Genomic DNA, 72089 nt, shown 5'->3' with positions numbered 1-72089 from the left:
TGATACACTTTTTTCTGTTTGGTTGGTTTTTTTAAAGATTATTTTAAAGTATTTGTGTAGGACAAACAGATTTTGGATGGAAAGGAAATACATCCCTTGCAAGCAGGAACAGAGAAGTGCTTTCCAGTGGGTAATTCAGTAACTAAGTTGATGCAAATAAAAAGTTTTCTCTGAAAATTCCCTCTTTGCACATATTCTTAAGGCTTTATCATCCTCCCATAGGAGATGAGTAAATGCTGCTGACTTCTGTGGAGAAAGGCCAAAGTCTGCAGTAGTTAAGATAGGTGCACTTTGTTCCCTAGGAATATGAAACTGTCACTCTCCTTAGAAAAGCTGCATTCAAAATGAGTAATCAGGAGTGCAGAAGTCCTGGTTATTGTCCCATAACATTAAATACAGTGAAATCACAGCACAGTCATGTATTACACACTACAGAGCCTGACATTTTCATTGCTAATGTCACCTACAGCTTAAGGCCTTTTTCTCCATAAATCAAGCAGGATTTTTTTTCCCCCTTCAAAAAGAAGTCTAAGGGCTATATTTCACAAAACAGTACCCCAGTTGTCACACACTAACCACATTAATTTAATAAAACACAGACGATGCCCATGAGCAAACACCTGATCTTGAGCTAAACACATCTTCACCCCCCAATAATGATTTTGTACTTATTCACCTCCTTCTCTGGGCTGGGATTTTTTTTTTTACTATAATAACACCACTGAATTAAAAAATAACCAAAAAACCCCACACAAACAACCAAACCCAAAAAGAAACCCACAACCAAAACCAAAAAATCCACAAGCAAACAGAAAAACCCATCCAAACCAACAAACACCTGAATAATCCTGAAAAAACTTTATTTCACCCTTAATTTTGGATCTCTTCCTGTTTCTGTTTTATTCTTTAAAATAAATTATTACATAAAACCAATGACCAGCTGAGGAATTGTTTCTTTTCCCCAAAGCAAGCAAAGAGTGACTACGGTGTAATGACTTTCCAGCTCACAGCTGACATCACGCCTGTTAGACTCCTGCACGTATCAATGAGCTGGAATTTACAAGGCATGTTTTCACATTTCAGTCCAATTCTGACTGATCTTTCCCCAGATCATCCTTTACATTCACCACTGCATTAAAATCATTGGGTTATTAGCCAATGCCAAGACACACAGCATGGCAAACGATGAACTGCAACTGTCTAGAAAATGGATATTAAAATAAATACTGATGGAGGAGGAAAGACAAGCGTACAGGGCTTTGTCAGAAGCGTTTATTGCACGTATAGAATTAAAATGACTCAAAAGGGTTTCTTGGAGGAAGGCATCTTATCTCTCATGTCTCTGTGTTACACTCAGTCAGAACACAGTTCCTGAGACTATTCATTTACTGTTTCCTCTGGCACAGCTTTCATGTGTGCTTATGGTTTGAAGAGGCTGCTCTAAGGCATTTGGGTGACTCTCCAGACAAGCAGGATGTTTCTAGGATTAAAACACTACACTGGATTGGCTCAAGCCATTGCTCATTTGGTGACTCTGCACATTGCCTCATGATTTTTGTCGTCTTTTTCCATTTTTGACCATCTTGCCTTCTAGATATCATACAGTATCTTGTTCCTCTTGAGCTCCATGAGCAGTTCCCTGTTCAGCCAAGCTGGTCTTCTGCCCTGTTTGCTTGACTTATGTCACAGTGGAATTCCTGCTCCTGTGCTTCTAAAAGATACTTAGCCTTAAAGGCTAACCAGGAGCAGGAATTCCACTCTGGGAAGTTGAACTCTCACGTAAGGATCAGGGCTACTGATCCAGAAATTTCTCCTGATTGCATACAGAATGACTCATCAGTGCTTGCATCCTGGCTGAGCGTGATGAGTAGTAGACACCCCCTACACCACCTCCTTTGCTTTCCATCCCCCTAACCTCACCAGAGGCTCTCAACCACATCACTACTAACTGTAAGGGATGTACAATCAAACCTCTCCCTTATGTATAGCATGACACCTCCACCTTGCCTGTCTTGCCTAACCCTCCTGAACAAAGTGCTTGCTTACTTTGGCAGAGGCTATACAGACTACTCAGATGAATTCCATCCTGTTGATCCAGGAACATAAGATCCTTGCTCAAAAATCACACAGGCATCTGAGGAAGCCAAGGTATTAGATTTCAATTGCAATTACTTACTTTGTGAGTGTCCTAATCCACTCACAAAATGAGATCTCTGAAGCAAAGCTCTTTTATAACTGTCTGTACAGGCCCTGGTACAATAGTGTCTAGCACAGTTAGGAGCTACAGCTGACTTTGTAATCTACAGAATTAAAGGCTAAAACATTGACAGATTCTGGTTTAGACTCAAGAGCACAGTGAGATATGCTTCATTTTAGATAGAGATCACAGAAGTTTGACAGAAGAAAAAGAATGCTTATCTTATTAGCATTCCACATACCCAAACTGCCTTTAGTGCAGAAACATTTATTTACTTAGTCCCCTCCCTCACCTCTGTTCTACCTACCAACATAGATCATTCCCTGCAGTTGCACCCCCAGATGCTAGATCCTACACAACAGAAAAGGTTCTTCTACATGACACAGCAAGAACTACTACTGAGAATCTGTAACATGAGAAGCCAATACAGCCTTTCCTCACTAGCTTTCTACCCAATCCCCTTCCCAGACAAACAGGTAGAAACACCAAATATTTTATTCTTCTTTTTGTCTGTTTGTTTAAATTGCTGCAGTGAGCCACCACTGATCAGTAGTAGGTTATCTCATATCTTGTAAACGTTTACCAGCCCTCACAGGAAACCAGGAGAAGAATGCAAAACCACTTTTTAAACCACCTCATGTAATTCTCTTTCAAGTACACTCTCATGTGCAACAAAATAATAGCTCTTTCCATCTTTCTCTTGTCCTGTACTGCTAACCTACAAACCCACTTTGTACCTCCTACATCCACATCTAAACAGGAAAGTGCTGCCATGCTCAAGAAGATGCACAACTTGCTAAAGAGTAAAGCAAATTAAAACCCATAGGTTATAATCTGATCCTGACATTGAATCTATGAGGGCATAAAATCCATCAAAAGGAAGATCAAAGTGGAAACAGACAAGATTGGAGTCTTACTTTTTACCTAAATCTACCTGTACTTGTCTGCTTTGGTTTGACTTGTTAATTAAGATCTAATCTTGTAAAGTGTCATTTTTAAGCATTATTGGATTTTTAAATGCAACCACCTACATTGCAAGCAATTATTCCCCAGTTACACATGATGATATCACTGGGGACAAGACCCCCAAGGAAGCACACACTGGTGCACAATCCTCACAGTAGCTATGTAGTGGCAAATCTGAGGTTTTGTAGGTAAGCCTCATTCTGTCAGAGAAGTCAATATTTCAAGGAATGTAATTAGCAGAATTAGCAAACTTGTGTGATTTTTTTTGAGGCAGATTGTGACTGTTCACTCAGCTCCTGCTCAAGTTTAGGCTTAACACGCAGCCCATGCCAAGGCCTAACACATGCTGGGTCAAAGCAAGAGTAACACATCTGCTGGACACAGTGGGCAGGGAGAAGGAAGGGCCATTCTGCAGCTGTTCATACCTGTAGTGTGCTTTTCCCTGCAGCCATCATCTCCTGTATCTCTGCAAAGTACCTGACTGGTAGTTTCTTCAAAATCCCCTAACTGATGAAAGGGGTACAGACCCAGCTTCCAAGATGGGAGGTATAAATGTGTCATAGAATGGCATGGGTTGGAAGGGACCCCAAGGGTCACAGAGTTCCAACCCCCCTGCCACAGGCAAGGCCACCAACCTCCAGGCCTGGATCTAGACAAGGTTGCCCAGGGCCCCACCCAACCTGGCCTTGAACACTTCCAGGGATGGGGCATCCACCACCTCTCTGAGCAGCCTGTTCCAGCACCTCACCATTCCCTCTGTGAAAAACTTACCCCTAATATCTAATCTCAGCCTTCCCTCCTTTAGCTTTATGTGTCAGCTTATCCAAAAAGCTTTTGATGCAGCCAGACTGTTGAGGCTTTAGAAAAAAGAAAAATGAAAGACCCCAAACCCAACGGTCACCAAAACCAAAAATGATACCTTGTTTGTAAATTTTGACCACTGTTACTGCCTCTTCTGTCTCAGCAAGTTAGTGAACCTTTCCAAACTTGTGGGGTTTTGATTCTAATACTCAAAGCACAATGCGAAAGCTACAAGAGAGAATATTACATCTCTAGACATTATAACTCTCTCAACACTTATCACTTTCTTTTGTTCTCAAAGTAAATTGGAAACACCCTCAAAGATGATCAGCATTTGAACTGAAACACACTATGAAATCTAGAAGGAGGTTTTCACAGAGAAAAGACGAATGCAATCAGTTAAAATTCATTACTCTCCACATCTTAGAAGATAGTTGTTTCAACATCTAGGTTGTGAGTCCTCCCTGTAGCAAAGTCACCTTTATGGATGCCATTATTTTACTTTAGGAGACAAAAACAACCTTGCCACACAAAGGCCGCTCATTCAAATACAAGTATCTGACTTTTGGGCTCCACTGAAGCCTCAAACCTCAGAGAATCTGGTGTTCATTTTGTTCAAAGTTAATGCCATGTGTCTGACAGTTGGTAAATTGAGTCTCTCTTGCTTCCTGGGCAGGATTTCTCACTTGTTATCTTTCAGTGCTGTGTAAAAGATTGCTTTCAAAATTGAACTTGTCAAGTCAACCGGTTCACTTCTGAAGGGTCTGGAGAACGTGCACCTTCTGAGTCGCTGCGTTTCATTCGTTCGTTTAAGGCATTTTGATAATCAATGGTATGAAAGGAAACACTGGCAGCCCACTCCCACAGGTGATGGTAACTCACAATGCAATAGAATCATTTAGTCTGTATACATACATACATTTAAACACACACATATGGCTATATGCCCATAAACAGCTATGGCTGTAATTACCACTTGCAGACCAGGTGTTAGAAAATCTGAGATACAACCAGAACACTAGACGAAGCATAAGAAAGACCAGTCAGTGAGATAACTGGATGGCATTTCTGTCACCATGCCAAGGATTTACGTGGCAGTTTCTGCAGCATCCAGAATACTGAGCACAACGGTACATGAGGCAAATGCAAGAGCTGGGACCTGCTTGGTACCTCATTATGCCTGATGGAATCTGTCACTGGAGTCTAAAGCCCATAGTAGGAGATGCCTGTTAAAAAGCAAATTCCAAAGTAACCATCCCCCAACCCCAAAACATCAACCCCTACCCCACCATTATTCTCTCAGAAATGTAAAATCTTAGAAAAGTATGACGCTTAAGTCCAGCAAATTTTATGCTTTCAAGATACTGATGATTTTTTCTTTTTTTTTTTTTTTTTTTTTTTTTTTTGAGGGGGAAGTAAAGCTCTGCCCTGCCATTCTTCCTAAAACTGATGCAGCACTCGATCTAATCTGACAGGCACTCAAGTCTACAAACACATTCATAAAGTTAAGTGCCTGGCTTTGTGCTCTGTCAGGGAAGTACAAGTTTAAACAACAGTTCAAGGTTAAGAAATTCCATATACAGTTCACTGACACCCAGATCTGAAGCCACAGGGATTTCAAAATTGTCTAGAGATTTAGCAACAGTAAGTCAAGTGAGCAGTTAGCTTGCGGAGGGTACGCGAGGGACAGGCAAAACCTGTAGGAAGCTTTATTTACTCCTTCAGTGAGCCTAACTACACCCGTATGCCTCATCACACCAACAGGTGTGGACAGGGATCAACACGAGATACACCCTGGGAGGGATCTAAATCCCACTCCAAGCAAGAGGTAGGAATTAATACCATACACAGAAAGAGCAACTCTGCAGCTGTGTCCAAAGAAAAGAACTTATCAGCCAGACTGTGCTGCCTGGAATTGTATTTCTCTTCATGCCTGGGGTTTTCCCAAGAGGAAGCTGATATTGGACAGGAGACCAACATTTGCAAGGAAACATAATGCAGAAAGTCATTAATCATCAGCACACAGAGTTTTCTTATGAGTAAGACAGATATAACAGCAGCAGATTACTTGTTCTTTGTAGTCCCACCATGAGATGCATTTCATATGGGGGAGGGTCTCAACATGCTCAGCCACGGTCAAATTCAGACTTCACCAGGCCTCCTGGAGACATTAACTGCACACCATCTTTGTACTTGCTGCGTTCTTCACAGCACTAGGAGATGCTGGAGATCTTCCCACTTGGAAAGTGATTCTTCTAAATTGGAAAGAAGGCACAACATCTTCCCATCATGCTGTCATATTGGAGCTTGAACTCTTTTTGACACTAGATTGTGTCAAAAGGGAAAAAATAAAAATGCAAATTGACAGTTTCTGCAAAGCTTGGGAACCTTCTCTGAACAAAATTTATCTGGTTTAGAAACTATCCCATAACATTATCTTGACAGGCAGCAAAGAATAGACGTTCTCAAAAGGAAAAGGGGTGGCTGCCAAAGTTGGCCTTTGCTCCTCTTCCTTAGAGGCACAAAAGAATATGGAAAAATAAGAAATAAAATACACAGAAACCATAAAGGATACAAGGGATGTCTATGCTCAAGGGTTTTAAGAAATTAACATTGTTTCACAGTCTGCTTTTCTGTAGGAATGAAGTTATGTATAGGCATACATGCATAAATACAAATACATATTATGAAGAGAGTATGCCATCTTATACAAATTTTTGCACAATACCTGCTTGACTACAATTAAGGCTGTAAAGCGTATTGATGCTTTTGCAGATGTGATATCCAATTGGCTAAAGAGTCAGTTCTGTCACAATTACCTCTATCACAGACTCCCCATGGAACAAGGAGACAGAGAGAATATTTGAATGTCTCCCTGTTCCAGACGACTGATCTTGCTGAGTGGATTCAAAGGTTTTTCTGCATCCTTATTCTAATAAACTTATTTCTGCCAACATGCACCTAACAACATGTCCTAGAAAGATTTTAAATGAGGCGATTCGGGTAGCAGTAGCAGCTCCATGGATTCCACATTTGCTGATTTCATTGTCCACATGCACTGAGATGAGACAGTCTGCACCCTGCTACACACGCTGTATCCTCTGCAACTCAGACAGCATAAAAGTCCTCTTCCATGTCTGGAAAGACTTCTCAGCAGTGTAAGTCTTTCCTTCCATGACCTTTCCTGTCTTAAGGAATGGAGGCATGGTATGAGCATTAAACACCCCCTGCTAAATAGTCTGGCCATTCTTTTTTCTCTTTCCAAAGAGCTGTTCCCTGCCTTCAGCTTTGCTGGCAGGCCACTTCATTTTGACCTTGGCAATAAATACTTTTTAAATTATAGAGATCGCCCATTGTGGTCAGAAGATAAACATTATCATTTACATGTTTGGCAAGAGAGGGGGCAGAGAATCAGTGACCAACCAACATATATTAATGTCTGTGAGGACATTTCAATTTCGGTCCAAAAACTTCCCAAAAGTACATCAAGGGACATAGCTAACATCTGTCATGAGAATCTCCATTTCTCTGTCCCTCCACGTTTGTAACAGAGCTATGCAATGGCAAAATTGCTCATATGTAGCAAGACCTTGTGTTAAAGCGCTTTGGAGAACACTCTCTATATACATGGAAAGCTTCATAACATGCTTCATAACAATATTTTCTGTATTTAGGGTTGAATATTGTGTCTTCTGCAAGAATACCACCCAAAACCAATTTTTAAAAGAGCTCAGCAACTGTTAGGCAGAATTCCATTTGCTGTAATTTATCATACTAGGCTGCTTTTCAAAAAGCAATATGAAATCAAGCTTGTTGAAATTCATCCATATGACAAATGCCTATTTCCTGCCTCTGCTTCAATTTCATAGTGACATGCCTGCCCTTATTAGATTTAGTACCTGCTGAAGTCAAAAAAAACTTTAAAAAAATTCAAAATGGCAAAGAAGATCTAAATCTGTGCCACATACAAGTCCAGAAATCCTAGCTAAGGGCTGACTAAACACCAAAAACCAGGACAACCCTTCATCTCACGCTTGCACACTACCAACATTTTTAAAAATACTGTTACCTGAAGCTCCCTACAGCCCTTCAGGAAGGTTCTGTTAAACTATAAAGCAATAGATCATTTAGAAAAATTTACAAAAAACCCCACCCCTACAGTTCAGAGACAGTAGAAGCATCATTCAGTCGATACGAAGGAATTGCTCAAAATAAATTCGAAACCGTTCTATACCAGAAAGACGTGTTGCAGCCAAGCCCATGAGCAGACTTTGCATCTTCCAAAACCATTACAAACAGCACTGTCAGAAAAAGTTAGGCTTAAATTATTAAATTAATAGAAATGCAATATGCATTTGCAATATGGAAAGGACTTCCAGAATGCTAACTACCTTTCATAATTGCACTAGCAGGAGGTAACTAGCTTGTCAATGAATGATATGGAGTAGATGACTTGCCCTGGGCCTACCTTTGGTGCCCTCGTACTGATAACTCTGAAAGAACAATTCCAGATGAGAGGAACTTTCATGATTATGACGCTCAGCACGAATTGCAGGAGACGGCGGGTTACTTAAAGTTTAGCTACAATTTACTGGTCACATCAGGAGCTGGTATAAAATTGCATCTCTCTACTAAGGCTGTAGCTCCACATAATTATTTTTACTGGCAGCACAACTGATTTAAGGGGGCTCACTCTCCCCCCAGCAGAGACTGTTGCCATCTCACTTAAGCCGACTGCTACTTGCATTGCCATGCTCTAAATTAGAGCTGTGAAATCAGGCAGCTAAAATAGCACAAACCTAAATAAATGGAACTTCAATGAAGCTATGGTAACTTCCACCAGTTTCCAACTTGACCCTGTGTTGTTCTTGAACTGAAACTACTTCTTGGTTTTGAGAATTTGTGTTTCTGTCATCTCAGTCTAAACAGTGACCGCAGGGAAACAGCAACATCTAAACAGACCACCATGTTCATCAGCTGCTCACTGGGTGCAAAGTGTTGAAGTTATTTTGGTCACTGCTATAGTCTAAATATATGTATCATATTTCCCCTTTAGCATAAATGAAAGGTGAGGGTGAACTCATATCTGTTTGCAGGCGCTTAGCTTTAACCATCTCCTACCCAGACAAACAGTCCTGGACTAAGGAGACCTTTTGGAGTAATCATGTCCAAATAAGGATTAATTTCCATTGACCTCAGAAAAGGGAGCAATACTGAACTCTTGGTGCTGACCTGAAGCCAAGATTTCAGTGAGAGACTTAAGTGGTCCGTTTTCTACCTGGACTCAAAGCAGATCCTGTGAGTGCTGACCATAAGCATTTGCACACAGCCAAGGCAGGTCAGCTCATGGCCAAGCAAAAGATACTGGTTCACCAGAACTACAGGTAACAAACCAAAAGCAAACAGAACATCAAGGACATAAGGAAGTGGTGGTCCAACACACTGCTGAGGAGCTCCAAGCAAAGCAAAGACCTTTTGATGCAGAAATATCTGTGCATGTTGCTCAGGAAAAGGGGCCACGTGCTCAGCCAAGCTGAAGGTTATCCCTAGCTTTTGTTTATTCAGTAGACATTTACCTTGGGCATTTTTTCAATCCCTATTAGGAGTAACTGAGCTATCTACCAAATTTCTGTGAAGCTGCATCCAAGCAATGATAAAACTATAAGGTCCTTAGATGAATGACACCACAGAAATGAACAGCATTTATTTTTTCGATTTAAAATATTGCTACTCTGCCCATGGCCTTGGCTGCAATGCAGTTAAAGGCTGACCCCTTCCCTTGGGACCTTGGAGAGAGGTGTGGGAGCCACTCTGGGGCTTTTCTGGGGGCCAAGACTCTACCATTTGGCCCCCAGATAAGCAATGTGAGTCCTGAAACAACAGCAGCACTCACACATCCAGCATTCAGTGCCTTTGGACAGGCACAAGTAATTCACAGACAGCAACGTCTTAGTGATGAAGGCCAAGCGCTCTGCTGAAGCAAACCAAGACATTGTGCCTGGGAACCCAGCAGAACTCCAGCTCTGAAGAGCAGGGAGCTCAGTCCATCCACAGTCACCAGGCAATTCCTGTGTATGAACAACTACTCATTTCAATTTCATCAGGATCTTGCAGCCCTTTTCTGCATTTTCTCCACTGTTTCCACTCCCTTTAGTTCTGTTTTTCACTCGCTCAATACTCTTCCCTTGCCAATTTCCAGTCTTTTCCATTAGACACAACTCATCCCCTCATCCTGTCTTGCTTCATGAGATGCACTGACGTCCTCTCATTTTCTGAGGCAAATATCCTTGTCTGACTTAAGAGATGTTTCTACATTTAAACTCTACTGTTATGAAAGAGATGGAGGCAAAGGGTGGGAGCTCTGTGGAGTCAGCACACACAGTGCAGTGTTTCAATCTGTGGTACACATTTTTAGATGAAGAGTCAAGAAGATTGTTTACTTCTACTAATTTAAATAAAATGAAAGGGTGCAGTTCTGACCCTGACTTATTACTGAGGACACTCTCTGAGCTACTTTAAGCAAGCAGTAAGGTACAGAGGCAATACCAACTGTAATCACTGTAGGTCCTGGTACGCTTAGAAATTAATCAAAGTAGCTACTGCAAAATAAATACTTTCAAGTGGTTTCAAGACCTCAATTTCTACACAGACACTCTTACTCCGGAACAAATGTCCTCATATGGGATTATATCTATATAATTAAGTTTATAAATAGTTTATCCTAGGAAAAGCCCAGGAGCAGGCAGATCTTAGTATTTGGCTGATCACACAAAGAAAAATTTCCAATCACATTCACTTTCCCTACAGCTTTTCTCATTTTATTTCAACTTCATTTTAAGTCTTTACTGCCTACTTAGATCACTTTCAGTACAACCAGTGAACTTACAGAAGAAACCAGAGACGGAAAAGTATCTATTGCATTGAGGAGAAGTAGGGATAGGGACAGGAATAGGAATGGCTATAAGGAGAATAAAGCATTTTCCCCTTCAGTAACTAGCCATAACGTTTGTGGGTTGAAACCAGAGGAAGATCTCCCATCACATAAGGCAATGAACACAGCTGTGACTCAGTGTTGCAGAAGACAGGGTATGTATCACTGAGGGGTCATGCAACAGGAGAATATTATTTTACTATTTTTTTCAGAGTTCTTTATTCAGCTCTCTGGTCAGCCAACTTGGCGAGCCAGTTTGAAGGAGACAAGCTTCAAGCTTGTTTCAAACCTCTTGGAATAACTGAGGGTCTTTGTGTTGGGTCTGCGCCTGAGATGGAGTTTGGTCCATAGCAGCCCTCATAGTGCCGTGCTGTGTACTCCTAGCTAGTAAGGTGTTGGTAACACACGGGTGTTTTTGCTATTGCTAAGCAGTGCTGGCACACATCAGCAGCAGGCTGGGTGTGGGCAAGATCTTGGGAAGGGACACAGCCAGGACAGCTGACCCAAACTGGCCAAAGGGATATTCCATACCATATGACTTCTGCTCAGCAATAAGATACTGAGAGATAGACAAAGGAATAGAACAGGGGCATTTATTTTTTTACATTTGCCTTCTGGAAGGAACATGTACTGAAGCCCTGCTTCCCAGGAAGTGGCCAGATGTTGTCTGCTGATGGGAAGTAGAGAATGAAGCTTCTGCTTTGCTTCCACATATGACCTTTTGCTGTATTGAACTGTCTGTATTTTGACCTACAAGTTTGGGGTTGTTTTTCCCATCTTATTTTTCTTCCCTCCCTGTCCTGCTGAGGAGAGAAGTGATAGAGTGGCTTGGTGGACACCTGGCATCCAGCCAATGTTAAATCATCAGAGTCTGAATTTAAAGTACTATGGATCAGGACATCAGTAGGTCTCCTGTCTCTCATTGCAAGTCTAAATCCAGCAGTCAAGAAGGGAAAAAAAAATAAAGGGGGGGAGGGGGGGGGGAGGAAAAAAAGAGAAAAAGGATTCTGCCTCTTTACTACCTTGCTCTCCTTACTATCTTGCTGTCTTTAATACCTTGCTCCATCTTCTCTGCCTGATGAAATCCTGGACAAACCATGGTGGGAAAAAGCTTAACTGCTACCGTAACAGAAGGAAAATATCTTAACCCATGCTTTTAAAGCCCTATTACTTTGAAAAAGGGCACAGGCTGGTCGTCAGAGTGAAGAGAGAACGGATTATTTATACTACTAACTACCCGGATTATTTATACTACTAACTACCTTGCATAACTTGTTTCCACCATGGCCTGTTCTGTGTTCTGTACTCCCACTTAGCTGCCTTGGGTAAGGCAGGCCATGTCTGAAAACCCATCACCTCAGAAATGCCAGAAACCCAGATGTACTACATCCATTAGCATCAACTGCATAGCTATATTTCCTGGGGCTCCTCAAGGATTTTAAAGACCACTGGTGAAATAGGGCAAAGCTAGATCAGACAGAAGTCCTCCTTTTACTAGTCTCCACTTTGTATCTTTGCAGACAAGTATTTTTAAAAGAGCCAGAACAGCTCTGGTTTACCTCTTAGGCAGCTGAAGAGGGGAAGAAAAGTTTATAAATGTGCCTGGAGCTCTGCTGCTCCTGAGACGACACTGAAGGCCATTTTTTCAGTACCCAAGGGACACACAGCATCCTAAGCACCTGGAAGACAGAGCCACCCATTTAAGGGATTAGAAAATAAATGAGCTGGTAACTTTTGCCTCATTCCTCTAGAGCTGTAAAACACACCCTAAATCAGAAAGCAAATATTCAGTACCATCTCTGACCATAGGACGTTGTTCCTGTTTTCAGTGTCTTTATCTGCCCTGAGCCAATCTTGTCACCACTGCTCCCAGAAGCTTGATTTTATCTTTTTATCACCACTGCTACAAGACAGCTTGACTGCAACAAACATGTCTGTAATGAAATCAGTTGACTCCGAAAAGAAGCACTAACACCAGTCACAATTAAAAAAACAAATAAAGTAGATGCTCTCTCTGACTGTAAGCAGTCCATGCTAACATGCAATACAGGGACTGATCTGGAAAAGGAGACTGGAAACCAAGGTCCCCTGGTTCTGTACTTGTGCCAGATTCCCAAGGTTTCCTAAATATTCCACAGTTTTAAGCATGTGAATGACCTACTTAATATAATGTAATTAAAATAAGCAAGAGCACGATTATCTTTACTTCAGAAAGGTCTAAACTTTCCTACTTTTTCTCCTCAAAAAGCAGAGACTTTATTGGAAGTTGCATATTATTAAGATTAAGCAACTTATTTTTGCAGAGTTCAGTTTTAGACTCCTTTTAGAGCTGTAGATATTCATTTACGCAAAGCATACTTAATAATATATGCCTGCTCCACTTGCTTGTTTCATTTACCTTACAGTTTTCTCTAATATGAAGAAAGCTCCTTCATAAAGGGATGGATTTTTGGGTGCCAAACCCAAGATCTACGAGACTCCAAAAGCCCATCTCTTCATTCACACTTCCATTAATCAGAAGCTTTTCATCTCCTTTGACTCAAAATGGCAAAGTGAAATAGCGTGCTCACACACAGAAAACTGCAAATCCACTCTCAATTGCTTTGCTTTCTTCTGATCTGACACTCCGAGCTTTCTCCTAGCTACTCAAAAACCTTTCCTTTTAAAGTGCCTCCCAAAGATCATAATCAAATCAAATATTTAACTTGTGTTCCCAAATGGTGAATGAGAGTGCACGTATGAAGGTGGAACTGGGAAATCATTGCAGGGAGGACTAGACACCGGAATATCTTTACAAAAACACCCCAAAGCCATTAAATTTAAGAGATTGCCACTGATGTCAAACGTGTGGATCAGATGATGAAGAAACAACTTCAGTTTAAAAGACAACCATGCAAAATGTCCCTTACTCCTCCAAGGAAATGGATTCCTTGTTAACATATTACAGTTACCATTACAGGTCACATTACTCACAGTACACATCCAGCAGCAACACCAGTGGGTATTTTAAATTACATCTCTCCTTCTGTTCACAGGTAAGTCTGCTCTAGGAGCAGGAACCCAACTTCATTCTGGTGAACTCCTTCCCTGCAGTGCCCCTACAAGCTGACTGCAGATGCTGAGATGTGGGCAGTGCCAGAGGAAGACAAAGCTCAACCTGAATTTCACATTTGAGAGGTAGGGTGTGTAAGGCTTAAAACTGCTTGGTAGGATTGAGGTATAAGCAGCTTACCACAGAGCGTCTGGGATACTGTTTGTAATCAAACCTAAATCTCCTGAGCACCACTTTGTCCAACCACAAGCCCAGATTTCACTTTACTGCGGAGCTGACACTCCAGTCTGAGAGTTCACATTTCACAGTAAAAAATTAATGAAAGGAGCTCCCGTATTTCCTGTTTAACATTTCAGCCTTCTCAAGGGTAATAAAACAAAATCTCCCTACAACAACAGACAAGTCAGACAAATAAAATGTCAAACTACTTTAGAAATAAGCTAGTCAAGATAATAGAATAAACCTCTCGGGTAGCCATTAATTGCATTCTTTTATGCATTTGGCAAAGATGCTTCCAGAGGACGTATGATAAGCTAATACAAAAGGAAGTGCTATTTTTGTATCTCTTCTTTAAAATGAATTTAGTGCTGACAAAAAGATACCAAAAGCTAAAACCTTTCCCCCATCCGCAGGAGCAGTGACACCACTGACAGTTCTATTAACAAAGCAAAGCAGAGGCTGCACAGTTGGACAGAGGCAGCCCCACACTGAGACCCCAGGGCTGGGATCTTCATCCCTGTTCTCCTGCCAGCCAAGTGACCACGGGGGCAAACTTGTTTCTCTGTTAGATATCTGCAACGTGGGGTTAAATCATACTTCATGAAACATTGAGATCTATCAGTGCAAAGCTTGTTGCAAGAGCTCTGTATTTTTATTACCACCAAACTCCTTAGCTGCACCCAGAACATAAAGGGAATAAAAACTCCCTATCAATCAAATAAGCAGCTAAGTTGAGAGTAAACCAGCAATATGGGATACAGCTGTATTTACTCACTTGCATTGCTTCCTGCAAAACAAAGATGACAGTAAGAGCCTGTACTAATAGTTACTCAAAATCACACAACAAGAACATATCACTTAGACTTAACTTTTCCTATTATGCTTTCCAAATGACTTGCCATTGTCATTATAATAAAACATGAAAAATACCGTACTCAGCCTCTGGTTCTGATTAACCAGGCACTCTGGGAATTTCTGCCTATCCCTAATCATAATTAAAAGCTGTTATTCCCATTTCAATGTGGTATGCTGACAACTAAATCTATTTGGAAAGAAACAGCTTTTTTTTTTTTCTTATTTACTTGTTTTTTAAAAATAAAGTAGACAAGTCAGGTTAAAGACCTAATTCTGATCCCTCCTTCTACCTAGATGTTACTAATGAAGTTTCCTCACCTCTCAGTTAAAGAAATCCAACATTTCTCCAAAGGTGAGCGTGAGCAGCCCTTCAGAGAGGATTGCCATATGATAATGAAAGCTCTTGCAGCAAGCTCTGATTCTGCCCTGAGAGTACAAGGAAGCGTCAAGCAAAGCTCCAGCTTATGAGCTGTCTGAGGAAGGAATTCCCGAGGACTCTCTGGCACACTGTGGTTCTTTCTTTGAGATGAGCAGACAGAAATCTTTTCCCTGGGATCAGATTCCTGGTCCTCAGCTTTCAAAGTTCGATCCAAAATTGGGGTTTCACCTTCCTGACTTTTGTTGCCATTTATAGTTGGAAAAGGTCTTCTCAAAGTGAGATTTCTCGCTTGTTATTGATTACAGCTGTCAAAGGAGCCTGTAGGTTTTCTCCAGCCTGTCAGCCCCAAGGTGTTTAGCATGGCAAACCAGTCTCCCTGTCAGTAGCAAGGCAAGAGGCAGGAAGAGCTAAAGAAAAACAAAAACTGGTGGGGAAAGCGAATCATTCTCCCCTCCACGACTCCACTCCTATCATCAAGCACATGGGCAAAATGTCTTTTCATGGCACAAAGATCATTTTGAATCCCTCTGAGTCTACAACCTGACAGCATCTGGTCTGTCTGTAAGTATTGCACAGACACAGGCAGACATTTCCCTCCTTTTTTGGCCCTCAGTGATGCTGTACTTGAGATGACAGTTCACACTGTCTGATTTCAATGGTGAAATACTACCCAGGAAATGTTTCTTTCATGTAATTTAAAGTACAAACACTTACTATACACATAATCAAATGCATTTACTATCAGCCCAAACAGATGTCCCTAGCCCTCATTCACTGTGTTTCGCTAGAAGCCCTTACACCACAGAAAATAGTGTTTGTCCTTGGTCTGTAAAGAGAAATAGATTTTGTTTGGGAGTTTTTTCTGCACAATTTATACAGCAGTCCTGTGCACAATGCTGGAAGGGTGAGGGAATAAACTAGGTCCTAAGAGTTGTATTCTCTAAATTATACAGTGATATCGTGTGAATATTTACATTAACAAAGCAAACAAAGAAGCCTCCTACTCTTCTCTGATCCCTGCCTATTGGATGCTCTGCTTGAGTTAAATATATGATCACACAAAACATACAAAATTGTTACTAGCAATACAGAAAATTGGGTCAGTCCAGCTGCTGAAAGTCTGTTTGCTGTATCTCCTTGGCCTAAACCTATAATTCAGTTTGAGACTGAAAGCAAAGTTGCTCAAGGTTTTCTACAACTTAGAAAACAAAACAACCCCCTAGTCTGATTACAAACTCTATTAGGTGGTAAATTATGACAACACTACCCAAGTAACCTGCCCTGTTTAAGTGTAAAATCTACATGGATAGAAAAGCCCTTCTGAGGGGCCTGCAGCAACAACAGGTATTTTAGTCTTCACAGACAACACAGAACACTGAGCTTCGATTGATTACATTCAACTGACCCAGAGTAATTTTAACTATATAGCAGAGATCTTAATTCCAGTTCTAACAAACATGGAAGTCACAGATACATATAAAAGCAAAATAACCTTTTCCTGCAAAGAACCAGGGAGCTAGGAGCTGAAGGAGAAGGGTCACTGGAAGTAAAGCGACACAAAGATTCCTGACAGACACCAGCATTTGAGAGTATGTGAAAATAGGAGCCAAAAGTTAATAAAAAGCAATTTCAGATGCCCAACTTCAATTCCACTTCACACCACAGACCCTGGTCAAATCCTCTGTTCGCATGTGCTGAAGTCCACAGCCCTACATGGATTTAAATAATCACCTGCAAATCCCCGTTAAAAGGCACACCAAGCAGGGGCAGCTGCTTTTCTGAATGTCTCCAGTAGCTCCTCAACAGCCATTTGCTACCACAGGGATTTCTGTTGCAATCGCAAACCAGGAATTATTTTTCTTTCCAGATTTCTGACGAAATCTGACTTTTAACTGGAGTTTAGGGCTGGTCACTATGTCCCCTGTAAATGTTTAAAGAAGACAAAAAATAGGAAGTACTTAAATAAAAGAAAGCGGGAAGATTAACCCTCTGTTTAAATGTTTCACCAATTCAGATCCAGCCACTAGCAAGTTATTACAGTGTTTTACTGGTAGCTTTATTCTTCCAGAAGATTCAGAAATATCTTTCCCTACAGGGCTTTAGAGGGGACTGAACATAAACTCCAACGTCGTCTTTTATCCCTGCTTCAGGGGCTGTGGTCTGTGAGATTACCCCAAATACATCTTGGTGTCTCAGTCATTTGTTGCTGAGTGATCAATTGTACACTTACAACAACTGTGTGAGATGATGCAGCACCTCTTTTTTAATCTGTTTATCTGTCCTTTCCTTAGCACAGACTGTTCGTCAACACCTCCACCATTTTTATAACACAACTGGAAGGACCGGGCTGATTTTTCTCCTCTGTTCAAAATACACAGAACTTGCACAAAAGACACAGGTTCAAGGGGGAAAGAATGAAGATTTACAGATTTCACACATGGCTTCAGTAAACAGGATTTGCTTTTATTTTTGTTATTCTTTTCTTAAACACTGAAGACTGATAACATACCAGCCTTCGTCAGAAATGGAAAAAAAAAGCGTATCTGGCTTAGAAAGAGCAGACTTGCTCTTTCTATTCAGGTAAACAGCACCCACATCACTTAAGTTAGATTAGTTTGCCAGTAATACTATGAAAAATAGACGATCCTTGGGTAATAATTCAATGCCCACTTCAATCCCCTCACCCAAAGGGCTCAGCACAATGCCTCATCAGGCCATCCCACTCCGAGGGAAACAAGGAGGCACAATCCACATCAGCAGCAAGGAACATCTCTGTTTACAGCCTGATCCATTATATTAATTATAATAGCATCTGCAAATTGTCTTTTCTACGCTTTAGAAAGCCACTCACCGAGGCCTTAAGTTCAAATGCAATTATCCACTCAGAACTTTATTTTAGGTCAACAAATTGATCACAGCCATTCACATACCTGATGCAGGAATGGGAGCTCAGAGCACCTGATGTGATCCCAGTTGACAAGGTGGCCTCTCTGCAACCAGCAAACCAAGGACCTACAAAACAGGAGTCTGCGTGTCAGAAGTCACACACGTTTTGCAAAATTCAAGGAAAACAACACACTCTCTGTGTTTTTTGGCAAGGACAAAAGAGACACCCTCATTAACTGGACTAAAACCACTGGCTTGAAACCTAATAGAGAAAAACCTGGTAAGGTATAAAACTTTGCATTAGTGTGACCATAAAGGTGTGCTGCATGAAACCTGTAGCATGGCTCATGAAAACATCAGAATGACAACACCCATCAACAGCAGTGGGAGCAGAACATGGGGAAGACATCACATGCTCAAGCTGGTAGGATCAAGCTCTTCACTCTTAATGGGACTTAAGGTCCTTTCTTCCATGAGCACTTCTGAGCATCCCACACAGCAAGTTTCCACTTAGGTCCCATCTTCAAGCACTTAATTAGAACAGGGTAGCATTATCAGCTTCTTTGCATAATCTGAATCGCATTAAAACACTAGATCAGACATGAGTACTTCATGGACTTGAGACTCAAAAAAAGATGCATACATAAATTCTCCACATCCAGACTATGCAGTCTAAGTTTCTCTTTCTTTCCCCTTGTTTGTTTGGGGTTTGTTTGTTAGGGCTTTTGGGGGGGGGGGGGGGGGGATGGCAGCAGGTGGAGTTATTGAAGAGTAGAAAATACAAAAAAATAGTATTGCCAAGTAAATTTAAAGAAAAATTAAAAATCAGCTTCCTAAAATTCAAATGTTTTCATAAAACACTGAGGCATCAGAATCTGTATTGTCTAATATTTTGGCTTTCTCAATAGTTATCCTTTTTTTTCTTTTTCTCCACAAGCAAAGACTAATTTTTTGTTACGTTTTTAAATAAAAGCTGAGATATTCCCAAAAATCACATGCATAGAGAAATTGGAGGGCATTTAATATTATTTTTTTTAATTGATAGAAGAGAAAAATGTGTCATTAGTGGGGCCATACTGTACAACAGAATGGGATGACTGCACATAGCACTGGAGGAGACAAGACAGCAGGAAAATTAAAGATCCATTCCAGGTCAGGTCAGGTCATTGCCCACATGATGCTCAGTATTAAAACTCTGCTTCACTGATTCAGAGACCAGTTGAGGTTGGAAGGGATCTCTGGAGGTCATCTGGTCCAACCACCCTGTTGAAGCATGGCCATCTAGAGCCAGTTCCCCGGGACCATGTTCAAACAGCTTTTAAAGATCTCCAAGGATGGAGATTCCACAACCTCTCTGGGTAACCTGTGCCAGGGCTCAGTTACCCTCATAACAAAAGAGTGCTTCCTGATGTTCAGACAGAACCTCCTGAGTTTCAGTTTGTGCTCAGTCCGGTCACTGGGCAAAAGAGCCTGCCTCCAATCTTCTTCACACCTTCAGGTATTTATCTACATTGATAAGATGCCCTGTGAGCCTTCTATTCTCAAGGTAGTATAATCCCATATCTCTTAGCTATTCCTCATATGAGAGATGCTCTAATCCCTTCTTTATCTTTGCAGCCCTTCACTTCTGTCACAGTAAGATTTACATACAAACACATACCACTTCTAAACTACACAAAGTCTTCTCAGAAGTCTTCTCAGAAAAAGTATCCCACAGGATACTTGGCAAGTGCAGATGTTAGATCCCGTTCTAATGCAAACCTCCAGGGAATCAATCTTCTGCCAGCATGCTACCAGCAGAGTTTACTAAAAAGGTAGCTTGGTGACACTTCCCTTTCCTCCAGGAAACCACAGAACTTGAGAACAAGTGATTTATCAAGTCCTATGGCTCTGCTCAGCTTTGCCCACACTCCTCACACCCTGCATCACCCCAATTATGGACTGGCTGAAAGGCTTTGAAAGGAAAGCTTTCAAGTGCAGTGTTACGATAGTAATAACACTGCCAATGCAATGACTGCTATAGTTATTGTTTAAGGCAGGGTTAGTGGACTTGTAGTAATATAAACCATCAGAAATGGACAATTAAGACTTCAGACTAATCCTCAAAGACAAGATGCTTAAAGACCTAATAAGCTGACTGAAACCAGTGAGATCAGAGAGTGATTTAACTCTTTCAAAAGGCCTACAAGGCCTTTGACGCTTATTTTCCCAGTGGGCTTTCCTTGCCTTCAGTTCAAAGTGAACTTCAAACACCTGTTTCAAGTGAAGAGGATGGCACCGGTGGAAGTGTTTTATTCAACCAGACACACTCTACAAGAACAAACATGGATGTTCAACACTCCTGTCTTATACTTCATGAGTTAAAGAAAAAAAAATTCTGCTTGTTCTAATTACTGAATAAATGAGATAGATTAATTAGATTAGACAGACAGAAGAAATAAGTCTATTCCTTCCCATTTAAGCACACTCTCAGTTCAGGGAAAGTACTGAGAAGGAAAAAGAAAACCTAGTGCATAAATTTAACAAATTCAAGTACTGCATTAGAAGATCTTTCAAGTAAGAAGTAATCTTATAAGAGAAAGGGGACTATGAACCACTGATTGCACTGATGTCTTTACCCACTCTTGGACATTTCTGCTGCTTAAAACAGCATTACCACATCAGGCACAGATGTTGAAGTGCCAGGCAAGATATGAAAATCGCCTTTTTTCATGTCTTCAACCCAAAGTGCATCCTTAGTGCAGGAACAGATTACTCACAACTGGAAAAAAGCATCCAAAGTGTTTTCCCCAGCAGATCTCAAGAGAGGAATTTATAGAACTGAGTCACAAACAGGAGGATCTCTTGGGAGAACTCTACATATTAAAATGTACCTCAATGCCTTTATATTCATTTCCAGCTTGTTAAAACAAACAGAATTCCATGCATGTTCCAGTTTCAAATGGCAAAAACAGCAAAACCAACAAAAACTATGTAAAATTAAACTTGGAGGAACTGTTTCTACAATGTACCTATCCAAAGTTTCTGCCTTGTTTCCAACCCAAGAAAGTGTTTCTGCATCTTATATACCACTTGATCTGGCTTGACTTACATTCTCAGAGGCAGAATCTTCTTGACTTAAGAGACCACCTCAACTTTAACTCCTCTGCTGCAAATCCTTTTGCATTTTAGCACAGAGATCTCTGCCCACTTAATGGAACATCCACAGGCAATATTACTAAAACGGCATCTCCCTTTTTCATGGTTTCTAATCTGGTTTTTTTATGAACTTATTTTTGATGTCTGTCAGAAAACCAGACTAATAAGTACCCATTTTGTTGAAAATTTTTAAAACTATACTGGCCCCATCAAAATATGAACCAAAAAGTTGTTATTTAAAAATTTTCATTTAACTTTCAAAGAGTAAAAAGCCCTCAAGATCTCTTTGTTGTCATCATCTGCATTTTTTTAAATCTGGATGCTCTGCTATCCCATTAGTATGGCTGCTGATTGTTCACTGAGGTTAACTCATATTACTGCAGATAACAAGCTCAAAGCCTTGCAACTTCAGCCTTCCTTGACATCAATCGTACTCTGACTTTTCAAACTTCTGCTACAGAAGTTTCCTTCAACACAAATTAAGCCTCTGAGCTTATGATTATGTATTCAGCCTAACTACCCCCAGTTAAACCAAAAAAAGATGCAAGATGTCAAAAAAATATTTCAGTCCCCTTCCTTTGCATGGTAGTTGCTTAAATTCTGCCTGGCCCTGAAAATGTTTTGATAAATTAATTCAAAGGTTTTGTTTAATACTGCTGCACTCAATACTTTCTTTAATATGACAAAATAACATCCTAGGAACATGCTTAGCAGATTATTTTTTTTGTACAGAAGTCTCAATAGCATTCTTAAAAATGCCCAGTGCTGACACTGAAACACATCCAATCATCTTAGAATCATAAATAATTTCTTTAAAAGCCTGGTACATAAGCAGAATTCATTGCTCTTCAGCAGCCACTCCAACTGATGAAGCAAGATCACTTTCCAGGAGGAAGAATAAAGTATCACAAATGCAAACCAGAAATCTGAAGGGCAGTGGCAGTACGACCAAGGTTAAACAGATCAGATTAAATGAATAGTATTTCCATCATACCCTATAGGCAACTAACAAGGCACACTGTCTCCTGGGATGTAAAAATCTCTCTTGTTCAAGGCCTCCCTGCCCTGGTAGTCACAGTTCAGCCTTGGTCAAAATTCAGGATTAAGTGTAGATCTCAGCCAGTTGACAGGGAAAGCCAGGCAACTGAAAGGAATGGGGAACACTCCAAACCTGGATTATGAAATATATGAACAGCAATGTGAGCCACAGTCCTTGCCCTTGCAGCTGGAGAGAAGCTCTAAGCAGCAGCATTTTGCAGCAGCTCTCAATTGGGTGTGTGTTTCTAAGCAAGAAGGATCATGTACCACCAGACTCTCACACAGACGCATCTAACACAATGGTCAGACAGGCTGTCTTCCCGATGTGTGGGACCCCTTTTCAAGAGAAGGCTTGTCAGAAAACAATTTTAAAACAAAATACTGGCACACTGAAGCCTCTGTTTTTCACCAGGATTCAGAACGGCTATATTTTCCAGTCCTGCATGAAACATTTCCTTTCAGCATTATTAACTGGATTGCTTTCATTTTAAAGGGAGAAAGATCGACAAAACACTTCTACCATCAATAAGGAATCATTAATTCTGACATTTCTGTTAAAAAAGCGACTATCAAAAAAGTCATTTATGTGTAAGAACCTGACCGCTTATTGACATCCCTGTGTTCTCAGAAGGGCCTACACGCTGCCGTCTGCTGCCCGAAGACAGCATCATCTACAATGCCTACTACCAAAAGACAGCTTAAAGCCTGTGGTATCAGAAGTCAATTGAATCTGGAATTCCTCAGGGTAAGGCATCCTGTAGCTGATTTTCACCTTCTCTATATATTCTCTTCTCTGGAGATCCTCAGGGATCACATTTCTCTTCTCTCCATCTCCTGAAGCACCAGAGCAGAAAGAGAAAGGGACTGAATTTTCTTTCTTTCCCTTGACAGAAATACATTTTCTACTGATGGGCTGCATGGTACCAGAATGCTGCAGTCTACTATTTGATAAGAAAAGGCAGGAATGATGAGCTTCACGGGCTCCCAAATCCAACACAGACATCTAATATGTTTTCCCTTGCACTGCATATCAGCTTGGCATAGAAATTATTGCATCGATGCTGTATATGGACTGTTCACATCCAAATAAGATTAGAGCTGAGGCTGGAGAACTCATTACACAAATAATACATTCCAGGAGCTTGAAAAGAGATGCAATACCATGGAGAACAGGATAGTATTGACTGACAAGCAGTCACCCAGCTCCAACCCCAAGCAACTCATGTAGCTGAAGTATTCCGGAGAGTAAAGCTGTATTTCATCTTTTCATATTTCCTCATCAGATATAATTTTGTAACAGGTATCCCTAAACTGTTGAGAAGGCAGCACAGCCCTGAGAAAAACAAAACCTTACATCAAGCTCCCAAAGGTTGCAGGACCAGGTACAGAAATAAGACTGCAAGGAAGCAAGGATATTACTGCTGTCCACAGAGACCCAGCAGGCTTCAGGAAAATGACAGGGGCCTTTTGCAATACATTTAAGCTTCAACATGCAAGAAGAGAAAGATTATAAAATGTCAAGACAATTCAATCTTCTGCTTTTGCTTACAAAGAGTAAACCATCATCGAAAGAACACTTGAGGGTTGGTTTTTTTTTTAATCTCAGCTAGTACTTTGAAGACATTTAAAATAACAAGCCAAGGCAGGTAAATCCTGCACTCTGACACATGATGGGAGACCTCTGGGAGCAGGTACAGACACAAAGGTGAGAACAGGGAGGGAATTAGCCCTCCTCTCCAACTTCTACTGTCAATTGAACCACTGCAATTCATCCCCAACAGGAGCAGTGGCAAGGACAAGATTACCAGGGATTCACTGAGCAGCAGTCCCACAATACCCAGCACTGCTGCTGGCAACAGTAGCTTTCAGGGAATTTCTCAAATAAAAGGCACTGAGAGATGAAGAAGCAGAGGTGATGCCTTCTGCTTGTGCCTAGGGGACACCCTTCTGGCAGGCCTCTGCTCAGGGAGACTGGTGATAAAGATTTCATCCTGCCCCAGCCACTCCCACTATACCTGCTTCAGTTGGGCTTTCTTTGTTCTAGGACTAGATACCAGCATTTAAAACACTGAGAATTTCAAGCTATGGTTGAATGCACATTTTTCACTGGAATTACAGTACCACACCAGAGATGAACACATTCTTTTCTATGGGGATACAAAACACACTAACACTGAGGTAAATGAAAATAAATTGGGTTTTGTCCTTTGACTGGCTTTCAGTTTTTTTCTACCTCCAGGCTGGAATTTCAAGTGTAAAAAAACAAATAGGAAAAAAAAACAACCCTTGCCAATAAGCACCAAAGCCCCAGTAAGTGACATGATACTCATCTGGGGAGTATAAAACAGATTCAAGCTGAGATGCATGAGGAGGACAAGCAGAGCCATGAATACGGTGACTTCAGCCCCAGAGAGTGGCCCTGGCAACGTTAGGTGAAAAGACTGCAGCTCTTTCTTTAACGTGTATGAAAGTTTGAGGGGATTTTTATTTAACTTGGGTGTAGAAGACGCTCTGCAACCTCTGCCATCTGTCCTGAGGGCCTGGCTCCTGTGCTCAAGCCCAGCCCTAGAAAGACATAACCATAAACTGAGATTAGGCTGCTGTGAAACAGCCACGTGTGAGAAAGCTCTGCAAGACACATCCAGGAGGGCCCTCACCCCTTTGCTACAGAGCTGCAATTCAGCCCAAGCCCACACAGACACTTCTGCCTGCTCCTCAACCTTGCTGACCCTTACCACAACACCCTCGCTTGATCTTGGACCTGCCTCACCTCTATGCATTGGGTCACTGCACTCTTGGCAAGCCCTCCTTACCATCCCTGGACTTGCCTGTTCCTCTTTTTCCAGTTCAGTAGACTTACCATATTGGTGGTAAGGGCACTGCCCTGCCTGCTTTACTGTTGCCCTGAGCTCCCAGCTCTCCTCTACTTGTGAAGCAGCCTATGCTTAAGCTTGGAGCCAAGCTCTGTGGAACCTGGAACTGAATCTGCTCTGGATCAGAGGTGGCCTTGACCCCAGGTACTTAAAGCTCGTAGAGGGTGAGGGTGCAAGTGAGGGTGCTTTGGGCAATGACACAACCTTATGAGTTCTTTCAAGTTTTCAAAGCCTTGGAAGCTTCTTGAAACAAAAACAAACAAAAAAAAAAGCCACACCATACATCTTCCCAGCTCTAGCTGGAATCTGCCATACAACCCTGCAGTAATACAAAAAGCTTTCAGCACAAGTCTACTACGCAGCCATGCATACTGCAAGGTGATCCTTGTCATTCAAGGAGCTCTGTAGCAATCTTTCCCAACGCTTTCTTCCTTTCTTCTTTGCCACAAAGTAAATCACTGAAAACTCTGCCCCAAACCCACAAGGGTTAAATTACCAACTTACCTTTCTCTATTATCTAAGTTGCATTAATTATGTTTAGCTTAATGGAGGCAATTATTTAATTAGTATGAACTGCTGTTCACCTACATACTCCTGTAGAAACACTCTGGGTTACACACAGGCCAATTACCCGCTGAATTGCAGGGCACCTCATCACAAAGCTATTAAAAGTTCAGCAGAACGCTCCCTGGACAGCACCACACTGATTTTCAGAAAGCTCTGACACCAGTGGAGTGAAACTGAGAGGGTTGAGGCACGCTGCTTTGAAACAGCTGTCCTTACACTGAATGAGCTTAACTGGATTAGAAATCAAGAAAGTATTTCCCACATTGCCCACCAGCATGGTGAGCTTCATGACTGCATGACTACTACTAATACAGGCATAGTACTGGACAGGGTGAGATTCCCACTGTAGCGAGAGCTTACTACCCTCAAGAGCACACACACTCAGAGACAGCACCTTCTCCAGAAAGTACACAAGCAGATGGCATATGCAAAAGACAGGAGGAAGAAGGTTATACTAAGTGTCTCTCCTAACTTGAAAAGAGGTTACAAAACCCCTTAATTTCAGGGTATGGAGAGGAGTACAGAGGTATGACAAGGCCTGAAGGCTATACAGCACGACTGGCACATTCATTGCCTCAGAGCAAACAGAGAGTGCCTGGGGAACCAGGGGGCATGGGAGAGCCTGGGGCATTGGTAAGCCATATGTAACACCCAGCAAGTCACTGAAAGAGGAATGTTTGTTGATGTTAGCCTGAGAATCACTTACTGAGTAATCTGAAGGCTGATGAGGTCTTCACAGACACTGAGGACAGCTCACTGAAGTTAATGAATTTTGATAGGGAATTACTTTCATTAACGCTTCTACCCTGTGTAGATAACTCTGCCTGGGAGGTTCCTAACACCCTCTTGAAAAACACTTACCTTGTATGAGGGACAGAAAAGACAATGAAAAGCTGAGACCTCACCTGTCTGGAATTCAGATTGCAAAGGAACAGAAAGGCCACTCTTCAGGATCATGTAAAGCTAGTCAAAAATACATACCTCAAATGAGACACTGGCCATGTGGGGATCCCCATGTTAAGGTGAAGGTGTTTATCAAACTCCCTCACTAATCTTAAGAGCATTTATAACCAGACCACAAGACACAACCTTTGCAGCTCAAATCCATATGTGATACTGGTGTTCCCACCACCCTCCTACAAGGATGATCACAGCATACAATGTACGTACAGATGCACAACAGGCCTCCTAAGTGACTTGAGAAAACAATGACAAATTAACCCAGGCATCCGTTTTTAAAGCGCTACATGTCAGCTGAGGATGAAGTTTAAGAAACAACTACTACTTGCATTGCAACGCGACTTCTTACACCTCACTGGTAACTTCCCATTCAGACTTCCCATTTGCTCTCTAGGAGCACATGGTCATTTTGCATTGCACATATGCTGAGCACAAAGCTAAATAAAGTCTCAGCCCCATGGGTCTGTGGCCTGACAAGACAACACCGGTGGAGTCCCCAGACTTAGGAAGCAACACGTAACAGGGAAGAGGACAAGGATTCTGATGAAGAATATCAAAAGTACCAGTCGCTGGCTCTCCAGACTTAATCCAACTAATCCACAATAGGGACATCAAAAAGTTGCCTCTTCTTCCTTTTCTCCTCCTTCCCCATAATTAAAATGATTTCTAGGAATCAGCTTGCCTCCAAGTGTTCATTTTATACAGTAACTGCTTCACATTCCTACTGAAAATGCAGATATATACAAAGCGTAAGTTTCATTCTGCACAGAGGGTGCTGAAAAATTAAAATCCTTTTCTTCATCACTGAGAACACAAAATATTGTCACACCAAGTGCTGTTCTAAAGATGCAGACAAGATAAGTTGAACAACATACTCCACAGGAGCGTAATACATTAACAAGCTACAGCTATATCTGACCTCCAAATAATTGCCTAACAAATCACTGAAGATCTGGGAAATGAAAGCCAGAATAAGAATTTTTTTCCTCTCATTTCCTGTCTCATTCACCAGCACATTTTCTAAAAGTCCCACAGTTCCATTTCACCGGACAGTGAAAAAAAGAATCACAGAATCATAGGGGTTGGCAGGGACCTCGGGTGATCATCAGGTCCAACCCCCCTGCCAAAGCAGCTCCCCAGCTCATATTGCACAGATAGGCGTCCAGACGGGTCTTGAATATCTCCAGAGAAGGAGACTCCACCACCTCCCTGGGCAGCCTGTCCCAGGGCTCTGTCACCCTCACTGTGAAAAAGTTCTTCCATATGTTGGTGTGGAACTTCCTATGCTCCAACTTGCAGCCGTTGCCCCTTGTCCTGTCTCCACAGACCACTGAAAAGGGGCTGGACATTTCCCCCTGCATTCCATACTTAAGATATTTATAAACATTAATAAGGTCCCCCCTTAGTCTTCTCTTCTCAAGACTGAACAGCCCCAGCTTATTCAGCCTTTCCTCATAAGGGAGATTCTCCAGGCCTGTAATCATCTTTGCAGCCCTTCTCTGGACTCTCTCCAGAAGGTCCCTGTCTTTTTTATCCCAGGGAGCCCAGAACTGGACACAATACTCTAGGTGGGGCCTGACCAGGGCAGAGTAGAGGGGGAAGATCACCTCCTTCAACCTGCTGGCCACACTCCTCCTGATGCACCCCAGGATCCCATTGGCTCTCTTGGCCACCAGGGCACACTGTTGGCTCATGGCCAACCTGTCATCCACCAGGACCCCCAGGTCCTTCTCCACAGAGCTGTTCTCCAGCAGGTCATCCCTCAGCCTGTACTGACACAAGCAGCTATTCCTTCCCAGGTGCAAGACTTCACACTTGCTTTTGTTGAACTTCATCTGGTTTCTCCCTGCCCAGCTCTCCAGCCTGTCCAGGTCTCTCTGGATGGCAGCGCAGTGTTCCTGCGTGTCAGCCAATCCTCCCAGCTTTGTATCCTCGGTGTACTTGCTGAGGGTGGATGCTATTCCCTCATCAAGGTCGTCAATGAAGATATTAAACAGGACTGGACCCAACACCGAGCCCTGGGGAACACCGCTAGTCACAGGTCTACAGTCACATTCTGCTTCACTGATTCCACTCTCTGAGCTCAGTCTGACAGCCAATTCTCAACCCACCTCACTGTCCACTCATCTATCCCATGCTTTCTCAGCTTTGCTGTCGGGATGTCATGGGAGACAGTATCAAAGGCCTTGCTGAAGTCAAGGTAGATGACATCCACTGCTCTCCCTCCATCCACCGCTCTCCCTCCATCCACCCAGCCGGTGATGAGAACATAGAAGGCTGTAAGATTGGTTGAGCCCTTAGTGAATCCATGCTGACTACTCCTCATGACCTTCTTTTCCAATTGGTTGGAGATGGCATCCAGAACAAGCTGTTCCATCACCTTTCCAGGGACAGAAGTGAGGCTGACTGGCCTATAGTTGCTGGGATCCTCCTTCTTGCCCTTTTTAAAGACCAGAGTGATATCGGCTATCCTCCAGTCTTCAGGCACTTCTGTTCTCCAAGACCTGTCGAAGATGATAGAGGGAGGCTCAGCAATCGCTTCCATCAGCTCCCTCAGCACATGTGGATGCATCCCATTCGGGCCCATGGATTTATGTGCATTAATCCCTCTGAGACGCTCCTGGACCACCCCCACCTCATTTCTCAAACTCTCTTACTTTCTTCCAGTGTCTGTGGATCCCGAGGGGTCTTTGAAGTGAAGACCGAGGCGAAGAAGGCATTCGGTATCTCCACCTTCTCAGCATCCCCCGTTACCAGGACACCCGCCTCATTCAGCAATGGACCCACATTATCCCTGGTCATCCTCTTACTATTCACATATCTAAAAAAACCCTTTTTATTATCCCTTCTGTTCCTTGCCAGTTTCAATTCCAAGGGGGCTTTAGCCTTCCCAGTCGCATCTCTACAGGCCCAACAACATTCCTAGATTCTTCCCAGGTGCTCAGACCCTTTTTCCACAATTTACAGACCTTCCGCTTCCCTTTGAGTTTACCCATGAGCTCTCTGCTCATCCACGCAGGTCTTCTGCCACTCTCTCCTGATTTCTTGCTCAAAGGGATGCACCGGTCCTGAGCTTGGAAGAAGTGCTGTTTAAATGCTACCCAGCTCTCACAGGCTCCCTCCCTCACCTTCTAACAGCGTAGCCCACAGGACAGCTCCTATTAGGTTGCAGAAGAGATCAAAGTTTGCTCTTCTGAAATTCAGGGTAGCTATCCCACTTTTTGGCTTGATACTTTGAAAGTTTTGATGAGACAAGAGAACCAACTGAGTGCCACCTTACTCATTTCATTCCTCATGCCACTGGCATAAACTGGGTTCACAATCTGGTCCCTCATTTAACAGCCCTTTGTATATATCTTACATTATTACATCTCCCTCTGTCTAATAGTTTTAAATACCACTCACCAACATTCATTTCTTCTCAGCTGCCCTTCTCCCTCCAGGCTTTCTCTACAGCCCAAGAGAGCTCAGGAAAATACATCTTCTACCACTTCTGTTTATCTTTCCCACTCCTTCGGACAAGGCACTGCACTCATCCTTCCCCCAACAGAAGGATACCAAGTGGGACGCTCTCTGTTAAAGGCTAAAAAGGTTGTTATTTAAACTTGGATATTTACAGTAATAGAAGTGACTTGCTGGTACCACCAAACGCTCAGGAGCACAAAATGAAAGGTTAGTCAAAGACAAGTTTTTTCCTATACAGGAGTGCTGTACACAGGCCAGAAGGGTTGGTTTTTAAGAGATAATGACAGCATAAAGATGCAAAAGTGTTTTTTCCTGGCAGGTATTTGTTTCTCATTTCCTGGGTTTTCTGTACATGTTCTACAGCATTTAAATGTAGCAGTTGGAGCCTCAAAAGCACAAAGGTACCCCATACAATATTCCAACTAAATTCCTGTAAGAAATGCCTCAAAGCCATTTGACTGAATGAAGAAGCAGAAATATTTACCATCAGGTGGCCTTCTCAGCTACAGAAATTTGCACCACAAGCATCAGCACTCTAGTGCTGTTTGCAAAAGTTAAGTCTGCCAGGACTGAAAATAATATTCAGGAGCAATAAAACCTACAGACTGTGGCTCATAATGAAGGCAAACTTTTTGGAGAACAACTTCAAGCCATGGTTGAGATGCCAATCTCTGTATGGAACCAGTCAAACTCAGTGTTTGTTAACAGCCAAGAGGCTACCTGGAGACCTATCTTTCACAGACATTTCAACCTTGCTGTCCTTCAAAGCAGGAAAAGAACTGCATAGCAAAACTGAAAAGTAAGGTGTCAAACTAAAAGAAAACTGAAGCTCAAAAGAGGTGACTACATCATTTCCTAAAATAACTAGGACTTGAGACTCTCTCTGCTAGATGTCACATGCATAAGTTAACACAAATATGTACTTACACTTAGAGGAGTGTTCCAATAAACTTTCTGACCAAGAGGTTAACCTAGACAGGGGTAATGCAACTTACTTCTATTATGAAGAAGTAAGGACAAATACAACATTTCTTGGATAATATTTAATCATAAAGTAATACTTAGAAATCTCTTGTTTCCCTAAAAAAAAAGAAACCAAATAGCAAGAGACAGTTGTTTGGATTCTATCTTGGTTTCAATGTTCTTATCAACCTGCACTGTACACAAGTAATTCTCCTTCTTGCCAGTATCAGCTTCAGAGATGCTTCTCATCTTTCCTCCCTCTGACACTCTTTCAAATACTCATTCCAGCAACACATTTCAGACTCCAGCCGACCTTGCATAAGGAGCAAGGTGTTGCATAAGGCCAGTTCTGCAGAGCATTCAGCACACCACCATAATGCCATACAAAACACTTAAACTACTGCAGTAAAGCACATTAAATCTGGTTTCAACAGAAAGGGGAAAAACTGCCAAGTTCCTAAGTAGGTCTCTAATAATAGCAAGATGTAAAATTAAACCTCAGGAAATATGCAGATTATGATCCTGGCCTTTAATGTTACAAACAGTGCTAAAATACTGGGTATCTTCAAAGTATGAAGTTGCTCAAGTATTTAACAGCACTTGAAGAGCACTAAGATCTACTTTGTTAGAAAAGAATAACATCGTTAATTGACCTTTCAAAAAGCAACCAGGATTTTACAAGGGTAGATTCCTAGCACTACTTGAAATGAAGATCTTTTAAATAATTCCATGTTACACATCATTAAGCTGAAGCATTCTAACCAAAGGTAGAGAACAATGCAAAAAGAGATAAAGTGATCTGTCCAAGGTCACCTGAACATTTTTCTGAGGCAAGAAGAGAAAACTAATTTTTGACAAAACTCTATGCCCAGACCAGAAAGGCAATCTTTCCTTCAACACCATATCTTGGGGTGATTAAGATCATATGCAGCTACAAGCATGTATTAATGTAAAAACTATGTTCCTCCCTGACAAATTGCAAGCAGGTACCTCCTGACTTACCTAAATAAACTATATACTATGCCAAAAATTGCACGTGCATAAAATCCATCGAATCAGTTTAGTCCTAAGGCTGTGCTTTGTCCTGAAACCAGCATGCTATCTTGGGTGGAATAAACGTCCCATTACATTCACAGTGATGCTAATGAATTTGGGGATTGTAAAATAACCCCGTCCAGAACTTTGATGAATCACATGACATGTCTTCTAAGGACTCTATTGTTTAAGATGCCTTTTTTACTGGAATTTCAATAATTAATCATGTTTTGGGGTAGTTTTATTTCTGTGTGGCTTATCCTTTGATGATCTAATTTACATTTATAACGATCTATTCCCTTGTGGATTAATTGCTCATGTTATTTTCTCTATTAATCAGGCATCAACATTTGCATTACAGATGACTGTGTTATTTTCATACTACTAAATCTGGCAGTATGGTACTAATGACAAATACTTTTCTCAGTTCTAGAGGTGAATTAGTGTCTTGGTCCTTTTAAACAAAGGCATTATTAAGACCTTACCACTCTTTTGAGGCAGACCAGTGGTTCTGTGATATTCTCCACCTGTATTTATTATGTCTAAGAACGTACTTCTGTTCTGCAAACTACAAATGCACAAATATTTCTCTCACCCATTGCTATAAAACAAGCCCTAAGCAAATGGCAGAGATACAGGAATCTGAGGCCATCACAGACTTCTTTCCTAGATCCCTATGCAATTTTAGAAGAGTTTCACACCTTCCAGCTACTCATTGCAACTCCTTCCTGGCTGCTATGACTGACAGTGCTCCCTGAGAAGACTTTTTTTGTTAAAATTGCCTGATGCCCAGCCTGTCCCCAGGGAGTGACTCCTTCCTAGCCAGCTCCTCCCACCCTTATATGCAGCATGATGTCATATGGTAGGAAATACTTCTTTGGCTGGTTTAAGTCAGCTATCCTAGTTTGTATCTCCTTCCAGCTTCTTATGAAAATTAACTCTATCCCAACCAAACCCCAAGACAGTGCACCAGAGTTGAACTACAAATTATTCAGTTCCCAAACACCAGTAATTTCACATGCACACAAAAGGAGGGCTGCTCATGGCATACTTTTTAGGTAGGTAAATGTCTCAATGTGGTCCTCAGTGAGAACATCTTCAAATCAACCAGCTCTGTATAAGGCATCTGCTGCAAAACATGAAGCATGAATGTACTGGCTGACAGAGGCTCAACATGGCAATAACTGGGAAAGTTACTTCAACAAGCCATTCATGGAATTCCAGTCCATGAATATGGTCCCTCCCATGACCTCTTGGTCTCGTTAGTAAAGCTCAGCAATTTTGGATGCAAACAATATTTTCACATCTGCTGGTATATGTTGTGCAAAAAAGCTGCTCATTTCACAACATAAAGCTTCTCATATTTATCCCATCCCTCTTAGCATATTGTTGGATTCTGATACTGTATCAGTTCTTCCCCATCTCCTCACACCCTTTAAATTACACTGTTGGTCTTATATCATATTCCTGGGGTCGCTGAGTAACTGAACTGTGAACATCCTTATTGTCTGCCACAAGAGATCAGGAATAAAACTGTGCAAGGCAGGTCAGAGCAGCCCTCTCTAACAAGAAATGAACGGCTGGACTTGCACCCAGCTCTGAAACTTGTGCTATCGAACTGCCATAATGACATACTACATCCCATTAATCTGTAATTACACACTGACAGGTACTGTCAATCTAATACCACATCCATTCAGCAGAACTAAATGTACCATTTCTGTCCCCAACGCCGTTCCTATGACTAAAATTCTTCCAAATAAAGTTAAATGTGGGATTTAATGGACCAGGGAAGAGTCCAAATTTTGAATTAAGAAGGAGAGAGATTAGAGCATTTATAGCCTCAGCACATCTGTGACTGTAAAGCCTGAGGAAACAAAATGACTCTGCAGGAATATGTACTAGCACAGAAATCATCTGCTAACACCTATAGTAAACTTGTAGTTTGTTCTCATGAAATCCCTCTGATACTATCAACTTTTTGTTATCTACATGTGATCACTATACACATGAGAGAGGTAAGTCCTGCTTAGTGTTATCCTGCCTGAAACTCCCCTTGGTACCTGTTAGACCCAGCCCAAAAGCACGACACATTCACTGGTGGTTTATCTTACTGATCTTGATAAAACAAGAGGGGTCACTTATCCACAGGTGAGAGACAACTGTGTTTTAATATCACCTGAGTCTTAAGATGAGACCTGAGTTAGAGAACAGCACAGTCCAGTGGATGGAAAGCAGGCTGATACTCCCCATTTCCTCCATTCAGACTGCAGAAAGACATCCTCTTTAAATGCTGTCCTGCTACTGAAGTTATTGTCCAGTGGTTGCTGCCTTCTGTCTGCTGGTGGAAGCATTCATGCAAGCACTGCTGGGTCTGCTTTGGGTAAAATCCATCAGGACAGATCAGACCAAAAACTGCAAATTGTTTACAACGAACTGATAGATTTGGCTTCCCGCTGACTGGCCTGCTGTCAGCTCCCAGCGGGATCGTCACCAGCCCTGAGAAGCAGCAATGAGTAGTGACATCCTAGCTGGCACAGCTGGAGCCAGAAGGGGACATCTGGTAAGGGCTGTAGACCTCATTCCAGGAAAACATGCCTGCCTTTGGGGAAGAGAAGGAGGTGTCCAAGTGCTGTCCTGAGCAGAAATTGTATCAACCAAGAGCACACAAATACTGTCTTAAATGACACCATGAGGCTGCAAGCTCTTCTGGACTGTGGGTCTGCTCCAGGGCTGAACTCAGGCACAGCATCAAAAACTAGTTCTCCATGTACCCTGCAGCCAATGGTGACAGACATCATCTGAGCATGACTTACCCACCCTAAAAAGGTCACCCAAAATAGCTGTACTAAAGCACTTTCTGGCCTGGATGCTTCAAATTTAGACAGCTAGAGACAGATGAGATTAATTCTACTTTGATGAACTGAGCCCTTCCATGATGGGATTCAGCACTCAGGGCTGCAGCAAAATATCTACATCCACTGAGTGACTTCAGGTTACCTTCCCAAAACTACTTTAAAATGTATGACAACATCCAATGTCAAGTGCAGCTGTTTATGTTTTGAAAGTATTAAAGAATTTTAGAATTGCAAATAAAGAACCACAAACACACAAATTTCCACAATGTTCTTTGTAACATACCCCTCTGCAGCATTACACAGCACAGCGCTCACTCCAGAAGAGCATGGGAACACCTAAACACTATAAACACTGGTCTTGAAAATTGTCTTCTGTCCTTCCTGCTCTCATCCAACTGGTAACTCAGGACTTCCATGACCAGGCAAGAATTGAGTAGAAACTGTTGCCCATGATAGGATCTGTCACTTTGCCAACAGCTCAAATGTGGCTACAAGTCAAAATTAACCCCAAGAAATGAGTTTGAGTACACCCTGTTATCTAAACAACTATGTTCCTTCTCTCTTTTAATCAGCTCCAAATTCTAGGACTTTCCTTTTTCCTTATCCTCAGTATTCACAGAAAGAACATAAACAAGATGTTCAGGGCTTACAAAAGCACCTGCAATACTTGGCATGCCAATTTTCACATGCTTGGGATGCTTACAACTGTCCGCTCACTTCAAGTGCTGTGGTCAGAGTTCAGCAACCACCAAACCCCTAACAACTGAGGAACACCCAAGCACATTATGCTGTCAGACATGGCTATCCAAGCTTGTGGCACACAAATTTAGCAGCTATCCAAGCCTGAGTCCAGGAGTTGTTGTTTGGGAGGGCGATTGCAACAACTAGGTCAGGGAAAATCTGGAACGTTGCCTGCAGCACCAGGTATCTACCTGCAAGGAAGGACCTGCTAAAGAATGAGAGATGGTGCTGCCATAAGGACCATGGCAGCACAGACACCCAGCTGTCCTGCAGTTGTTTCCCCTTACACCAGACCTAGCCAAGACTTGATGTCTAACCTACAGTCTTCTCACTTGCAAGCTCCCTTGCCCATCTGCATGGTGCAGAGGGACCCTCTGTTCTCCTCCAAATGGGCCCCCAGCTGTACTGACCTTGCAGCAGAGTGGCTGACTGCCAGCAGTCTCACCACAAGCAGTTCCTGCTCCCCAGGTGCACAATGTTAAAACCACCTACATCCTTGACCACGCTCTTTTGAAGAAGTTTGACAAAAGGCACACACATCTCCACTTGCTTGTTTTTTGTTATAAAAGGAAAGGTGTTAAATCAGAAGGCCTTGATACTCCTTCTGCAACTCTCTCTTGAGATCACATAGCACTGGCTGCTAACAGAGAACATCAAGGAAACTAACACCATTTGCTTGTTCTTCAGGAAAAGCAATGCTTATAAAGCGTTAAAAGGCAAAATATTTTATTTCTCTCTCTATATATATATACACACACATTAAAGCTTACATTATATAACAAGCTGCCTGACTTTTATGTCCTTAAAGAACAAAGGTAGCTACAGCATTGAAAATGAGAATGCTGAGCCCAAAGAGATTTACTTTCTTCCCTTCTCATAGATGTAATTTAATTTCATTTTTGTCTCAAAAAAACCCCAAAACTGATCTATAATGTTTGGCTGCCAAGCAGGTTGTAAGCTGTTCAGGTCTTCCTAGGTCTTGTAGTCATGGTCAACCATCCTAAGACTGGGGCATAGAAATCTCCTAAAAGGAAATTCAAAAAGCATGTTCTCAATGTGAGATACTTTAAAATATCTTTTAAATCATAATAAAAAATATATGGCCATTAGTCCTATTTGAAACCTATGGAACACATTCTTCTGGCAACTTTAAACTGCCTAATTTAGCAGGTATAATCACCTACATAGGAATATGATTTCCAGTAATGGAATGGAACTGTTAAAATAGCAGAAAGGGCACATTGAGAACCATTCAAGCTCTAGCTGGGCAAAATGCAAACTGAAGAAAAGCTGAAGAGTTTTTCTACAAAGAGTAATTTCCTAGTGCTGCAAATTAATAAACCACACAGTACTTTGTCATTTCAAATCCTCAATGAAAGCAGTATGGTTTCCTACAAGTGCAGCAGAAGTCATCAAAAATGAAGGGCTAGACACAAGAGCTGCTGAATGAGGGTTTTCAGCCTATGTTAACAGAGAAGCCCGAGTGATCGTAACACTTTCTCCTGGAAATCTCTTAAGCCTGCTTGTATTTTTCAGACAACAGAGATAATGTACTTCTACTCAGAGAAGCAATTCCTGCCAAATATAAATCAATACATTAGTATCAAGACAACCAAACTGTCCTGACATACAGAAAATAAGGAACCAGCCTACAATGGCTCTGATTTATAGTCTACAAACAAAAAATCAAAGGTCACCCAACTCCTAGCACAATGTCATGTTGTATGCATTAGCAACAAGGGCACAGACAGCTAAACAAACATATTTTTAGAATTAGCAGACTGTGCTAATTGAGTGTATATTTGCAAAATCAATATAATACACCATAAAAAAAATGCTGTATTTGGATATGTGGATCATGTACATGGTTACTTTCTCCTGACAGCAGGGTCACAGCAGGAAGGCGTGGTGGGAAGTACAGAGACCATGACTGATAGAATCACATAGCAGCATTGCCAGCTCTCACAAATAAATCATAGATCACAGCATTTAGCACTTTCAGGACATTGCTAGAGTCCTTGATGTGAAGTGAGTAGATCCTCCAGCTCTATTATTTTTCGGCCTGCTAATTCAAGCAGAGTTCTGTGCAGGACCCTCAAGCTAAATACTCCCCAATTATCTGATTTGGGGATTTTTTTCCCCACAAGGGACTAAAAAAGATCTTTTCCTCCATCTGAAGACACAATTGTTCTCACCACATTCAAGCCCTGATGTTTCTTGTTCTGCAATTTCTCTACTGTTCTTTCCCAGTTTTCCTCCAACATATTTTTTTTATTCCACACACCAAAGAGCTATACAGGAGAAAGTCTAAAAGCAGGAGAGGAAAAACACAAAATCACAAGGAAGGTGAGTGACACATTAGTGGTGAAGAAAGAATAATGGAGGAGCTACTATCTCAGCACACTGGGAAGGCTATGAAGATAAATGCATTTTTATGTGTGCTCACAATTACATTGTTGACCTTCCCTTCCTGCAGCACAGCACAAGAATTAAGAGAGAAATTAAATTCAAGATAAATTTGCTTGATCTTTTAAAGGTGGGGTTTTTTTGAGAATCTTGTGATTTAGTTTGCAATCAGCAACATTGTGTGGAGCCCAACTGCCTCCAAGTAGCCAAGGACAGCTTCTACACTCCTTCACAGCAAAGAGGGCATCTTATCCTATCCGAGAGATGCATCCCTTCCAATAGGCCAGCAAGCTCCTCTCTCCTGTTTGCTAGTGCAGAAAGTCTCTCATTTGCATCCAGCATAAGACCTTTGCAAGAAATAAATTTGTACATGCATAGCAGAATACCATAAGGAAAGTGCAGCAGATACTGTTGAAAGTATTTTGTGAGACAGTGCAGAGGGGAAGAAGGGTTTGGGGGCAGTCTGCTTTCATTAAAAACCCTCTTAAGACATTGGATGACCAACCAGGTGAAGTCTGCGCTTCATGTTCCTGGAGTTGCTCATTTAAATGTGCTAGTTTAGCTACAGCTGTGGCAGAGCAGTGTACAAGTGTGAGACCTGTTCAGTTTGCTATTAACCCACCCCCTATGGTGGGTTAGCCTTTTTAAGAGCCAAACACCCACCCAGGTGCTTGCTCACTCCCTCCTCTCAGCAGGACGTGGAGAAAATAGTAAGAATTGGAACAAGAAAGTCTGTGGGTCGAGATAAAGACAGGGAGATTGCTTATCAATTATTATTGCAGGAAAAACAGACATGAGTCAAAGAAAATTACTAAATTATTGCCAAGTAAAATAGATTCAGGTACTGAGAAAGAAAAAGACAAACATCAAAACACCTCTCCGCTCTCCGGCTCAATTTGACTCCTTTTCTCCAGACTCTACTCCCCAACCAGAGCAGCACAGGGGGATGGGAGCTATGGTCATAGAATCACAGAATGGTTTGGGTTGGAAGGGACCTTAAAGATGATCAAGTCCAAGCTCCCTGCCACAACATCTTCAACTCCATCAGGCTGCTCAGATCCCCACATCCAATTTGAGCTTGAATTGCCAAGGAACGGGGCCTCCACCACCTCTCTGGGCAACCTGTTCCAGTGCTTCACCACACTCACCATAAAAACTTCTTCCTTGGATCTAGTTTAAATATGCCCTCCTCTAATTTAAAATCACTATCCCTTGTCCTATTGCTTCAGGTCCTACTAAAATGTTTGTCCCCATCTCTCTTATAAGTCTAATTCAAGTATTGAAATGCCCCAGTAGAGTCTCACAGTTGACTTTTCTTCAGGATGAACAACCCCAATTCTCTCAGCCTGCCCTCAACAGGAGAGGTGCTTCCTCCCTCTGATCATCTTTGTGGCCCTCCCCTCAACCCACTCCGACAGGTCTGTGTCTTTACTATGCCAAGGACCCCAGAACTGGTCACAATACTCCAAGAGGGATCTCACCACAGCGGAGTAGAGGGGCAGAACCACCTCCCTCTCAATCTGTTGACCACACTTCTTTTGATGAAGCAGAAGATGCAGTTGTCTTTCTGGGCCATGAGCACACACTGCCAGGTCAAGTTCAGCTTTTCATCCACCAGTACCCTCGAAGTCCTTCTCCACAGGGCTGCTCTCAATCCTTTCATCTCCCAGCCTGTACTGATATCACAGGGTACACCGATGACCCACCTGCAATACTTTGAACTTGGCCTTGCTGAACCTTATGAAGTCCACACAGACCCACTTGAGTTTATCCAGGTCCCTATGAATGGCATCCCATCCCTCATGTGTGTCTAATGCACCACTCAGCTTGGTGACATCTGAAAACTTGGTGAGGGTGTGCTATGTTGTTGATGAAGATACACGGTCAGTATGTAACAGTTCCTCTCTGCTCCTCTTTCCTTCTCACACCATTCCTCTGTTCCTGTGTATTCCACAACCAGCAGCTCCTTTGGGAATATCCATCTGCTCCTGTGTGCAACCTTCCACAGGCTGCAAAGTAATACCTGCTCCACCGTGGAGCACCTCCTCCTTCTTCCCTCACCTTCCCTCAAGGTGGCCCCTCTGTTGTTTCTCAATCTCTTTTTTCCCCTTCCTTCTCTGTGTGGTGGGTATTGCCCTTTCTTAAATATGTTTTAACAGAGGCACCACCAACTTAGGTGATGGGCTCAGCTTTGGCATATAAGTGCTCAATTGAACAACTCTGGGGAGTAAATTTTATAATCTCAAACAAAGCAACATAAAATAGACAATCAAAAAGCATTCAAAAGATTTCAAAACAGCATAAACATTTTCCTTTAAAATCAAAACCAAAAAGCTATACTTTAGGTTTTTTAAACTTCAAGCAAATTAGTTTTGTCACTGCCTGTAATCAGAATGCAGTAAGTATAAAGTGTTGACAGCCAAACAGGATTTAAAATAAACAAAAATAAATTAGAACCATATTTTTCATTTCAGGAACACATCCTGCCAGAGGACTACAGCTGTTCAGTTGGCCTGGACCAGATAACTGAAACACACGGTCCCTGGGACACACACCATTGTCAAGCCAACACAAAACATCGTGGCTAACCAAGGACCCATCAACTCAAAGAGAAAGAAACAGCAGGAACCAAAACCTAAAAAAGAAAAAAGTAAAAAGCATACAGAAGCCAAAATGCTGAACGTTGTCATTCATTGCTAAAAACTGCCAAGAAATAATTAACTCTCAGAATTATTTTTTTTCTAAACATTTTTAATTAAGTTCTCATTTGAAAAATGCTCCTATGTTCCACCCCCATGGGAAGACTGTCCACAGCACAAGCTGTAACTGCTGAAGAGAGGTCGTCTTGATAGAAAGGAAACACTACCCATAAAAGCCAGGTCAGTGATGAGCCTTTCCACCCCACCCCCAAAAGGACATTCCCCCCAGAAACCCCATTTCTCTCCTAAAAACAAGGCTATAGCTGTTCTAAACAATTACAAGCCATCACTGTGACCCAAAGCAGTATCTTAAAGTTCATAGTGAGAATCTTTTCAAACTCACTCCATCTTTGCTGCCTTAAATTCCTTACCATCCCCGTTCGTGTACAAAGGTCCCATGCCGTAAAAGGTGAGCCCTGCAGAGGTGGTCCAAAGCTCACCCAACATTATCTTATGACAGAACCACCATTAATGGAAGGGCTATCTAGAGAAAAAGCCCAACACCATGGAGTTTGTACTCTGTATGCTCTTCCGCTGTCAGACATCATGAGTGAAACAGCAAAAGATATATGCAGACTACTGTATTTAAATGCCATTCCTTCTGCCTGCTTCTTATCTTCTTTTTCTCAGCACACAGAATAATTCATCAGAACGCAATCCTGAGAGGTTTTGATGCCAACATTTTAGTTTATAGCAAAAGCTCACTAGTTTTGGCAAGTACTTGTATGTGTGGACAAATAGACCATGTCAAGAAGAGCCCAAGGCCCTGAGCAAAACCCAGCAGAGAACATTTAACACTTCCCTGCAAAGCAGCCAAGCAATCTCATACTCAGGAATTTACTGTAGGACTTGAGGATCTGTGCTTCAAAAGTCCTGCCTGGCTGGGGGCAAGTCACCCATGTCTCCCATTTCTTAACTCCCTGTCTGCAAGATGGGGGCACTGATCTCTCCTCCTGTATTGCGCTGCTGCTGCAATGACGCATTGGAGGCTGGACAGTACTTAGTCACTGCAGTTAAAGAGGCCATGTTAGCACTTAGGAGAGACAGATTCAGCGAACCCCTGAGGGAGGGAAAGAAAGCATGTCTTTTAAGCACCTAAAATGATTAAAGAGCACTAAGTCTGACTAGAAGCCAAAGGGAACTGCACTCTTAAATCATTTAAGCACTTCTGAAAGCCATTCCTTAATTCAAAGGTTTAAGCACCGTTTGTGTAGCACTTTAAAGAAGGAGCAGCACCAAAGAGCAATGGACCTGCTTCAATTTAGCACTGCCCGGACATCTGCTGAAAACAGACTTTTTGTGCAAGGATAACAACGGTTTGGTGAACAAGCAAATGCCGTCAGCGCACAAGGATCACGAGGACACGGCAGAGAGGTGTCTTAAGAATTTAACCCATAGCTCTTTTTCTCAGCATAATGCTAAGCATTTACTGTCACATTTTAAAAACGGTGAGCCCCGAGACAGTCAGTCAATAAACATGATTGAAGATAGGAATTTAATCCTGTGAAATAAATAAAAACTATTACCCTGTTTGCATTTGGCAGATCAGGCCTATAATTCTGTGATGTTCAATTAACCAACAGCTTTGAATAAGCATTAGCACCTTAAATAATCCGTGGCGTTGTGCACAGCACACTACTATTCATTTTCTTACTATGGTGCAAGCTTAAAAAAAAAAGCCACCCCAACATTCAAAAAACCCCACACCCAACTACACCACTGCTCCCCATCCCCAAAATAAACACGCACACACACACACACACAAAAGAAACAGCAAACACCACCAACACACAACTCCATGAATCTGATTTCATGGTCAGTAGGTTTTTGGCCAAAGAAAACAGCATAAAAGTGGCTTTCCACAGTAAACCTGATCCATTCCACTAGGATAAAAGATCCCAGCATTTCACTTGTATTCAGCAAACAAAAGGGGGGTCACAAACTGCCTTTAAATTGTTTAACCTGCATGAGCTGAGGCCATGATTCTAGAGTAACACTGAGTCCCGGCTCTTCAGAGTGTGTTCTAGGTCTCCTTATAGTCACGGGACAGGTAAGGTCACTACAGCCCCTCTAGTGTGTGGGCTTGGTTTTTTCCCCCAGCAAAAACTGTGTGCAAAACACAGTGTTTTTAGCTCAAACCAGGGGCTCTGACTAGGCACTACAGCTCAAGTTCTAGTGTGAGCCAGCAGAAACTCGCTCCCAAATCAGTAAGAAGCACAGTCACAGCTCCTCAGAACAGCTTGCTAACCCTGACACACAAAGATTTCTGCTTAAATGGAAGTGTGGAGGACCTGAGTGCTGACACTGCCTACAAGAGAAAGAAGAGCCAGGACAGAACAAAACTTGATTATATTATGAAGATCTGACATACCAAGAGTGGTTCCTCCCTGCAGCATCTCAAGCTGGCGGTGGGAGGTAGGGACACAATAAAGATGGCACTAATATCTCCCTTCCACAGTTTTCATTTGACCTTTAGTAGATCCCAGCAGACATCTCTCCCATCTGCACTGGATTCGATGTGCCTTTTCTGTCTCAAAGACAGCCAGGCAGGGACAAAAGCCGAAGTCAAAACATCTGTCAGCCTCTGCTACCTACAGAAGAGAGTGGCTTTTTGCTTGAGAGACCACAGCACTGCAAAAGCATTGGCAGGAGGCCTAGATCTGCCAGGGTCTGTAGCTGGCTGAATGAGAGGGACACATCTGACAAGGGCAAACATTTCCAGGACACTAGCTCCAAGCACACAAATGGGCTTAGGGACAAAAATCAGTCGCCCAGGAATTGCACTGAGCAATAGGGGCATAACTCTGAAAGGGAAAGATGATGCTGTAAGCAAGATGAAAGGGAACAGGATGGCTGGAGCTATGCAGCACAAGACTGGCAGCATATCTGAGAATTAAAATTAGCCTTGTGCCAATTTAACCAGCCTTGACTCATTTCAGTTCTAACACAAACACCCTGGATGCACTTGGCCAAGGACAACCCCTGCTGTGGACATGTAAATCAGAGAGCAGCACTGTCCCCACCTTCTCCTCCTGCCTGTCACCCTTGCAGCCATCAGTCCTTGCCCAACACAAATCGACTCTTGCTGGAGGAGATACCCAGAAGCAAGAACGATGAGATATGTGGCTGGGGAGGAAGAGAAGAGAGCAGGCCAAGAATTGGCCTCATGCTCCTTTCTCCAGGGTACACTCTCATTCTTGACCAATAGGAAAATCCCCTACATGCCCTTCTCTGTATCTCTGCCAGCCAAGATCACAAATCAACATTGTCTGAGTGGCACAAGCAGTCATCCAGGCCACAGTGCATTCATCTGAGTCCACATCAGCTCTTGTACACAGCAAGCCCAGCTAGTAAACGACAAGAAGAATAAAAAGAAGATTGTCTGGGACATGCAAGCAATAAAACATTGAGACAGCGATTTCCAAGCAGCAATGCATCCCCCTTCCTCCCCTCTTTTCCAGCCCTGTTCCTGTTGTACTTTCATGTGCCTATCACTGCAAACAAAAGATATATGCCAAGCTAATGAAATGCCTGAGCCGTGGTATGTAGGTGTATAAATGAGCCAGCACACAGCCCCTGTGTGGAGTAACTGCAGGAAACACATTTCCAGACCTGTCAAGACTCATTTCTTTTAGAAGGAATAAAAGATAGCTGACTTATTTTCCCCCTTCAAGCGAGGAGGGGAAAAAAAAAAAGAGCGAAAGGAAAATGTATTAATAACTAAAAAGTCAGGAGAAATTTCTGACGGGTGCCCTCCTTCCTACTGTTATTAGTGTGATGGATGTGCTGGGAGACCCCAGCTGCTCATACAACCTGGTGCTGTACAAACAGAGAGCATGACGCAGTCCCCTCCTAGCAGTAAGACAGGAATAAACAAGAGAGAAAAGAAACATCCAGGGGGATAAAGAGATCTGCCCAAAGTGGCACAACAGACCTGCAGCAGAGCCAGAAACCCTATCCACACAAAATCCAGATATCCTATTTATGCCTTGATGTTGCAGCTGAGTCACTCTGCTTTCGTGCAGTATTGCATCCAGCTGCCTGATCTCCTCCTCACAAAGGCTGCCCACGCTCCTGCAGCGAGGGACAGAGATGCACTCTGTGTCATTATGAGGTCCAGATATGTTCCTCAATTCACCTATAAAACCAAATGACTTAGCAGGCTGAACTATCATTCACAAGAGCCAGACACAGCCTTCCTCAGTGCTCACTGACCACTCTTCCCAAGCCTGTAGTGCTGCATAGGGTTGTTGTGTCCCAAGTGCAAGACCTGCCTTGTTGCACCTCATTCAGTTGGCCTCAGCCCATCAATCCAGCCTGTCCAGATCTCTCTGTAGAGTCTTCCTAGCCTCAAGCATATCAAAACTCCCTCCCAACTTGGTGTTGTCTGCAAACTTACCGAGTCTGCACTTGATTCCCTCATCCAGATCTCTAATAAAGATATTAAAGAGAACTGGGGAACATCACTGGTGACCAGCTGCCAAACAGATTTAACTCAATTCACTACACATTTTGGGTCTGGTCATCCCTCTAGTTTTTACTTACCAAATAATATATTCATCTATAACTAATCTTAAGAGGCAGTGAGCATCTCTAATCCAATCAGGAAACACAGTTATTTTTCCAGTACATCTGTCATTTCAGGGCCCAGAAGATCCTATCATCAATCATTAAGTCCAACACTCCTGTTCCACACCCTCTGCACGTGGTCAAAGCACACCTAGTCAGGGCTCAGGAACAACAAGCTGGCACCACATCAGCTATGTTCTGGCCTAGACTGAAACACTTCCTGACTGCCAGCTTAATGAGCACAGGTCAGAATCTGCTTGACCACAAAGTAGTGGGGCACCCAGGACGCTGATGGTTTGACCAACTATAATGTAATCAAGTCCAAGATACAAATGAAAGAACTGCCACAATGTGGCTTCTCGTTCTTCTTGAGAGTAGTCTGAACACAGACACCTGCAAGCCTCCAGGTACTACAGGCATATTAATTTAACACAAGCAATGTAGATTTGTTCCTTTTGTTCCAGAGCTCCCAGGTTCATTCCCCAAGGACAGGCCTACTCAGGGCTGTGTCCTTTTTTCGCAAGAAGCAGACCTTAGAAAGATCACATCCATATTTTATGAAGACCAACTACTTACCAGAGCTGTGTAAAGTAGTAGTCAACTAAAAGATAATTTCTTTCCTGAATCAATTTTATGGGGGCAAAGGATTCTTTTTCAGTACCTTGAAATGTTAAGTTGGAATTCTTGTTAGCTCTCTAATACCTAAGTAGATCACAGTCCTTGTCAGACCCAGGCTTAAAGCAATGAAGAGCTAGGGTAGGTCAAATTGATGAAATCAATCAGTCCTGATCTGCAGAAGTGCCTGCTCCCCATATCCTAGGTTACTCAGGCAGTGCTGCACATGCATTTCACTGTGGACTTACTCAAGTCACCTACAATTACACCTTTACATCTTTGGGGATGCTCAGGGATTCACTCTCAGCGAACAGAGATCTGTGCACTGCCATTAGAAGCCTCTGATCTTTAACCTAAAGAGCCAGTAGATGTTCCTGCTCCCTTGTGAGTCATCACTGATCCTGGCAGATGTTTTCTGAGATGCAGCCAAAAAGCCAGAACAGTAAACGACATGTCCATCACATGTGAAGAGGCAAGAAAATAAATCATGATGCAGGAAATCCCCTGGGATTTTTTTCAACACTAGGACTAGATGCTGGGTAGCAGCTCAGCAGCTTTCTGTTCCTTTGTATGGGTTTTCCACAGGTAGCAGGAGACTGCTTTATGAAAGCCTCCATACCTAACTTAAATGAGGGATGCAACATAAACACCTTAGGAGTTGGCAGACATACTTACCATCTCTCAAAGTTTTTATCTTTGAATACCTTTATCATACTCTGCCTACAGAGTCAAGTAGTGCCACTTTTCTCATATGCAACTTGAGGTAGAGAGAGGCTATTTGACTTACTCAAGGCCATATGGGAAAAACAGAAACATAAAAATGTTAGACTGGGGTTTTTGCATCACCAGCACTGCAACTGGTCTCCTGAAGCCGTTTCCTCTGTTGAGTAACTCCCACAAAGGGACTCCCTGGTAGTAAAGCTCCACTATAAGAAAGAAAATGTATCTATTGAAAGTGCCACAGAAACACAGGACTTCCATCCAAGTGGTAAATTTCCAATGCTCCTGTGCATTCTCCAACAGGAAGGCCTCAAAGGAAGTTTCTTCAGGGTTTCCATCATAGCCTAAGAGTCTAACCCTGAAACACTAGCAAGAACAAAACAGGTTTCTGTTCCCCTTCCACCCCACACATGCACTCACACAGTCTGTCTCTCACACAGTTACTTTTCTTTCAACAAATAAAAATCCCACCCACCCACAAACAAAAACCCCTCAAAAAAAATAACCCAAAATAACCCCAAACCCAAACAAACAGCCAGAGTTTCCCAACAATCTTCACAGCGGATAGTTATGCAACCCTTCCCAGGTCCTGGCAAAACACAGTCTGAAATCAGCCAATACCGTATTTCCCCTGTGTAACATGAAACACCATGATTCTGTCTTCTTTCTACATCTGCCACACATTAGTGATGCAGGGGGAAAGGGAAAGAATGGGCAACAACATGCCTGTTTGGGTTTTTTTTTTATTTATGTCAGCTGACAAGGATTCATTTCTGAAACACCTTCAGAGTAGAGTGTTGGTTATAAGAATGAAGAACACCACCAAAGCTACACAGTTCTCACTTGTCTCTTCCAGCCTCTTATTCTTTCCCATCATTTTTCAATCTGCTGATCACAGATTTAGGGAAATAACTGTTATTGCTTTTACTAACAGAGCAGTACGCAGAGGACTTGGTTGAGATCATCACCATCACACAGCATACAGATAGGGCACAACACTGGTACAGCATTGGGAGGAGAAGGCAAGAGAATGCAAGGTCCTGTGCTGCTGAGTATCTCTCCTATCCTCCCTCAGGGCTGTGCAACCTCACCAAAACCCTCCTTTCTTCTACTACATAATTCACGTACTTCCTTAAAGACAGGGGTTGTTTGGATTTTGGTTTTTTTCCACTAAGCTATCATGCACACACTTTCCCACTATCTTCTGCACTGAGACAAAACTTTTTCTCTTCTGCCACTGTGCTCTGTTATTTCTCATTCACTCCTCACCTCCTCAGTCATTTCCTTATCTCCTACTTCTTCCACCCAGCTCCAACCCTATGCTGCTCTATGAATTCCAAGGGGCCTCAGAAAGCTTGCCAATACTCTACCCTCTTGAGGCCGTTTCTTCTAGGTAATATCATACATAATGCAGCACTTCTTTTAAGAAGGATCAATAGGTCTAACAAACAATTGTGCATCTTGTGCTTTTCAGGAGTCTTGATTTGCAGAACAGATGAACTACCACCAGGAGATTGGTTGCTTAAAGTGGGTGCTTAAAAAAAAAAACAAAACACCACCAAATGCCACCTCCCCAACCCTTTACCCCCCTCAGTTTTATTTGTTCAACTATGTGAGCAAGGACAGAGCCCAGCTTAATAGCTTCATTGTGGCTGATTTTTGTCTGCATACTTGATACTTGACTAAGTGTCCAAGCTCCCACTGAGTTCCTACCTGTGTCAATGATTTACTGATTCAGGGTAAGCACCTGAACTTATCTTCCTAACTTTTGTCTGTAGAACAGAATTGCCACAGATTTCACTCAGATTAGTTCACAGCACCATTTTAGGTCTTCAGATCAAGGATGCTGGAAAGCACACAATGCTAGTTATAAGAGACATGCCCCTGCATCACCGTGTGCTGAAAAGCAATCAATCATCCAAGAAAATGGTGCTTTCCTGGCACTCCTGTCCCTTAACATTTGCAACTTTGAACAGTCTTGCTCACATATGATTTTGTCCAATGCTTTCCCTCTCTTCCTGCTGGAAGCAAGCATCTAGGTACAGCCTTTTTTGATGAAAGCAAAGAATAAGTCTTCATTGTGACCTATGATCCCAGACAGCCTTTGCCAGCAAGTCAATCAACCAGGGAAATGCAGGAAAGCACTGCATGTGCCATTACTATCTGGGAAATAAGCACCAGTCTCCAAGAGACTGGAGAGGATAGCTTCCACTGTATACATTAAATAGAAGAGTGTTCTTGCAAATCCTGATGTCTGAGCCAAATTTTATGCCAAATTTTATTAGATTCTGTAAGGCAATGAGACTACACAGAAATACAAAGTTACCGCCATGCTGAATTCCCACTTTTGGATTGCAGCAATTCCTACAAGGCTGGTTCACTCACACACATACAGAAAAAGCAAGACACACCAGGCTTGCCTGCTGGTCTCCATACCTCACTCTCTGCAAACTCAAGAACTGCTTCCACTCCCACGTCGAAGTCCACACACATCCCAAACATATTTCCGGTCTGAAAAGGCAAACTTAGTATTTTCTACCTTTATTATACTCAGCAGCCCCAATCAAATTCAACATCCTGTTCTGCTAGGCACAATATGGGCACATGCAGTATGAGACAATTTCTGTACCTGGAAACTTGTGAGAATCCCTCCAGCTTCTCTGAGGTAAAGCCTCAGCATGCTGGTGACAGAAAAGGAAGGGTTGTGGGGTTTTTGCCTGTGAATAAAGCATAGCCTGCAGTGCCCAGCACTGACTGAACAGCCCACTAACCTGGGAAACAACCCACTGGTTCACCTGTATGTATGCAGAACCAGGCTCCAAAAACCTCAGGGCAAAAAGAAGGTACAAGGCAGAAACTGAAACACTGAAAGGAGATGGTAAGAAAACAGAAAAAAGCACAAAACCTCAACAGGCACAGAGCAAAGACTATCCTTGGGAAAGTACTTGAAGGAAGAATAGCTTTAAAAACCTACCGGAGTCACATGAGGTCTTAAATGTTTTTTAGGATTCTGGATGTTAGAATTAAAAAATAAATTGGCCAGGCTTCTTTCTAGGTGCCTTCCTTTAGTAAACTTTTACCCAGAGTAGTTTTTGTGCCTTTCTCCTTTCCTGCTTTTTATAACACCTCATTTAATGCAGATAAGACATCATTTCTGTGTCAGTTAAGGTCACTTGTGTCTGCTCAGTCTTGTATCTCAAGGGCTTCAATTCATCATCACCAGCTCAGCCAGAGACCAGGATCATCCGTTTGCAATGGCTGTGAGCCTGGTTCAGAATCTCAATGCAGTCTCCTGCATGCTTTGCCAGGCTTTGCCCTGGTGCACATGCAGAAAGGGCTAGAGAAATATCCAGGCTTGGGCACATTCATGGTCACCGCCCATCCACCTCCAAATGCAAATGTTTTTCTTCCAGGTCTTCACTGAGAAGCTAACTCGTCTCTGATGTGTATTAAATTGTGCTATACAGGAAGGAGGCAGGGTATAGACTCCTTTGGGGTACATTCTCAAAGACTGAATCAGCCAAGATAGAAAATGCTGCTCAAATGCTCAAAGCCATCATCAAAACCATCAGTTTAGAGCCTGTGTTCATCCTTAGCAGATCACCACCACTCTGTTGGAACAGGTTGCTCTATTTAACTCCCAGTTTTCAAGATTTCAAAACCTGGTTACACAAAGGTTGGTTACACAAAGCTATTGGTTACACTGTCCAGACACACAAAGGTAATTCCACATATTTCAACACTTGCTATTTAAGAATTAATAGTAACTTAGTTGATTAACGTAGTTAGAAGTGACAGAGAAGGAAAAAGGGGATAGGATGAAAAAGCATGGAGAAAGTAAGAGTATGGCAAGCATACTACACCTCAGCTGATAAACGTTCCTGTTATAGCTATTTGGCTTCCCTGTCCAGTGGTGGCATGGAGCTTCAGAGGCCAGCTGCTTTGCAAAGCTATGAATTTCTTTATATCATTTTCCAGTTTCTTACTTTTACTGGTCATCTCCTTGTGTCAGGTGATGGCTTTCATCCTTTTTGCCTTCCTTATGCCATTAATTACTGCCTTCTGACTTGGCCAGATCACTTCTTACTTGTCGTCTTAGAATAGTCCATATAGTTTCCAAACCTACCACAGAAGGATTTCTTTCCTTGGCTGTCTTTTTAACGTGAGAATGAGCTTTGTGACCAACACAAGCAAATTATATAACCAGGTAAAACATGCTCCTTCAGTGGGGCCTTTCAGAAACTAGTTGCCAAATCCTGACCTGAACTCCTAACATATTATAGTGGTGCATTATTTTTGAAATTTACTCTGTTGCATGGGCTGCTAAGCCTTACTGCACATTGAGAATGTGAGTGAACACAAGTAACACTTCCCTGGAAGAAATCTGGGGAAGCATGACATTTTCTTGTTCTACCAGATTAAAGATTGTCATCATACCACATTCACCCAAGAAGCAAGTAAGATAATTGCCAGTAAACAGCAACTTGGTGAACACCAGTGTAGAAGAATCCACTTATCATTTGCCCCACTTTCACAGAGAGAAAAAGCCATGTGCTTGAGGAAGAGGCAGGATGGTCATTCAACTGAAAAAAAAAAAGAAAAAAGAAAACTCAAGGCCCACAGTGAATAATCCATCCCTCTGTGAGGTACAGTATTCCCTTTGAAAAGCACAGCTGTAACTGACACATCTACTGTGACTTTCCAAAAGCAAAAAAGAGGAGGAAAAATATTTGAAGAATCCTCTGTACTACATCAGCATGAAAGGCTACTGTTGAAAAAGACACTTGATAGAAATTACTTGGTGCTGCCTCAATTCTCAGCTGGGCAGCAGAGTAGGGACTTAAATGAGTCCCTAAACTTCACACACCCCTGGCAGTGCTGGCCCACATCCTTACTGTGCCCCACTGCTGTGCAACACACCCTGCTTCTCATGATGACTTTTGTCCTGCTCAAAAAGAAGTCTCAACAAGTATAAAACAAAAGCACTATCAGAAAAGCTGTCAACAAAGGATCATGTCTACTTTACATCTTTGGCACTGAAACACTACCATCACTTGCACAGGTTATCAAATTAGCCTTTAGTTTCTCAATACAATTCACTGCTTTGAAACTGTTGTCACAAAACCCTTCCAGCCCCACAGGTACGCCTGCCCTCAGCCCAGCCCACTCCTCTCAGAGGATGCCAGATTAGCTCTTCACAAAGCCAGGCAGTGAACAGGACCAGGGAACTGAGGCAGAATTAGAAAAACTACTCTCCCCAAGATATGTTTTCTGCTGTTTTTTCCCTAAACAAGTGAGCCAGGTTGGTACCCTGAGCAGGGAAGCAGCACGTGGAGTTGCACTGAACAATGGAGATGCCTATGAGTGCAAGGCAGCAGTAGCAGTAGCTAAAACAGGTGTTGCTGTCAAAAAAACCTGTATCACAAAACCACAGCCTAATAAAGTCGTGTTTTACACTTATTTTGCAAAGGGTTTCATGACTAAACAAGTGGCAAGACCAGGTACACAAAGACTACTTGTCCTCCTTTGTCATGATGATTGATGATAATGTTAAAGTTAATGGTACTTTATACACCCATCAAAATATTATTCTCCCCAGGGGGGTACAACGTGGCAAAGATAAATGAGGAAATGAGAAGCCTAGTACTGTGTATTCGCTCCCAAAGTCTCCTGATTTATGCCTCACAGGAGGGATGCTTTGCACTGAGCTGATGTGTGGCAGAGTCACGCATCTGTTCAGTTATTTCAAATAGTTCAAAGACAGCTGCCTACTTCATCAAAAGCACCCGTGTGTACACTAAGAGTGTGAAAGGCCACGTATATATAGAAGTGCATGAAAAATATCTGTTAAGGATATCCCATCAGGTTTTGTAACAGATTACTGTGAACAGAGGAGACTAGGGAAAGCACAGTGATTAGGATTTAAGATTACCGGTCACGTTTTTCACTAGTGATTAGCAATTAGAAACATCAGAGTTTTTACAGAACCGTAAAGGAGCCACTCACATTAAATTCAAAAAATCTTTCCTCCACAATATTGGCATGAAATGAGTTTTAAAGGGGAGAAAGACATTAAGTGTATGTAGAGTTCTCCACCACTTGGAAAGCACTGATTAGTTGGCTCCTCCCAGCACTAACTTTCTTCACCTCCCCATCCCAGCAGATTTGAGGAGCTACATCAACTTGGGCAGTCAGCCTACTGGCATTAATCATCTTCAAGATTACTCTCACTATAGAGAGGTACACTTCCAACACCTATCTTTATATTGCTAGTATCCCCTATGCTAGGAGCTATGTTAGTCAACAGCTAACTAAACCACGTGTGTAGGTGTACAATAACCCTGGTCAAAGCTGGTAGGAAAACAACAAATCCTTACCTACAGTAGTTTCTGCACCTTAGATGTTGGTTAACTTTTTTTGGACTATAAAAAGGATGAGAAGGAACAACATTAAAAAAAGAGAATGAAATATCTGTAAGAGGTGCCTAAAGGCAATGAAAAATGCAGTCTGTGTGAACTATTCAAATACATCCAGTCCTCATCGCTCAGCAGCCAGGAGGCCCCATTTATCTTGCATTAGGTTTTTATGGTGTGCTTTTGCCTTGAGCAGGACTTCTGAGCTGCGACTATCTGAATAGGGAAGATTTAAATTTAGAGAAGAGAGCGATTGTAAATGTGTCATTTAAGCACTTTACAAACGTTATTGCAAAAGGTAATGCAATTCAGAAGCTGCCTCTTTCCAATTAACACAGAAGGGAGAAGCCAGGTGAGTCCACTCCACTGTTTTAAAGCTCTGGTATAGCAAGCAGGGGAGCACCCCTCCACAAAGCCCAGTACGTAAAACACGAGCCTTGGCTTGCCTATCCACAAGTTCATCCATTCCTGTCCTCTACCAGAGCTGTCCAGGGACATCTCAAACAACTCAGGTGTAATGTTTTCTCTGGCATGTGTAAGAGTAGATCTCACAAAACAAAAATACATAAGCAAGATTTGTGCTGGGTTTTAGTGCCTGAGAGACCTTGCAGGTATTTCAGCCATTTGCTATGCCCCAAAGCTGAGATTATCAGCACATCTGGGGCACCTGAGTTGGCCTTTCAAAGCTCTAACCTTGTATCCATATTTTCCATGTGCAGTACACATGGGGCATTAGTTGGAAAGAGACAGGACTGACCCCTAATTAGCAGTCATTAACAGTGGCAATCACAGAAAACATTCTCTAGGAAATAAGTCCTCAGTGAAAGAGGATATATAGCAGTTCAAATTTGGACACAGAAGGAACAGCTGGACAATGTCTTTACTGTTTTTATTATAAAGAGACACATGTTAAACCTGTCACACAAGCTCAAAGCGCCTTCAGAATAGTTGCAAATCAAGAATTTAAAACCGCACTCACTCTCTGTAACTTCAGTTGCACTATCATGATAAAACTACACATCAGCGCCAGAAACATCCCTGTTAAAGGTCACATTTCATGCCAGAGTGGCAGCACTCATTTTCTTTCTCTAAACCCAGGACACAGCAGGGTAGTAAACAGTGCTGGGTATAACGACAAAGAATACCAGAAGGTATCGCAGGAAAAATACATGGGGGAGGGTCCAGATATAATGGTCTCACATGCGTGATAAAGCTCTGGCTGCTGCTGACAATGCTGAAAGCCTGTCACAACTGAAAGGTATTGGTCCCATGGTCTGATTTCCTCCCCAAGTACCAGTTCCCACCTTTCATTTGCTATTTAATAAAGGCATTTCAGTGGCTACACATCTCAAGCGAGAGACAAGGTGAGGTAATCCATCAGTCCGGCTTCTGAACACCACCAGCAGAGCACTGGCATCTGGAGAACTGTGAAGTCACAACATGCACTACCCTGTTTAATGTCTCTGCTAAAGACAGTCCACGAGGAAATATCTGTGACAGGCAGCTCTCTAGAAACTGCAGAAGCAGCTCAGAAGGAATTTGTTCTGATCATTACGTGGAAACAGCTACTGAAGGCAACCCAATATGTGAAGACATCAACTGAAGTGTTCCCTACCCTTTGAGATCAAACCCTTTGATCAAAAGCACCCCCTTTTCCTTTCAACCAAGGTTGTTCTTTTTCCTCTTTCCCCTCTCCCAAATAAAAGACCAGATCGCTACTGACTGTACTACAGCTGGAATGAGTGAAGCTAAACTGCTTGATCCCAGTTAAGCATAGAGGAAATAAGCCCTAGATTTTGTGTAGCACACCTCGCATATGACTTTTCTGTGATCTCTACCTTCCATAACTTAGAACTTTCCCAACCTTCTCTTCCATCTTAGGTTATGTGGACATGACATAGATAAGCCAAAAAATACCAAATTCTCTCAGATTTAGGAAAAGACAAGGTTTAATAAGCTAAATATTTTTACCAAGAAAGCTGGATATGAGAACTTGAACCAAGCGTAGCATGCAACTGGAGGTGTGAATACATATCTCCCATTCTTGGTATGATCAAATCTCACAAGTATCTCTCTATTTGTAATTCAGCAACAGCACAAAAATGCAAAGTTTGGCAGCAGACTGCAGAATGTGGGTTAACAGGCTTCTAGAAGGTAACTCCCTTTCCTACTCCCTCCCACATCAAATCCTTGCTCTGCAACAGTCAGGTAAAGTTGCCCACGTACTAGAACAGAAACCAAGGACACGGAAAGCGATTCTGCCATTCTCCCTAAAGAGGAATGCTTTGCCCCAGAATCTTCCAGAACAAGACATCACAGAGTACTCACATTAGGCACAAAAGGATGCTAGCCTTCCCACAACACTTTATCAAACAAGTCTCCCCAGTACAGACATACTCTCTCTCCATGAGCTGGAACATTTCCCATCTGATGTTCTAGACGTTGAAGCCCCTTCATTTTCTTATGGCAAGTTGGGGAAAAAAAATTCCACTTCTTCTGCATTCTGGTCAATGTTTAAATTTGTAATTATGCTGTGTCAGTGATGAGATTCTGTGTCATGGGAATGACAGAACTAGCATGGACTGGGAACAGCACACTGGCTCCCACCAATGGCCACACAACAAAAAAAGAAGTAGGATCACCTGAAAAGTCTGAGAAACAGATGACCCATCTCCAACTCATACATACCTATACTTACTGTGAAGGTATATTGCCACACAAACACCATCCCCCCACATGCACTTTAAAAAGAAAGACCTGTATGCTTAAACTCGTGCCCACTGTCCACAAGTTTCTTCCCAGAAAACTCATCTACTGGCAGATATGTACAGATTGCAGCACCATCACTCACCACCAGGGCTCCTATTCATAGTGTCATGCTTTACTTTTTCATATTTATTAAAGCAAATAAATATATAAATCACAGCTCCTACTCTGTTCTCTGTGACAGATCATAAATTCCTCTGTCATCAATTGATTTACTTGTCGTTAGCAACCTTGCTCTGACCTACATTCTCCCAGCGAGGATCCAGCAGTAACAAATCTGCCATATAGCTAACTCACTTGTTTAGATGAAAAGCAACTCACTCCTCCACCATAAACATCATTTACCTTTAAACTTTGAAAAGGACTAGAAGACCTCAGCAATCAATGGAGGACCACCACTGGTTAAAGGCAGATCATAGGTAGGCAGATGAAGAGAGCTCCTTACAGTTTCATTAAATAAAGGAAGCAACATTTTAATGAAAACGCTAATTAGAATTGGAAACATTGAATATCCTGGTATGCAGCAAGAGCAGGGACAGAACCGGGACCTGCTGCAGCCTCTGTTTTCTACTCTTAAGCACAATTCATCATTTACAAACAACAAATGGCTCAGAAGTGATGAGTTGGGCATGGTGTTTAACCAAAGAGTCATTAAACATCAGTACATGGAACAATGTTCCTTGAAACAAGGAGCCATAATTATTTTCCTCCTTTGAATAAGTCACAGCAGATAAAGATGAAAGGCCCTATATTTTCAATTTATTACTACTTACTTAGTGCACAACTCAAGGCATCGAAAATGACTGGAGTCAGGAAGTTTTAAAGTCTGTGTTCTCAAAAGCAGAGCCACTTAAAACTGCCTTTTGCACATTTAGGACTAAAATAAAAGTGCACTCCATGGGCTATTGATTTATTCCAGCCAACTGCAACTTTAAAGAACACGTCTCATTATAAAATGCTCCTGGATGCTCTCCTAGTTTGTGGTTCATTTACAGATGATTATAGCACTGTTATTTCATACATCAGTGCTTTGTAATAAACAAAAGCGTTGCCCTGGAGGGGCTTCAGTTTAATCCACATTTCTTCCAGTCATGTTCTGTTTGAAGATGGTGAGAAACTGCAGGAACTCCCCTCAAGGACAATAGGCTTACAAGGGCACCCTATCAATTTTATGAAAGCCGGCACATCAGTTTGTCCATGTGAGGCCAAATGATGAGTTCTCTTCCCAGGCAGAGGACTTGCCATTTCAAGCACACAAATGGCTGAAAGCAAAACATCCTATTTGACAGATCTCACATGATTGGCTCACATGCGACCTGAGCCTCTCAACTGACTAGCTTGTGATTCACAAATTCCTGAGATTATTCCCACCCCTACCTCCTCCTGCTCCCCCTCCAAAAAAAAAAGAAAAAAAAAAAAAAAAGATTTTTCACTAGTGCCCCCACAGTACAGGGCACTGCTGAGCTTGGGGAGCTCTACAGCTTTTTAGCTAGTCAGGATCCCCACCAAGAGCTACTACACAGGTGTTGGGTATGAGGCATGTTCCAGCATGCTGGCATGAGTGGTCTGTCCTTAGCTCAGCAGAGAGATTAGGCCCAGAGAGATTTTACCTAGTCTGATAAATTGTGGTGAGGATGGACCACGTGTCCCCAAGAGCCACCGTGGTTGACATGCTCTGTGATCTAGGACAAGGCATCTCTCTATAATTAGAGCAAAAGACTTGATCACATTTTGTTAAGTGTTTTTACAGACTAAAACAGCAGGCATTACATAAATATGAAGGATTCACTCCATAATTAACATATGCACTGTCCTATAAAAGCACTTCACACCACTAAAAGCGTAAAGAGTGCACCTGGACAATTATTTTTATATCACTGTAGGGTTTTATAATTTTATCCTTTTTAATTTCCAGTGAAAGCACTCCTCCCTTTTCTATTTCCCATTCTCCATTTAATTTTAGTTGTGGTCTAAGTGCTATTTCTAAGATGCAATAGATTTGAAAGTTAAGTGGCTCCCTACAATACAATAGCACAGTTCATGTAAAAAATAAACCCAAGAAAATATAACTTCCAGTAAAAACAGTTGGAAATCACAGTTCAAAACAGAATACAGGACATGCTTGCAGCTGTCTCTAGACCCCTGCATTGGACCCACAATAAATAAGCATAGATTTTAACAAAACAGCACAAATGGCAGCTTGCAATGCAAATCTCAGACAGGAAAGCCCCCAAATTCCTAATTTGCTCCCATGATCCAATGGCTGCAGCCAGCTCCAGCAGAGACAATTTAGACTGAAATGCAAAAAAATGTAGCAAAGAAATAACGAAAACTAGCACCAAATGATAAAGTGGCAATGACCTTGTTCTTCAAGCCTCTTTGAGAGCTTTCCCAAACTACTCACATGGCTGCTGGTCTGAAAGACAAGTTGGTTTGTTGTGGTTTTTTAAATTGTTCATTTGCCTCGCAGACCCCATAAATGCAGTTTAGTAAGAGTGCATAAGTGCAGGCCAGCTCCATGACTGCCTATGTTGTATTGCATCCAAAATCAGCTAACAGTAGCAGGCAAGAAAGTCAGAGGAAAGCAAAGATTTTTATTCAAACCTCTCCAAGATTTTACATCCAGTTGACATGTGCGTGCACACCCAAAGCACTACCAAAGGTGGAAAAAGTTGAAAAGGTCTCAAGAGATGGGTTATTTTTAAATCACAAATAAAGACAGATACATGTGAGACATTGTATACTACAACTGTATCCTCAAATAATAGCAGCAACAGCAAAATGCTTGTCCTGGAACACCATCAAAAAGTCTCCTTTGTAGTCCCTTGTAAGTGTCTGAAATGGGGCACCAGAAGTCATGGCCCCAGAAATCACCATTATATACATTTACTATGCCTTCGCCTATTAGGTATACATTAAGTACATCTGTATGTTGTTATAGATATTACATACATTAATTAACAACTTATTTTTGAAGACCAGAAACAAGTTGAAAATTTCATAGAAATACCTCCCCCTATACATGCAATTTTCTCATGAGTCCATATCTCCAATCTCACTCTACTGTGCTTGGATTCAAACAGTTTAAACGCAGCTTCCACTGATGCCACATCAAGTGCTAAGTGTTACACTGAGCAGTCGGAAGCAAAGATGTAAAGAGGAGGAGGAGATGCCACTTGGCTAGAAAATGAGCCAGGAATCTGATGCCAGCCTGGGAAACAAATTGACTTCTGCTGAAGAGGTGGGTTTTTTTTTTATTAAAACATTAAAAAGCAGATTGTCTGGCTGAAAAATGAACAGGTGGTGACTCTACTTAAATTCCGTTTTGAAGCACAGCCCAGGTTCAAGAACAAATAGAAATGATTGCTGAACTGTAAAAACATATCATCATGGTCGTCACAGCTCACTGTGAGTCTTTTGCCTTCTAGTTAACACCCAGACATGGTGATATGAGGAAGTCAGTTGTAGCAGACAGATGTCTGTATAGAAAAATCACTGACAATGACAGGTTGTGGCCTGATGCTAAATTTCACCACGCTGGTCTCTTCATGAATTCAAATGGGCCTTAAAGAGTATCTCTTTCCAAAAATCTTTGTATGTTTTTTTCCTTAACAACAGCCAGGAAGGAAGGCAGGAGTGAGGAACAGGGAGGCAGTGCTTTGCTTCAAACAGGACAATGCTATGGATCTACAGTCAGATTAGCAGCTGGCAAATTTATATGTCAAAGTGATGATCCAGATGTCTAAGAGTGAGATTGAAGTGTCCTGCCAGAATTCTCCATTTAAAAACTAAGCTTCTGTGCAAACTGGACTGGCCAGAGAAGATTTTTGTCTTAAAACATCAGTCTGATCAGTTGCGAAATAAGATGCCCAGTGCTTTAGCCAACGTCCACATTACTTGGGACTGCAGGAGACAGACACTCAGGTTGCAGAAGGGAAGGCTATGATGACAGACCAGCAGACACTAAGTCATTTTAACCACCAAGGGTCACTGTTGATTCACACAGCTGAGGAATCGGTGGGTAAAGTACTTTTGATTATAATGACAAGAAACTGACTTCATCTGAGAGCCCTCTAATCCCTAAGATGCTTGTCAAGGCTTGATGATGCTCTTCCAGGAGGCTTCCCATGGCAATAGCACTCCTGACTGCACTGCACAGCACTAAGTCAGGATGCAGGTTGATTGCAGCTGCCCTTCAATTACAGATTTCTCCTCAACCATTTACATCTCACTCCAAGACAAAAAGTGCTAGCAAGCTCCTTAACTTACACATGCCCATGGACATCAACAGCAACGTGGGTATCTGACCTGGCATCCCCAAGGCATAAATTAGCCATTAGCAAAAATCAACCTGGAATCTCTAAGCTTTCATCTTTCTTCACATGGAGTAACAGTCACAGGACCTTCCTCTTTTTTGTCACATGAGGAAAATTCCCTACTTTTTTTCTTGGGAATAGTCTTCTTGTTGGTTTCTGTCCTTTTTCCTTCTTTAAGAATAGCTCTCAAAGCTCTGTACACTGGGCTAATAGCAGCCTATTTCACTACCCAGCCTTACATTACCTTCCTTGTTCAAAGAATTGGTATCATGCCATCATCTTATTTAACAAAGGAGGAAATTATCATTTTAAGCACCAATTTACTGTATTACAGGCCCTGACTTCAAATGGCGGGGGCAGGGGCGGGGGGGGGAGGTGGTGGAGGTGGGGAAGAGAACTTCAGTGTTAATGTGACAATGTGCTAACACGCAGACCAGTGCTGTGTTACCAGTGCTGCTCAGAAGGCAGCAGCACATCTTACATACATTTCAGCTTTTCTTTTTCAAAGCAATAGTGTGCAGCCAGAAACCACCCAAACGTGACTAATTTACACATTCCAGAATAATCCAGCTGCTATACTGCAGCTTCACACCTGCAATTGCATGCTGCAATCTGCACAGGCTCTGCATATACTCATTAGGCTTCAGGGTATCTCACACTAATGAAGAGACAAGCTGCAGGGAACTCTCACCAGGCTGGTGACTTGGATGCTCTGCAACAGCAGCTCCAGATTGAGACATACTTGGGGTCTCAACACTGCAAAGGTGAGAAGTATATGGGAGTAGTCTGAGCAATACCCGCTCTCACTAAGGTAGAGAAAGCGGCACATGAACCAGGGAAAGGAGTCAAGCACAAGCCATGGCAGAGAGACTAGCAGGTGAATGAAAACAGAAATGGGCAGCAAGGGTTGGGAGAAAAACAAGCTAAGATTTTAGAATAAAGCGGGGAACAGGAAATTGCAACTGGCTGGGCAAAGGCAGGGAAACTGCTAAGAAAATACTGTATTTGATGGGATCAGGAGAGAAATTGTGTGTTGAGTCAGTAGGTTGACAACAACTGTAGGTTGAGCCTATAGTAGAGAAACTATGTCTTACTGCTTCTCCACTGTCAACAAACTTGCATGCAACCTGATAAAGCATCTCAAAAAGAGCACTCAGTTACATAAAGATGAAGAAATTACAGGACTTGTTCCCTGTACTTTTGCCAGTGTGAAGTCGCTCACATAGGTCTCCATCCCCACCAGAGGATGAGTAGCTACTCAGCTGCAGATAAAGGCAGGCAGCATCAGCTATTAGAAAGTCTGCTGCATGAGTTGGTGTTAGTGTTTGTGTAGTCTCCTGGGATTGTCAGTCAGTCAGGAAGACTGGATGGATGAATATTCAAAGCCCAATATTCAGAGGACAGCAGGTAACCAAGCCTCTTTTGCCGTAAATCTTTAGAAGGAATATGAAGGCAGCAAACTATCTTTAACTCTTCAAATTACATTACACATTTAATTAATCACATTAAATATTCCCTTCACATTTTAGCTAGAGCTTAAATTACTTACTTGTATCTCTGCTGCATTAGGGGACAACTCAGACACAAATATCCCATTTACCCAGTATCAGCATGATGGCACTGAACGTGCCTTCCACTTCATGCCTTCATCCCTTACAAAAAGCTGTGGCACATTAACACTGGGGCTTCAGCACACAGCAAGTCCCTGCCCTCTAAATACCTGTGTGCTTGCTTAGCGCCAAGACCCCTAAGGCCATTAACAGGACTACTCATGAGAGAAAGCCAGACCCATGAGTATGGAGCATGCTGAGGCTCAGCTGAAGGAAACAAGGATGAATCCTTGGGAGCCTGGGCCAAGCAACTGCATGATGTATATATATATCAGAAGTATATAGTCTTGAGGATAGCCTCTCACAGACTCACAGCCACAGAGTGAGCATTGAAACTTCCCTCTCCAGACACAGCTAGCTACAACCTCACACCCAGAAATGGAGCAAGGAGCTATGGGTCAGCAGGCCTTCTCTCTGAACTCCTGCAGTGGCATCGGGTCTACGTTGAATGCACATCTGCAGAACTCCTTACCTGTGACTCAGTAACTGAACAGTGCTTGAAAAGGAGCTCTGAGCCTGACAATTCAGAATATAGACAAATAAACCTTCCTTCATGAAACGACAAAATAAAATGTGAGCACAAAAAGAGCAAAGGCTTAATTAATGTGTACCAATTTACTAACATTAGATGATTCACACCATGCAACAGTATGAGGCAGAGTATTCCAGACCTACTGACAAGATTGTAACTGACCTCAGGTGTAACAGACGTAAGCAAAGGAAGGAAAAAATACTACTCTGGTTGTTACCACAAAGACTTGAAAGGTGGTAGTCAGCAGCACTGCAATAATCTGAAACGTATGCTACTGAGGGACTGTCACCATAAAAGTTTCAGCTGTAAATATTGTCTCTCCAGTAGCAGAAACAGAAGATGTTTTGTGTTCATCATCCAAATTGAATTAAAAAAAAGTATCAGTCAGGCTATATACATATACACACAAACATGCACACACTTAAATCTTTCATCAATTGGGCATGTTTCCAGCATTTGATGCTGTGTCTCAAATTAACATCGCAGTTTCTTTCTCTCTGAGTTACCCCAAAGCTCTAACAGATTGTGTGGTGCTTGTATTAGCACCCACCTGGAATGAACAGAAGGGGAAGGTAGTGAGGGAAAGATGGCAAGGAGTATAGCGAGCTCCCAGTGGGTTAGGTAATAAAATAGAAAGCAACTGAGGCCATTTGACTCTCTCACCAACTGCTGCCATTCAGCTTTAGTACAAGACTGAATTAAATGCTGCCTTCGCAGTCATATACACACAATTCATCTTCACTGTGAATGGTTCACATAACTGTGAGAAAAAAACTGAGCCCAAAGTGATACAGAATGACCAGTGCAAGCCACTCAAAGAAAATGCCCAGCCACACAGAAGAGAAGGCTCCGTGGGGACCTTATAGAAGCCTTCCATCCAGTACATGAAAGGTACCTATAATAAAGCTGAGGAAAAACTGTTCATGAGGGCATGTAGCAATAGGACAAAGGGTAATGGTTTTAAACTAGAGGATGGTAGATTTAGGTTGGATATTAGGAAAAAGTTCTTCAGTATGAGGGTGGTGGATCACTGGAACAGGCTGCCCAGAGGCGTAGTGGAGGACTCACCCCTGGAGACATTCAAGGTCAGGCACAAAGGGGTTCTGAGCGACCTGATCTAGATGACCTTTAAAGGTCTCTTCCAACCCAACACATTCTAGGATAAAGCTAAACACTATGTCTGAAAAACATACTGGCTGCTCAGACCTAGCTGCTATCATCCATCCAGTCCCCCCCGCTGTCATCATCAGCTGGCCTATAACTGATGCAGCCTGTCATAAGTTAGCTCTCAAAACACATCTGAAATCAGAAGATCAATGAAGATACAGAGTGGGCAGCTTCTGTGTCTGCACCAACATTCATCAGCTGAAGCAAGGAAACGCACACCAATCATTTTGTATAATAGAAAGAGTCACCTTAACAAAGCCTTTGTCACAGCATCTATGTCTCTTGCTGTCAAAATAAGCACTGGCAGACTGAATGCCCTTTACCTAGCTACAGAGACATCAGCCTCTGACAATATTGATTCTGCTAACATTATCTCTTAAGCTTATTTTGAATTTCACAGCTCATCTACATTAGAAATGCAAGTACCTAGTAACATTATCAGCTGTTCTGGTGGACACTACCTTGGTGCTTTCCACAGAGGGAAGAGAGGAAGAAGTCCCAGAACTGATTCTGCAGCAGTTGGGCAATCTTCTTGACAATAGCCAGTAAATGTGGCTTTTGGTAAAATGAAAACTCAAGTGCCCACCTCCCAGTGCAGGGATTAAAAACAACCCAAAAAAACGAAAACCCACACCACATACCAGACTCCAGCCATGCACACTTCCCTGTTTCTGTGTGATTTTATATTAACAGTTTGGTGGTGTTCAAAGGCAGTAGCTCACCAACATGAATACAGACAACCGCTGCTTGTCCAGAACACAGAGCACAAACAGCATCTTTTTGGTATTCATTCAGCTCATGAACCTGCCACAAGATCATCATCAAAAGCTTATGCAAAATATAAGCCGACTTAACTGTGGATTGTGCTTGCTTTAGGACCACAACACTTCTATTTATATCCTTAATGTATCTCCAGGTGATTAAGGTAAAGAAATTAGGAAGAGCCTCTTGAAAATCAATGCAAGAAATAAACATCTTGACCACTCCTTCGGGTCCCTGTGATGCAGACACACGCTCTAAGTAAAAAGACCACTAAATCTGTTCACGAAGACCTTGTATCAGCCATTGGGAACAGGTAACTCAGTCATTTAAAAGATAAAATGCACTGAACAAGAGAAATTTGAGAGTAAAATCTGCTGCCTGCTAAGCACAAGCCCCTGTTTCCCCAGCAGAGCGTTTAGCGTTACTTAAGCCAGTGCCTGTGCACACCAAGGTGGGCAAATGTCTGTGCTTACTGAGTGCCTGTCAGTGAAACTTACTGCTGGTTATCTCCTGGGCCAAATTCTAACTCAGAGAACTACAAAGCAAAAGTGATCAGTCAATATCCCAGAAGATCTGTGAATGAGAGAGATGATTATAAATCCAGATAGACCTGGGGGAGCCATGTTAATGCATTACAAGCACCAAGATTTATATGAACGCCTGGAGCTGACAAGGTGTCTCTTCTTATTTAATTGCCCACTCATGACTAAGTTAAGTGAGTCCACATGGGACCGTGAGGTAAAGATGAGTGGCTCTACCTAGCCTCAACACCAAATGCAATACAACACTAATATAAAGAGTGAATCTCCTAAGCACAGATCACTATATTATCAAGCATTTGCTGACAGCTAATAATAATTCAATTTAGGGCAGAAATCACCTTGCAGTGCACAGACTTGCTCTGCACACTAACCTGGCAATGATCTAGCTAGGAAGTGTGCTACTGAAACCTCTTCCTCTCCTCTCCTCTCTTGATAAGCACAATCTTGCACTACACAGATTTGTTTAAAATGCCACAGTGGAGATTCCTCCCCAACACAAAGCCACAATCACAAGTAACTTGGGTGATTCTTCCTACCTGCTCCCAGTTGTTTAAACGCAGAGGGCCCTTCCTGGCTTCTCACCACACTCACTCTCTATTACATGCTGACCTCCTGGCTTCACTATACCAAAATCAGTCTCTATCGTTCATCTGCAAAGCTTTTCAGGGACCAATTTTGTCCTCTCCCCTAACAGTACCTGTATGAATGAATACCCATTAAAAATCCTCACAGCCTCTTCCTGGCATCAGAGATATCATCAGGTAGAAAGTCCAAAAAGTAACTACAAATGGCAACCTGTGAGTGGCTGGGCAGACACAGAGGCATACAGACACACAGGTGCAGTGAACTCCGTTGCCATGTTCTCCGTGTTCTTGTGTTCTTCATATCCACTTATTGCCTCTGACTTGACTGCAAGTTCTTTAGGGCATGGACTCCTGGATAATAAGCCTTTGTGTAATATATTATTGATGTCCATGTGGGCTCCTTGGCACAACCATGATACAAATCCTAAATGACAGTGGTAAGACAACTATTGGCATGAGCTTAAAAGCCAAGCTGAGCCCTTTAGAAAAGTCTGGCCTCGGTGATAAATTTAGGTTTTTAAATAACCCACAGTCCCAAAGCATTCAAGTGACTCATCTACACCAATTAATTTATTCTTACAACACCTAGGCTAGACAGGGAAATTTAAGCTCCCTCACTTAATGACTTTGGGAGACTGAAGGATGTACGAAGAGAGGGACTGAATGCAAGATCTGCAGCCTTTGTTCTTAATTGCAAGATTATATTTTCTCCCTTTGGAAACTACAGCCTGACTCCTGATCTCAAGTCACCCAACATCATGCTTAACAGACTCTCCTGATAATTAAGAAGTAGTATGAACAAGCTGCTTCCAAAGAGCAACATCGCTTCTTACACTTATGAAACAAGGTCAAAGAACGCTGGAATAAGCAAGTGTTACCCTGTGCAATCTAAAAGGGATAACGCATTTTAAATGTGTGTTACTAAGTCATAAATGGGAAGATGCGAGCAAAAACCTCTACACAAAATATACATGCAATACTGGGAGAGAGAGGAAGGAAAGATTAGGTCTGAAATATTTATTTCCATCTTTAAACCATATTAGCACTCTTCCTGACATAGCAAAAAAAGAAATGAACCTCTTAATATATCCTCACAGCACAGTATTAACTAGGAACATATTAGCTCTGCTATACAGATGAAAAATTGACATATATTGACTTAACTAAACATAAAAGAGTGAAACATCCAGCAAATCAAACAGCCCATCTGGCTGAGAACTTTTTGAAGCGAAGTAATAAGATGAAAAAGCAAGTAACTACTAAAACAATATATAGGGGAAATGCCTCTCTCAGAACAGCCAAGAGTGCTGTAACAAAGGATGGGCAACCTGGATCCTCAGCCCTTGGCCTAAGACTTAGAGCTGGGTCCAGTTGCCACTTTCCCCATGGACCCAAGCCTACCATTTTGAGTGTCCTGTTTCTGACAGGCATGTCATGATACATCCTTTCCGTCTTGCCCATCTAGATGGCAAATTCTTCAACATCACTTGCAGTGTGTTATTTGCAGGGAGCACAGTGCAATGAGACCCTGGCCAGGGATCAGGCCATCAAGCTGTGTCATGGCAAGGGTTGAATAATGCCTTCAAAGTCAGAGTAGAATCATGTAGCCTTAGGAAACTGCCACTCTTCTGCAGGGCACATTAAGCCACATCAGTAAAGACACAGCCACACTGAATTGTGACATGACCTCCAAGTCCTGGACTACTTCAGCCAGCGCTAGCTCAGTTTTGTGCCACAGATTTGGATGCAGAACTTATGGCTCAGCCTTAATGAAACTGTGTATTAATTCTGTCCTTTCCTTGAACACAACGAACACCCTGGAAAAAGAAAGAACTCAAACATAAAACAGAGTTCCCCATTACTGTAGTAGTGAATGAAGTTTATGGACTTGCATGAATTTTCATTTATTTCTGAACTAGGTATCCTTTATGTCTCCTCATGACTTATACACACTGTATTTGGACTCCATAGGGAAGGAACAAATCCCAACAGAATGGGAAAGAGAAAAAAAGATATGCAACAGAAGTGAGAAACTGGCATTTAAAGCAAAACTTAAATAAACCCAGATAAAATCACTTCATCAAGTGCCTCAAAAACAAAGGGCTTCAGCCTAGCTGAGAAAGCAAAACCTTGAATTGCTCAAATGAAATCCTTATCTGGGAAGAGTCTGCCATGATTTTGTCAACGACAACAGCAGGGTCAGGATTAGCTCATCTATGTGCTGAAACACATTAACTTTATTGGGATGCTCTTCCTTGTAAGGATTCCAGTTAGCACTGTGGAAATCTAAGTTCTGCAGTGGTAGCAATAACAGAAAAACACAGCATTTCAAAACATCCACAATACACCAGAACACCAGAAGAAGCATTTCTGCTGAAATCATAGTGTTTAACATAAATAAACCAATGTCGACAACATTAAAAATAAAAATACAAGATATAAGTCATTCCACCCCACAACACTTCCACAAGAAGAGGTCTTTTGCTCGCTTTTTATTTTTAAACTACTTTCCCTTGGTTTAAATTCCATACTTTTTTCCTACATATTATATTTACACTGTAGATGTCAGAATCTAAATGTTGCAGTTGTGAAATTTGAAACAAACAAAAATCCAGACTGTAAGTCTCCCTACCCAAAGAGGTGAGGTTACAGAGTTTTCCTTTGTGGAGTCTTTCAACAGTTTAAGGTTTTCCTCAAAGTCAGTAGGAAGCTGGTTCCAAATGTCAGAGGCCTTCTACTCTCCAGATGGCAATTTCCACATCCCTTTGCATCAACTGTTTTTAAATGAGGATCAAGAAAATAATTGGTGAGGCAATTTCAAAAGGTAATTAAGGAGAAATTCCAGAAACCTATAATTTAAAGGTGATTTTTAACTGATATAACTGAACTCACACAGGCATCACTACAAAGACATTTCAATGGGAAGAGAAGCATCCAAGGCTCAGAAGATGGAGTGTGCGATTTCCTTCAGCTGAACAGCCCAAGGGGAAATACCACATTTAACAAAATAAACAAAGCTGGCAACTGTGAAATGAGAACGTATCACATTCAAGAAGAAAAATTTAAATTTTAAAAAAATTCCAACAGTAAAGGTAATCAACTAAAGTTAAAGTTTTATGTTGCATTGTAATTGGTCTGTCTCAGAGATGACTGTTTGCATCAACTGTTGAGCAATTAGGACGGCAGCTAGTAACGAGCATCTCGGCAGCTGCCGCTTTGTCCAGACACACATGGCATAAATGCCCATAGAGAAACAAGGCGGTGTTATCACAAGCTGCCTGTCTGAAAACACCACACCTACACAGTCACTGCTGCCATTCAGACATGGATTATAGCCACACAGATTGACAAGTAATCTCAGGAGAGAGTGTAACGTGTTGGCAGCCAGCAGAGCTACAGCTAGAGCCAGTCCAAAGTAAACATCCCTGAAATACATAAACGGGGGTGTTGAGTCCTTTAGTGCTTCTGTTGTTCTACAAATCCACATCTGAGGCTGCTCTGTTTTATTTTTATATATATGTATATAAATGCCTCAGGAGAACAAGAAATGCATTGTGGGAATAATCTGAGACCATGAAAGCTGGAATTCATTGTGCTTATCACCGGGGTTTTTGGATTCATAAACTTAATGCAGTGAAAACTCATTAATCACTTTTTCAACGACTTTTCCTCAATAACCTTTAGCACAGAGAACTAATCACTTTTTCTCAGTATGTGAGCTTTAGTCAGAGAAAATACATATTTATACAAACTATTAATTAATCCCTTCTCGACATCTACTGTACCTGAAACATCTGGCATTTTTTCTCTTAATCAACACAGTTCCCCCAGGCTTGGTGCTTTAAACACAGTTATTTTAAATAACTCCAATTGTCAACACTAAATCACGTTTTGAGCCTTTAGACGGCTACAAATGTAAGTATTAGAGGCAACCCATCAATTGCTAACCCATGAAGGTGCCTATTGAGACACAAGGGGCTGAGAAAGAACATGCATTTCTCTGATCCTTGCCGTCTTCTACATACTTAGACTCACTGGCAGGACTGTTTAAAAAAAAAAAGAAAGAAAAAAGAGAGGACTGCTTGAAAGCCATCACGAGATATGAAGTCATCTGCTTTGTGCCGCTCTCAGCAGGCAGCAAGCATACAGACTAAGAAAGAAGAATCTTCTCCTTCCTATTCCCTGTCAGGTAACAGCTCCTGACAAAGGGATCACATGCTATAAGAACGCCTGTTTTATTTTCCCCTCTATAACCAGAGATCAAGGACTAAATGAAGAAGGATTAATATTTTTTTTTCCCAAAAAAAGAAAAGTTTCCCTATAGGTCTGGGAACTGTTACCATGGTTCACAAGAGAATCTAGTGTACATCTTTTTATAGTTCCTGTCCAATATTTCAAGTAGACCTCAGCCCTGAACTAGGCTAATCCACCATTTTTTCCAGTTCAAGGTACAAAGCAGGAAAAGAAACCAGACTTGAGAAGTGCTGCAGAAGTCTAGGATCCAAAGGGCTATTAAAAAAAGAAAGGAAAGGGTTCATCTTTTCAAATTGGACTGAGGCTTTCAGGGCTATACTGAGGACTTCAACCCCGAGATACTCTGGCATAAGAGCAGTGGCTTACCAAGCTACCAAAAAGCAGGTATGGCAACAGGAGAACAATGGGAGAGGAGGCAGGGCTGGGAGCTGCCAGGCATAAAGCAGGTCACTTGCGAGAACACAAGGCTGATACAGTCCCAGAGCAGAGGTGAGGACCTCTGTGGCATTGGCCCTGTCCCTACAGGTGATGTGGAACACTCAGACTTCTGCCTTGGCCCGAATGCTAGCGGGGTGCTAGGCAGCTGCAGTACTCAGAAACAGGAGTGTTCTCTACTTCTTGCTTTCATAGACAATAAAGTTCTCCCACTTAGTGTAAAGCTGCAGTGCTTTCTAAAGCTCCCTTTGTGGCGACCCTGCTGTTGGCCTTTCCATTACATGCAACAAAAAGTGTTTTCTCACCTCTGACACTGAAATGAGTCCTATTTCTAAAACAGCTGTCTCACACCATTTGTCATTTAAGAGAAAGCCCTGAATAAATGGAGAGTACATTGACCTATAGCTAAGAAAAATGTTCCTAAGACACACAGCTTAATTGCAACTGTCAAAAACGTATTCGTGCTCACTACACCTGATGAATCATCGCCACACACTTTCTGACTGCCAGACTGAACTCTTTAAGGACAACAGAAGTCCTGGAACTAAGCCATCTAAAAATCTTTAAATAAAAGTCTATAAATACTAACAAATGTATTACATGGGTCTTCAAGCTGGTATCTTGGACATATTGCTTGTCGCCGCACTAAACCCATTGTGGTTACAGTCCTCCTGGAGTTTCACAGAAGGGTCTTACCACCTCCTCTTGCCACGCTTTAAACTTGCAACATCTGAAATAATTACCACAGCCCCCTCCCCAGCTACACTTCAGCTGGAAGATAAGCAAATTTTATTGGCTTGTATTTATTTTGTTTTGGGTTACTTTAGTATTCGTAATACGTGATCAATGGTTTCACATGCAGGATTAGGGACACAGAACATGCCATCTTAGAAATAAACTACATTTCAGTCACTTTATTATGAACTTTCTTGTGCATAAAAGTCAACATTTAAAATACAGCAATTCTATGAAATTTCTAATGGTGTTGCACTGGAGTTTTGCAAACTTAGAGCTCAGAATAAGGAAAATCATACACCTATTTATCACAACTGCTTTGATTAAATGTTTTAGCCCAACTTAGACGCACACTCACCACATCAGAACTCCAGATTACTTCTCTAAGCACAGTTTGGTTTTGCAGGTACAGCTTTGTAAGCAGGATATCCAAAAAAGCATTCCAGAATACACTGGCATAGCACGGACTTCTGTTAAGATCAAATTCAAATTTCTTTCAGTTCTTTCGTCATTTTTTCCTTCTTTCTTCTGTCTCACCAAGGTTTGCCTAAGTCTCTCAGTGTCTACATCAATATGCAGACCTGGGCTATACAAAGGCCAGTTTCCTCTCTAATGTCCTGCCCTGTCATCCCACCTAAGTTTAAAGGCAAGTTCTGGCCAAAATTGTCTAGGGGTTTACATGACATACATTTACATTTCCATGAAAGTAAAGGAGTCTTTTATGCTCCACTTGAAATACCTTATAATGTGCAGCAACTACTCAATTCTTTTCAACCAGATCTTGGTCAAGTTGCACTTCATTGCCGATCTGACTGCTTTCAAGCATCCTGCTTCTGCAATAAGCCATTTAATACAGCATGTTGAGATGGTTTACATGCTAAGTAAGGCTCCAATCTTTATTTTAAAAGTTTCCTTACACTCTTATTGAGGAAAATTTTCTCTCCCTAAGAACTGACTTGCATCTTTTACTGATGAAAAAAACCCACCCATGTAAGGAAGAAGTGAATTTACAGACATAACTCTTATTTCACAACACTGTA

The sequence above is a fragment of the Gallinula chloropus genome (assembly GCF_964237585.1).
Source record: "Gallinula chloropus genome assembly, chromosome: 4".
Taxonomy (NCBI): domain Eukaryota; kingdom Metazoa; phylum Chordata; class Aves; order Gruiformes; family Rallidae; genus Gallinula; species Gallinula chloropus.
This window is presented reverse-complemented; position numbering follows the sequence as displayed.